This window comes from Akebia trifoliata, chromosome 3 (genome assembly GCF_017979445.1).
Source record: "Akebia trifoliata isolate Shusen 1 chromosome 3, ASM1797944v1, whole genome shotgun sequence".
Lineage (NCBI taxonomy): Eukaryota > Viridiplantae > Streptophyta > Magnoliopsida > Ranunculales > Lardizabalaceae > Akebia > Akebia trifoliata.
In genome coordinates, this window is record NC_141377.1 from 25,655,459 (window position 1) to 25,727,547 (window position 72,089).

At 33.5% G+C, this 72,089-nt stretch overlaps 4 protein-coding genes, 2 long non-coding RNA genes and 1 pseudogene across 9 annotated transcripts; 4 read left to right on the forward strand and 3 right to left on the reverse strand.

Moving 5' to 3' along the window:
• Window positions 1-25,710: 25,710 nt before the first annotated feature.
• LOC147406216 (putative LRR receptor-like serine/threonine-protein kinase At5g63710) lies at window positions 25,711-32,362 on the reverse strand (annotated as a pseudogene). The gene is made up of 10 exons (XR_015175715.1): window positions 32,221-32,362; window positions 31,316-31,363; window positions 30,217-30,349; window positions 29,952-30,023; window positions 29,083-29,154; window positions 28,911-28,976; window positions 28,260-28,330; window positions 28,036-28,173; window positions 26,721-27,560; window positions 25,711-25,900 (listed from the first exon to the last, which is right to left on the reverse strand). The product of XR_015175715.1 is annotated as a putative LRR receptor-like serine/threonine-protein kinase At5g63710 (transcript).
• Window positions 32,363-34,548: 2,186 nt separating this feature from the next.
• Window positions 34,549-37,630, forward strand: LOC147406217 (uncharacterized). The gene is made up of 4 exons (XM_086432762.1): window positions 34,549-35,679; window positions 35,946-36,051; window positions 37,178-37,290; window positions 37,387-37,630. Exons 1-4 carry the CDS (start codon window positions 35,592-35,594, stop codon window positions 37,536-37,538), a joined length of 459 nt encoding a protein of 152 aa, XP_086288888.1. The 5' UTR covers window positions 34,549-35,591; the 3' UTR covers window positions 37,539-37,630.
• Window positions 37,631-38,203: 573 nt separating this feature from the next.
• LOC147406218 (uncharacterized) lies at window positions 38,204-39,081 on the forward strand. The gene is made up of 3 exons (XM_086432763.1): window positions 38,204-38,303; window positions 38,453-38,815; window positions 38,902-39,081. Exons 1-3 carry the CDS (start codon window positions 38,232-38,234, stop codon window positions 38,941-38,943), a joined length of 477 nt encoding a protein of 158 aa, XP_086288889.1. The 5' UTR covers window positions 38,204-38,231; the 3' UTR covers window positions 38,944-39,081.
• A 1,918-nt stretch (window positions 39,082-40,999) lies between these two features.
• LOC147406219 (pathogenesis-related protein PR-4-like) lies at window positions 41,000-49,722 on the reverse strand. The gene is made up of 4 exons (XM_086432520.1): window positions 49,686-49,722; window positions 48,584-48,657; window positions 48,261-48,405; window positions 41,000-41,115 (listed from the first exon to the last, which is right to left on the reverse strand). The coding sequence occupies exons 1-4, from the start codon at window positions 49,720-49,722 to the stop codon at window positions 41,000-41,002; spliced, it is 372 nt and encodes a 123-aa protein (XP_086288646.1).
• Window positions 49,723-49,990: 268 nt separating this feature from the next.
• LOC147406220 (uncharacterized) lies at window positions 49,991-51,201 on the forward strand. The gene is made up of 4 exons (XR_015175779.1): window positions 49,991-50,225; window positions 50,313-50,454; window positions 50,580-50,898; window positions 51,147-51,201. It is a non-coding gene; the product is annotated as an uncharacterized LOC147406220 (long non-coding RNA).
• Window positions 51,202-52,725: 1,524 nt separating this feature from the next.
• Window positions 52,726-54,371, forward strand: LOC147406221 (uncharacterized). The gene is made up of 3 exons (XR_015175780.1): window positions 52,726-52,907; window positions 53,069-53,673; window positions 53,757-54,371. It is a non-coding gene; the product is annotated as an uncharacterized LOC147406221 (long non-coding RNA).
• A 3,233-nt stretch (window positions 54,372-57,604) lies between these two features.
• On the reverse strand, window positions 57,605-69,705 carry LOC147406222 (nuclear transcription factor Y subunit C-2-like). 3 transcript variants are annotated; one of them, XM_086434188.1, is made up of 6 exons: window positions 69,547-69,705; window positions 68,969-69,067; window positions 61,096-61,163; window positions 59,773-59,970; window positions 58,988-59,086; window positions 57,605-58,002 (listed from the first exon to the last, which is right to left on the reverse strand). In XM_086434188.1, exons 2-6 carry the CDS (start codon window positions 69,015-69,017, stop codon window positions 58,000-58,002), a joined length of 417 nt encoding a protein of 138 aa, XP_086290314.1. In that variant the 5' UTR covers window positions 69,018-69,067; window positions 69,547-69,705; the 3' UTR covers window positions 57,605-57,999. The 3 variants fall into 3 exon arrangements, with proteins under 3 accessions (XP_086290314.1, XP_086290315.1, XP_086290313.1); XM_086434189.1 differs by having other exon boundaries at window positions 58,988-59,091; XM_086434187.1 differs by having other exon boundaries at window positions 58,988-59,095.
• Between the last annotated feature and the right edge of the window lie 2,384 nt (window positions 69,706-72,089).

The window sequence follows — 72,089 nt, forward strand, 5'->3', positions numbered from 1 at the left end:
TACAATCCAAGATTTCAAATGCATGAAAATCAAAATAGATAAATTTAAAATAACTTACATGAATAACAAGTCAAATATTTAACAACATTTAAATTAAAGTACAGAATTTAAGACAAGCCATCCTTATACATTAATATCATGCTGATCATAGGCATCTTTTATAACTTCTGCTATGACTTCTCTATTTTGTTCCATAACCCTATTTGCTTGACGATGTGAATACACAATTGAATTTCTATGATTTAAAGATGTGGTTCCTTCTTCTACAAAATCATCTTGATCATATTGGACAAATTCCACATCTTCTAAACCTTTTTTTCAAATAAAATTGTGTAATCACATACAGGCAATCAAAATATCCCGTTGCATATCAAATGAATACAAATGTATGTCACGTAAAATAGCCTTAGCACCTTCAAAACACCAAAACACCTTTCAATGACATTGCGTAAAGAAGAATGTAAATGATTGAACAATTCTTTCTTCCCTTTCTCCCATTTTCCTTTTCGAAAATCTTGTAGATGGTAACAAATACCTTTATATGGTGTCAAATAATCGTCTATCGATGGATATCTAGAGTCAACTAGATAATACTTACCTAACAATCAAAATGAATAATTATAATCATTATAAACGTATTTAAGTAAATAAAGTATTATCTCGATTAATATTTTAAATACCGACCTTCTAGTGGATGTGGAAATCTTGAATTGGGATCAGTGATGATTTTCAACAATATATTTAAGTCATTTACTTATCCCTCCCAACCAGCCATAACATATGTAAATAATATGTCGAAAGAGTATATAGCCAACACATTCTGTGTTATGCCCTTTCGACCTAAGAAATGAAGTTGGTCCGCTGTAGGAATATGTGTTCCTATATGAGTAACCATCTATTACTCCCACGTAATCCTTCATATTAAAATAATAATATATAAGACACTATATCAATTAAAAAAATATATATTAGTGTTAATAAAAAAAAATATAGTAAGTTACCTTAAAAAAAAGTCAGTATCTTCGACTAGTCTGAATTTCAAGAAGGATCTCATTCGAGTATCGAGGCACGATGAGAGTCTTACATAAATATAGAACTTCCTCCAAAATTGTATGAAAATGCCTACTTACGGTCTCTTCTAAATGTTGAAATTAATTGGCAGTCAATCTCATACTTGCATTTTTTCATTATATCATTAAGAACATTGCCAAAGAGACATGTAAAGAAATGCGTCTTGTACTCTTTAGGTTTGCCTCGTCGCGAAGAGATAATAATAATTTTTGAAAAATGTGTTTCTTCATTCTAAATTATTCATGACATATAGAATTATTTCCTGATAAAACATATTTTATATAATCCTTCCCACTAAAATCACAATTTTTCTTGGGTTGTTTATTTAAAATATATTCTCGTTGAGGTAAAATCTAAGTTACTACCATACCAATTGCTAATAATCAATATTATCATCCGAAGATGAATCTATAACGTCCTCAACTAATGATAAATGCATTATCTCTTCATCCGATGATGAATCTATCACCTCTTCATCCGATGACGAAGATATGAAAAATACATCTGACGATGAATCCATCAAGTCTGTTTGTTTTCAAATATGTTATAAAATATTAAAAATCAAATTTATAAACAACCAAATTATCATGATTTAATGATAATAAGTCAATCAATACTGATTTAAACATAACATAAATATATCCATTACATCCGACATAGATAAAGACAAAAAACACCCAACAAAAAATATAAATATCTCCATTACATCCAACATAGATAAAAATAAAAAATATCTGACATAGATAAATCCTACATATTGCAACGACCACCAGAACTATCACCAGTTGACCTTTGCCTTCTACCAACCAACTATTGTAAACGCGCTTCTTTCATCTAAAAACAACAGAACATATCTCTGAATCTTTTTTTTCTCAAAATTATCGGATGCCCAATAATATAACTCACTCATGAATGGAATATCATCTGATAGTTCATCTAATAATGTAACACAATCTATGATATTAGTCTTTTCCTTATCCTTAATAGCTTGAACAAGTCGACCAAACTATTCTTCAAATATATAATTATCTTTGGTTGCCTTCTTCTTTCTTGATTGGGACTCCCCACCAAATGATATCCTTATTAAAGGTACATGAGTTATGTTATCACTTTGAAGATTATCTATATTTTAAGACATATTTGGTGGAGGTTGGGTCTCAGAGATCAAAGTAGGATTATCATTATCATCATCATCATCCAGATTCTCTTTAATAAACTCATAATTCATTGTAGGAGATTGGGCATGAGAACCAGTGGATGTAATCCCACCGAATATAAGGTCTAGCTTATGAACAAATTTGAGTCCCTTGGAACGAAATTTACTCTCAGTTGAATGGGTCTATAAAAATAAATATTAATATAAATATTTGATAGAATAATTACAATTGGATAAGCTAGGTTAGAGTATTACCTTCAATCTATTAGCCCACCAAGTATCGTCCATAACAATGACATTCCTTACTCTGTCATATCCAATACCACTCATATTCATCAAATCATTCTAACTCTTCCAGTCAAGCTTGGTTTTATTCCAATGATTCTTAAGTTGTTTCAATCAACGTGTACATTTGCTATATTCTTAAACTCCTGCCAAAGGTTTTTCCAACTTCATTTTTTCAAAGTAGGGTCATTTCTATGACCTTGTTGGACAAATTCAAGACATATATTAATAAATGTCTTGTGGATTTCTCGAGTCCAGAAAAATTTTATTTTGTCTGATTTAGAAGTCAACTATTTTCTCTTACGTTAGTCTTCAGACATTTTCTGTTAACATTTAAAGTAAATGTACAAAATTTAGACAACAATAAATTTAGGGACACTTTTTCTCCTATTACAGCAATGAAATTTTTAATAACAGATCAGAAAATCCATGAAGAGATATGGCAGGAAAACAACTACGAATGATAATCAAAATAAACATATAGCATAAAGATTGAAAGAAAAAATGAAGAGAAAAACATAATTTGATTAGTATGTGATTTAAAGGATTAGTAAGCTCATTGGTATCATATGAGAATTAGTAAGCTCATTACTAAGAATCGTGATAATTTGACTTAGGCACGTAGAAAAATAAGATTAGGATTTCATGTGTTGTTTACACAACCCAAGTATTATTATTTAATATGAAAAAGGAAACATGGACTGTCTATGGTAAGAAGGTTTATGCTAGTCATGGTGATATAGTTAATGTTGATGTGACTGTCTACTATAAAGGTGTACATGGTAAGAAGGTTTATGCTAGTCATTGTGTTCATTCAACACTTTTTTAAATTTATTCCCTGCAAAATGTTGTTCTTGATGGTCGAGCAAATGTGCAGGTGATCTTAATGAAACATATTTTGTGGGAAAAGTTGATGAAGAATCTTAACAGTTGGTCTGATGTACTTATGAATGCTTAGAGAAGCTATATCTATAGGTACTTGTTGGGCTTACTTTTGCACTGACTGATTTTCTTTCTAAACATATTTTTTGTTGGTATTTCTTAGTGTATATAGTGTTGCATCATTGATTTTTTAAATGGTTATTCGATTTTGTTGGAAATGCCCTCAATGTGATGTAGTAGCTAGTATTATATTTTTTACCTTATATTTGATTCATTGCTCCTATATAACTCATGGAAATTGAAAATTTGATGGAAGTTATCATTTCAAGTTCTATTCTTTTCTAATTTTTTTTTTTTAGTTCTTCAATAATTAGTTTATAGGAAAGTGGTAGTATATTACTTCTAAAGGGGAATATTTTTACCAATAAAAATTAGATGGAGCCAATGGGTTAGGTCTATGTAGTCTTATTATATTCATGGATCCTATCACCTTTTACCACATTAGACACTGTCCTATTCTCGAATCAAGCAATTCTCAATGTTCTCATCATAGCTGATCTGAAAGTGGATTTTTTAATAATTCATTGACTCTTGAAATGCCTCCTAGATTTATTTTTTTTTTTTGGGCGTGAATCTGTTATGAACTAACAAGTAACAACGTAGTAATTGGTGTAATAAAAACCTATTTAAAAATTAGTTTCACATATAGCGTAGACAATGTTGAGTTCCTTATTCATAAATGCTTTATTCTAATATATGTTCTGTGCAAATGTTTTTCATGCCTCTTCATCAGTTACTCCATCTGTGGATAACTAACCTGATTTAGTGATACTTTTTATATCTCAGTTAAACCTAGAGTAAGATTTCGTGAAGTAGGGGAAGTTAGTAATCGTCATTCTTCGATGTCAGGGCTTTCTGTGGTAATGTGATATCTACTTGTACAATTAATCGATTGTACTAGTTGCAATGAAGTCGCTAACATTTTTCCAATGTCTGTTTGTTGTGAAAATTGTTAAAATAGGTGAAATCATACTGTGGTCATGGTATTTTTTTCTCTTAGACTTATCTTCAAACACCTTGGATCTATCAAAAGCCCAAAAAAAGGGGACCATCATAGTACACAGTACACACTTCATGCATAAATCAAAACCACGATACTCTTTTAAAAAGGAACTCAATAAAATGAAACAAACAATCTAAACAAAAAAAATAATAAAGCAAACCCAAGAAGCATAACTAGTATCTCTAACATGCTTTAAGTAAAAGAATAAAATATAAAAAAAATAAAAAATCTTGCAATAGGTATCTGGGAAAATGAAACAAACATTAAAAAATAAAACAATAATGAAAATTTAAGAGAGAGAACCGATAACAAGCATGAAAAAGATTACAAATCAGATAATAAAAAATAAAAAACTGGATCTTGAAAGAAAATTAGAAGAACTCATTGAGAAGTAATTGAAGAGCTTGCAAAGAGATGGACGACGAAGAAGATGATGAAGTAGAGAGAGCTTCTGATAATAAAAAACTAAGCCGAACGAACGATGGGTTTCTTTCATTTGGTTTAGGGCAAATGAATTAAGGGATATTCTCATAGAAAATTCAATAAAGTTAAGGGTATTTTGGTAAACAAATCGTTAGATTTTGACTCCCGTAAGATGAGTTTTGAGAAATAGGTTTTAGTGACTTCTTCACAAAGAGTAATTTGTTGCCCTTGCGCGGAGTAACTCTTTGAAAGTGTTGCTCATCCAAATGCATCCAAACGACTTCTAGCTTCCCGCAAGAGTCAGAAGTAGCCAAGGAGTCCTATCCAAACGGCATCTTACTTTCTTATTATTATACTAGAATCATACTAGTAAACATTAGATATGAATTAACTCTGCCTAACCCTATGAACCAAGTTTGTTCTAAAATGATGAACTATGAAACTAAACTTGAACCGAGCGAGATGACAAACTGGGTAACATAGGTCTGGATTGTTCAATTAGATGCTATTTCCAGAAAAAATTTCATAGACACCTTGGTCTGTGCTTTTAAATGTGAATAATATACTAGATTGCTATTTAGGTTTTGAATGTAGTAGTTCATGTACTTAATCAAAATAATAATAATAGCAGTCATCAATCCAGGCAAAGCTGAAAACCTTATGGGGTAGATTAGACTGACCTCAGTTTGAGATTTAAATGCATAAACTTGGTAACTCTAGGAAAGTGATTAAATGTTGTTTGTATTTAAAGTAAAACAGAGTTGATTATGTGATTATGAATGGTAAAAAACGTTACATAATGTTGCTTGTTTCACACATTACTATAAATTATTCCATGACCTGAAACCAGAGTTGCAACATCTAAGGAATTTTAGTTTTTTTTAAAACTTGGAAAAAATTTGCTGAATAGTGGACTAGTAATTGAAGAGTCGTGATCCAGAACGGTGTCAATGTGGCATGTTTGGATTGGAGAATACATACATTGGGCTGCATGTATGGCTTGGTCAAGAGCCTGAGGAGTTTCAAACTCCAACTCAAGCATGCCACAGACACCGTTTCTATTTTATAAGAACGGGACACCGTATTGAATCCTAAGTCGCAATTAAAATGGAGAATAAACAGTTGTTCTCACCCAACATCTAAGAATTGACATAGATGCACACTCACAAAGTTATTCCACGCATTGAGAAATATATCTTTTCAAAAAATCTTGTTTATGCCAAGTACATAACATGGAAAGATTGTACTTAAAATTTCGATTGAACTTGGTGGTTGAGAAGCCAAGTGAAAATTATTGTTTATTCTTTTCATACTATTTTTCACTGTATGATTCTTGCAAATTGGCAATCTATGAAAGATCAAAGGAGAGGAAGATCTATTACACCAATGACTTAAAAAGGAAGGTGCAGACACTTCAGACAGAGGCAACCACACTCTCAGCACAGGTCACAAAGCTACAGGTACAAACTCTCAAGTGACTCATTTTACTTCCACCTATTAGTAGGAGACACTAAAAAAATGTCCCAAGGTTGTGTTATCCTATAAAATCTAAGTTGAAAAAATGTCCCAAGGTTCTGTTCACTATTTCAGTTACATATTATTGATATTCATGGGATGAACCTTTAAACCTCATGTGCTTCCATATCCTTGATAAAATGTTGGATCTAGGAAGCTATCTTGATATTATAGATGCTTTGTGTCTCCTAATGCTTTTTATGACCAATGTTGTTACTCTGAAAAAGGGTACCGGATCTCTTTTGCTTCACGTGCTTAGTAGTCTTAGACTTGTCTACTGTTGTCAGTAGCTAGAGTTAGTTAGTCCATACTTGTTATGAGCTCTCAACGTGAACACATGGCATAGCTTTTAATCACCAATGTATTCATTAGTGCTTTAATAAGTCAACTTAAAACCGTTTTAACGGCAGGAAGTTTCCAATCCATGGTACCCTTTTGTTGTAGAATGATGTTTTGTGTTTAGCAAAAAACTGATAAGTGTGAAATCTTGTCTTTGAGGTGCCTTTTTATCCTCTAATTATCCATTCACACTCTTATTTTTCATGGACTAATTGTGAACCAAAACCAGCACTCACAAGTTTGCTTATTTGTGCCACACACCCCACCATTTTACTATCTTAGTAACGTGTCGTATAGATTATAAATCAAAATTGCTTGACATGTACTAAAATTACCCAGTATGTGTTGGGTTATCCACAAGTGTCATCATACTACTTTGTCTCGATTCTGAAGTTTTAGTGCTCAAAACTATGTTGAAAGTTTAAGTCTAGTAGTGACTGAGATTTATGAGTATTATAATATAATTAAAAAAATTATTTGTGGTAGTTTAGATATATTGTTGAGATTTGTTACTTAGACTTTTAATTATATTTCAGGATTTTGTATTCTTATAAAACAGATGTTATGAGAACATTTTAAAGAAGTTCACAAATCAACTTTTGAGATTTTTTTTGGATCAGTACACTGTAAGGAGGTTTTTCCTAGATTTCCCTAAGAAATTGTTTCAACGGTAATCAAAGTTTTATCTCTTCTTTGGCCTACCATAATTTTTGCATAATATGGATGAATTTTTTCTGTGTGTCCAAGGTTGAAGAATTTTCCTTGAAAATTGAGGGCCTGGACTGAATGTAAAGGTGGGTTATATGGTGGATGTGCCCAAAAACTCACCCCAATCCTGGAATGTTGTACAAGGTTTTATACCAAAGGGGTGTTAGAGAAAATGTTTTCCTCAGAGATGATCCAGTCATGGCCAATAGGACATCCCTATAATTGACATATCAATTGGACTTAATGCGAGTGAATGCATCAAAGGAAAAATTATTTGAAGTTGAATATTTATGGGACTCAATCTAAACCTGATAATTAGTTTAGGGAAGTGGAACAGATTGTAAACATGTCTAGCATACACAAATGGTAGAACAGTAGAACCAATAGGTGGTCGGTAAAAATGTTACCTTCCCTATTAGGTGTGCATCTGGTCTCCTTTAGATGCAGGCCTCAATGATGGGAACAGTTGTTGTATCCTTTCTGTTGGCCATGTCCACATCTTTCTACAATATTGGGATTAATTAATCTTTTCTTTTTATTCCCTCAAAGTTGTGTTTTATTGGTTTTGCGTTTTTTCAGATTTTGTTGTATTAAAGCCAAGTTTGGGATTAGATCATAATTAAATGTTTCACTTTTTCTATGGCATTTTCAAATTTTAACTTCCAATAAATAACTTACTATACTTATTTGAGGTTAGATTGAATTTTTCATGGCCATTAAGCAAACGAAAACGTTGGGTTGTTGTAGAAATTCTGAAGAAAACACGTATATATATTCTTCCATCAATAGAATCCAATTTTGTTAAATCAAGCACTAAGCCTGAAGCAGCAGCAGCATCTCTATCTCTTTAAGGTTTGAAAATTGGAAACATATTTTGTAATAACTCAAAGAGTTATGATTAAATTTTAATTTAGAGAAATCACTCAAAGAGTTAATTTGGTAGCTGTCAAGTAATAAATAACACAAACCTTTTCGCACCTTAAGGTCATTCTCCATAAAGAGGAGTACAATTTATTTTATCTACTTCATTGATTCACTGAGTTGATACAATACTTATCGAAATGTGACGATAAAACACAATTATCTGGATAAATAATTCATTTTTCTATTGCACTTAATATTTGCAGATGAAACCTAGACAAAGTTCATCTAGTGAGAGGACAAAGTCAAAGAGAAAAATATTCCGCACTTGACACCTCTCATTACATAATCTAAAACCAAGATAAAGATTTGAAATAGTACGAGATAGCCATGGATAGCTTGTAAGGAATTATGTGTCTAAGCTCTAAAGATACTTGGGTATATTGGCCTACGATGGCCATATGTTTCCCCTTGACATCCTTGATTGGCATGCAATGCTAGAATCAATAAAGGAAAATGCAAAGCAGACAACATTGGTATAAATTAATTATAATATAATATTAGATAATTTATGAGTTTAACATTGAACAATTTTGACCCCATAATTTTCAATTGATTGTTTGATACAGGCCAAATTTGATGTTCCGTCCATACTTACACAAGTTGTGTTACAATCTATTGGCAACAAGTAGAGGGATTACAAATGGAAGTTGAAAATCAAATTCTATGATAAATACAAAAATGATGCAACCCGATGTGCCAATCATCCATCTTATGTTTTGGAGGCTCAATGGTATTCTCTCGTGGCCTTTTAGAATCGGAGGAGGGACAGGTACATTTTATGTTTGAAATTTATACATATTGAGTTATAAAAAGTTGCAAACAAATTATAAAGTACTCTATATCTCAAATATTTAACTTCTCAAAAATTATTTAATGTACAATCTCGAAGTCATAGAAATAAGGTAAATCGTACTCAACAGATAATGACCTATATGGTTCGGATGAAGAATATAACTTGTATTAGATATGATGAGGTATATATATATTTTTATTATGTTATTTATCAATTCTATGCCCAATTATTTATATTATAAACTGATATTTTTGTCATTATTTTAATGTGATGCACATAGAAATTAAAGAGTTCAATAAATAATAAGGCAAGTTGAGCAATCTTATTTCTCATGACACACAAGCCCAATGATTTGGCCACGGCGGAGAAGATTGTAAGTTTATTTTTACAATAATGTTCATCAAGCATTGACCGGTCAATAATCAGAACCGACAACAACAATTATGCTAATATCTGAATTTGAAGATACTAAAATTTTTTTAAATATTTTGCAAGACAAGATAAAAGAATTTTGAGTCTATTACTAGAAGGCTCTCAAGATATTATAGGTCGAAATGATATATTATCTCAGGTCTTGGGTCCTGATAGACATGGTCTTGTTTGTGGTGTCGGTTTGGGACTGACTCCCAACAAATTATTTGCATCATCTTCTGAAAATTCCTCTAGTGATTCTGCTGAGGTACATAAGTTGAAGGAGAAACTAGAATCTTTGGAGCAACAACAGATTGTGAGAGATGCTGAGGTGAAAAGACACAAGAAAGTGATCATTACCCTAATGAGAAAGGTAAATTCTCACTAATAGTTGAATATATTGTGTTTTAAAATATTTTATTAATAACTAAATATTGATTGATATGAGTAATTTGAATAATGTCTATGAATTGTAGGTTGATGAGCAGCACAATCAGCCTGACAATAATCAGTGCCCACAACAACAACCATGCTAGATAGTTTTTATTTTTTGAGTGACAAACATGGATTTATAAGTATCAATCATGAATTTATAAGCATTGACTCTTAATTCAATCGACATATTATTTTGTTATACTTGTTTCTTAACTAATTTGACTAAGTAATTGTGTTTAATTAACAGGTTGTATAAAAATAGGTATTCAATTACAAATAATTTTAAAATAAAATAAATTAAAAAACAAAAAAAATATTATTAGCGGCGGCCATTACCGCCACTATAGGCATTCAAATCGTATTTATAGCTACAATAAAAAACTAATTAACAATGGCCACTATCGTCACTATAAGCCTCATTTATATCTATAACGAGGGTAATACAATCAATTAGCAACGGTTTTTGACTGCCACCATAAAGCTCCATATGGCCATCACTATTGCTAATAGTGACGGTTTTTGACCCCTGCTAAAAACCTAAAATTTTGTAGTGGTTTATAAAAGCAATTTACTAGGAAACAAGTTCAATATTGTTTCCATCCAATATGAGTTCATCCTTGACCTTCTTAGACCAGAAAATGGTAACTCCATCAAGCATAACCAATCTTCGCACCTAACTCAATGAAAACAAATGTATAGACTTCAAGATTTAGATCGATGGAGACAGCACAACCTAGTTTATCAAGGCAACTAACCAAGAAAAAGCTCAATATATATATATATATATATTTGATAAGTAGTAGTTAGCAACATTTTGGGTCTATTTAACAATTAAAGATTTCCTATAAACCTAGACAACTTTACAATGGGCTTTGTTGCAAGAAATTGATGTCGTATTTTTGAATAAACTTCCTTAAAAGAAGACAAGTTGTGTACATCTAATGATAATACAACAAGGCCGTATCATAAAGTCCCTAGAAATATACATTACAGCAGAGCATGATATCTTTTAATCTACTTACTAATATCCTTTTTATTTATTTATTGAAACTTATTCATTATCTCCTAAAAGCAATGATCGCCCTGTGTTAAGAACAGTACCTCATTAATTCAACAACAAAAGCATGTAAAAAAAGCATTGTCATGTGACCAATGCAAGGGCCATCCATGAAAAAGATATTCTAGTCAAAATATATGAAAAAGATTCACAACATTACAAATTTTTGGACCTGGCACTAGCTTTGCTTTCAAAATCTCATCCTCATTGCATTCCTGGAGGTAATCTTGCAACCTGATAAGAAGCAATAGTTAAAAAAATTGGTTCATCGATTGCGAAAGAATAAAATCTAAATAACCACCAGGATAAAAGCATCGCATTGCACAAGTAGGTAACATTTATAATAATTAAAACTAACAAGTTATGTTTAGAGTCGAATTTTTCAAATATTGTTGCTATACATGCATAAAAAAACAAATACATATCCATGATCTGATATCATACTTATAAACAATATTTGAGACAACTAACTTCTAAAAACATGCTTCTAGAAACATGTTTTGGTGGAATCAACAGAAACATGCTTCTGCCACTGATAGATTGAATTTTAGTCTATGCTGTCGGTGGCACCTTTACTCCTGGAAATTGGACCATTTTGGGGTGAGCTTTGAACAATTAAGTTATGTGCCAATTTCGGCATGTTCTAAAGCTCCATAGGTATGTATAAGTGGTTTCGATAACGGTCCATGTCTCTGATTGGGTTTGGCACACGAATGATTGGTCGTTGGTGTGCTTGTGTGATGATGTGTCTGAGTTGTGTTTGGCATATCTCTTCATGTGTCAGGAACAAGGTTACATACTCGACAACATATGACTAACTTAGAATTGACAAAATGAGGTACTAACAAGTTCTTTAACACTCATTATTTTCACATCTCGGAACTACAATTGGGGTCACATTAGAAGCAAACCTCTAAGGAAGGGACCTAAGAATTTTAGTGTAAATTCTTTCTCTTGAAACAAGCTATACTAAAAAGAATATGTACATTCAACAATCTCTAAATTTTTCATAAAATCCTTAGACATAATTGTTTTAATCCATCCTAATGTTCTCAAAATAATTTAATAATATTTGATTTTGAATATTTGACAACATGGGTTTCTAGGATAAGCCAAGCTTGTTTAGTCGACCACCACAAGCACATTTAATAAATTCATTGTGTGATATGATCACGTAACTTGTATTTAAAGTTTTTAAGTTATTGAAACTTTTGGTCTTCAATTGTTTGGGTGGCTCATACATTTCCTCTACTTTGTTTCATACATCACAGCTCAAGGGAGTTGATGTAAATCATCATCCTAATTTATCAATATGCATACTTGAGCTAATGAATAAATAAGGTCTAGGGGATGCCCATTGTCGGATTTAGATATGGTTCAAAGTTTTGGGATCAACTCTAAGAAGTTAAGCCTATCAAGAGTAACCTACTCTAATACCAATTGAAAATATCGGACTTCGTAACTTGTCTAGTCCTAGAAGGGGGTGAATAGCACAATTAGTTTTTCTTTCAATTTATCCCATTTTAACTTAGATTGATAATTTGACTATGTGTTCTAAGTCATTCACCTAACCTCAATTTTGCTCATGTTTCTAATTTCATTTAATACAAATATACTTGAAATAAAAATATTCATTTTGTCATGTCACTCAATGGTCCATTCATATAAGATATAAGACTATAAGACTATAAGACTATAAGACTATAATAGTTTGGCAATGTGCATAAATTATTTTCACGATTTATCATTTGTTTGCAACATAATTAAGGTTTATTTAGAGTCTCAACATTCATGGTATGTCATACATAGCATAATATCCATTCATGGTATGTATTCATTTAATTATAAATTGATAAAGTCATTTTCATAAGCACAAGACAAAACAATTTTCTAGTGGTTCGACAACATGCTTACATCCACTCTCAAGGTCCCTTTCACAAAGGTCTTGGTGTTCACTAATCAATGAGGTTTATGATTCACCTCGAACCGTACATAAAATATTTATACCTAAGCTAAATTTTAAAACCTTGATCGAGATAAATACATTATTTCAAAATGTGGTGAGTCTTGTACCTTGAAAATTCATGAACCTCTATTCTTATCAAGAATCCTCGATTTTAACAAGAGCTTGACTTTTGAGGAATAAACAAAGTAATCACATTAAAGATTTTGAAAATACAAAACAAAATAAACAAGGACTCACTCAACACATTAAGGTTTGCAAATGGTGATCTTGAGTTCTTCGAGTCCTTGAGCTCACAAATATGTCTCGACTATTGGATCTTCAAGCTTTCGAGTTCATCGACTCCTTATGATTACTCGTTCCATCTTCTCCTTTTGATCCTTGCTCATATTGTGGTTTTTATCAACTGCACTATTTAACTAAACACCATTGTTAAAGGTCGTCGTTAATCGTGACAATTTTTAATAGTCGATAAGTCATTGTTATTAACCTAATTCATGAGCATGTGTTACACTATATCAAATCTCTCGCGAATTTTCTCTATCTCTCTATCTCTCTCATTCCTTATCTCTCCGTCGCACTCTTTGTGTTTGTCTATCTCTCCCCCCCCCCACCACACACACACACTCTCTTACGCACATTTTCTAGCTTGGTCGCACACTCTCTCACTCTTTTTCTTTCTCGACAACTTCCTATATCTAGGGTTCATGAACACTCTTTCTCTCCATAACTTCCCAGTCTAGGGTTCTCTCTCTCTCTCCACAACTATCTAGATTTAGGGTTCGTAAAGATCAAAAGTCAAAAATGTTGGATTGAATGATGGTAGATTGTTTTAATTAAACAAAACCCTAGTTTTCTTCTGTACTTTGCTTCTTCAATTTTTTAATTGAAGCTAAGATTTCCTTGTCAACAAATCTCACTTCAGATTCAACAAAAATCTTAGAAGAAAAAACATGCCAAATGTTTTGTAATTTTACCTTCCAAAATCATCAATTTTAGTTTTTTCCTACAATATGTTCTTTTTTTTTGTTCATCTTCCTTAGATCACTAAATGAAGAAGGAATCTCACTTTTGAATTTCAAATCAAAACTCATCGACAACAATATCAATCTCCAAACTTGGAATTTTTCCGATTCAAATCCCTGCACTTGGATTTGTGTAGTTTGTACTCCTGATGATTCTAAGGTAATTTCTTTGAATCTTTCCCAATTCAATTTATTTGGTTGTTAATCATCTAATATATGTGAATTAAGTTGATTAACCATTTTAAATGAGTTGAAGAATGTCATTTCTAGTCATATACTAGAAGAACTCGTTAATTGTAGCAATTTACATATTCTAGACCTAAGTACTAATAGATTTCATGGCGAAATACCGCCCAAAATCTGCCAAAGAGCTTGTTATTACTTGTTTGGTAGAATCCCTAAAGAAATCAGAAATTTGACATCGCTCAAAGAGCTTGTTATTTACAGTAATAATCTCACTGATACGATCCCTTTTTCAATATTATGTCAATTTGACAATGTTCATAGAATTTTTCAAACATTGTCATTGTTCATTTTGGAAAAAAAAATATTGGATGTAGCATAAAAGAGTTAGGTATGCTAGACCTTGGAGGTAAATTACAAATTAAAAATCTTGAGCATTTGAGAGATCCCATAGATGCCTTTAAAGAAAATCTGAGGTTGAAGCGTAACCTTCGCTCGTATGTTACTGCAAACTTGGGAAGATTTTGTTATTATTAAATTTTTTTGGCAATGCCTCCTACCACATTGAAATCTAAATGTTTTGGAATGTCTCATGCCACATCGAAATCTAATGGAGTTGTCCATTATATGGTACAAGGAAAACAATTTTCCAAGATGGACGCTATAATTGATACATTGGTAATGAGTTTAAGGGTTAATTCTCATAATATGTTTAGAGTTGTTTGTTCAGTTCTTTGTAATTTTGTTGTTCGCCATTCTATTTTGCCCTACATTTATTTTTTTGAATTTAAGGGTCAATTCTAAGCTACTAATAGATTTCTCTGTTCTTGTTTAAGTAGCTTATGTATGGTGATCACTGAAGATTGGTATCGGGATGTTGTCGACATTCTCAAGATTGGATTTGTCATGCCTCTCATTTGCTTGCCCAACTTTTAGATATAGAATCTTGAGTATGGTATGTAAGTGCAATTATGTGATTTTTGCCTCTGAACTTTCTTTGCTTTATTATGGTATTTTTTCTTACTTCGATGACTATGATTAAAATATATTTTTATGTTACTAATACCCTTAGATTGATGATATGGAGCATTTAATGGAGATCATAAAGCAAGCGGCCAAAGAAGGTGCAATGCTACTCTACAGTTTTGATCTTATGCTCTCATCATCAAACTCTAACCCCTAGAACCATCCTTTTGATGAGTAGTGAAATCTTCTCAAGTTGGGAGTGCTATGAGGGCCTAAGTGGAAGCTCTTCGGTTTTGGGCAGTTTACAATGGTAATGATTATCAAACAAGGAAAGCTATCTTTTAACTTACGAAGACTATGATTTGAAATGCTGCCAAATTGCATAAAAAAGATGACCCACTTGGTATCTATAACCCTTAAGTGGTCTCTGAGTGCTCCTCTTTATCCTGCACTTTGTCCATGTTTTGTTCCTTTTTTTAGGCTGGCCAAACTGGAAAGATTGTTGCATCGGAGTTGTACATGGCATTTGGGGTTTCAAGAGCCATCCAACACTTGGTGGGAATGAGATATTCTCGTTTGTAGATTCTATGAATTGTAATCTTTGTACAAGTGTAGTGTATTTAACTTAACTTTTGCCATGCTCATGTCAGTTATATTTATGTGGCCCCACAGTTCTATTTCTCAGCTCATTGTCATTGAATTTAATTACATTTCACCATTATGGTTGAATCAGAACTACAAGATTAAATTGGGCACCCCTAGATATCTTCATTGTTTCATGATTTTAGTTTCTATTTTATTACTTTTTGAACTATCGAATCTTTCAATTTATACTATAAATAGAGAAATTAAGTTTCCTACTATATTTCATTGTAGTGCTATGAATCAATTTAGTGGAGAAAGCACACATGTGGTACTTCCTTTGGATGATAATCATGTTAGTTCTGTTTAAGTTACTTAAAAGGAATCCAATCTCTTAAGATTGGTACTTCTTTTGGATGATAATCACTTTTGTGCCTAGTAAAGATGACAAGCATTTGATGCACAATATGATCGCAGCAGCAGCAGTCTTATAAGGTTGGCGTTGAAATATAAATTATTGTTAATTCCTAAGCTATGAACCAACTATCGTGTGTGTAGACAAACCTTTTATCCAACATAAGCCTATTAGAACTACACCAATGTCATTGATAAGGTTCTTTGTTCTTTGTATGGGCTATGTAGATCACCGCAATGTCTTATAGATAGCACAAATGCCCTATTGGAGAAACGGAAGTGTTTTTGGGCTGAAAAATCTACCTTCACGAGCTTAGGTAAGGAAATTGATGATCGGTGGAAGTTCTCCTCTTCGTGTGATCCAAGATTCTGCTTCTTGCTTGGGTATCATATTCTAACTATCACATAATTGTAATATGAAGCTATGCAAACATTTTTTATGAAGGTGAATTCGTCCATATACTTAATGTTATCTTACAGAACCTTAGTAGAAATATATTACCTTATCTCTAAGACACACACAAAGAATTAGTTGAATGCTTTTTTTGTACACTATGCATGACTAAATTATAGTCGTGTATTGAGGTCTATGAGTGATAGCTTTGTTTCCATCATATTTTATTTGTATACTATGGCATATTGTTTTGTTTTAATGCTTGTTTATATGGGTAAAACTTCTGGGTTTTATAGTATAGCTTTTTAGGTTCAACACTTTTTTTTATCATAACACCATGATTTTGTTGAATGAAAAGATATATACCACCAGAGAGGAGAATTTTTGGGAGCATCAATGAGGAAAAATCAAAATAAAAGGAAATATGGGAAAAACTTTGCCAAATAACTCGAGCCCAAGGGTTTGTCATTGATAAAAGCCTCCAGTTTTTCTATGAAGGCTTTCACCATAAAACCACAAAACTCCTTAGCAGGAGACTGATTCACAACAAATTTTCCAAATTACCCTATAAGCCTTTGAGACTTCACAAATCAGCTCTTAGAAATTTAGGTATTAGACTTTTTTCCAAATTCCCCAACAAATAGCATTGGGAAGTTTTGTTTGCAGGCCAGGAAAAAAAGGCACCAATAATATCGGAGCGGCGACACAAGCATAACAAATGGTAGAGTTAAAATCCCATTAGGCCCAAGTTATGTTACCATGTTCAAAGAGATGATAAAGTTTCACTGTTGTACTTACACAAAATGCATCTTTTGGGATCACCATTCTCCAATGAGTCTATGAAGAGCAGATCTAATTATGTTAGTGCCTATAATGGATTTCTTCCGTTGATCCACAGTCCATATGAATGAAAGAATTCTTGGTGAAACATTTGCCCATAGAGTTGTCTTTGGCGTTTGTCCTACCAAACCTCTAATTTGAGCATAGAAAGGGAAGTCCATGAACACTAGTTACAGTATGCCTTTCTTCACCGAACAATTTTCTGCACCAATTTGAACAATCCTTACACTATTCAAGGAATTTAGACTAAATAGAACCAAGGTAGTGCATATTCATTTTCTTGGTTCCATTATCCAAAAGATGATGTGGTTAACATTATTGGCACATGTGGATATGGAGCCAACACTGTTAATATCTCAACATGGGCATCAATTCTTGCAGCAGTTGCTAGTGCAAAAGTTGCAAAGGTGATTTTAGAATTTGTTGTTTAACAATTTGATTAGAACTATATTAGATAAGAAGAGTGACATTGTTTCGTTGTTACCATCAAGAAATTCTTGGTCATTGTTTTATATTTATTCATCTTAATGGTTTTCAATAGTAGTAACTTGTATGTGTTACCATTGGCACCATTAGTAACCTTCTATTTGAATTCTAGGATTTTATGATACATTTAGTAGATTGATTTCAGTATCTGAGATTTTTTATCTAAAAGGATTCATAAATGACATTTAAATTTGCTTGGCTTAGGGTTTTATTTGAATAGAAGGATTCTAATCATTAATCTGGATTTTAAAAACAAAAAAAAAAAAAAACCTTTCCTGACTAACTAAGGCTATTCAAACTCTTTTAAAAACACTGGTTCTAGGGAGTTAAAATGTCTTTAATCCAGTACCGCTCTGCTTATGTTTTATTGCTTTTTGAACTACCAAATCTTTTCAATTTAAACTATAAATAGAGAACTTAAGATTCCTATTATATTTCATTGTAGCAATGTGGATCAATTTAGTGGAAAAAGCCACCTATGGTACTTCTTTTGGATGATAATTAGGTTAGTTCTGTTCTTTTCTTATTATTGAAACATCGAAAAATGTGGAATATGTTGGTGCTGAGTTTTCAAATTTAACTTTCTTTTCTAGTACTTACATTGGTCTCCAATTAACATTAAAATAAGCATAAGATAATGGAGAATTGTTAATATCACTTTATTATTATAATAATATATGTGCATTTGATTAAAAAAAAGAGGATAACACCTAACACCTGATTCTGCCATGCTTTTCCAGATTTCATTTTTTTTAATTGAGATTCTGCCGTACAAATCTCTGTTTTTTAAAGAGCTATAAATCTAGGTAGTATAATAAATGGTATCTTCAACATTTATTATGTTGTTATTTCTAGTTGAATAATAGGATTATGCCACAAGTAAGACTATTCCATCAGGTGTAGGGAAAATCTTACTTGGGTCGTGAAGCTAGCATTGGACTTTAAAGATCTACAAAGGTGACGTGGGAAAAAAATGGGATTTTCATGGAAATTAATGTTGTTACGTTACTGTTTGGTTTTCCCTCAGAATGGAGACATGCCACATACAAATAAAGCTTTGGGAGGTGACCTTGACGGGTATTGTTATTTTCTGACTTGGGATGAAAATACCTCCAAGCAAGAGAAGTCATTCACCGATGGTTTATGACTATGTCCACACCCAATCGATAATCAGGTAACAATTCGACCTGCTTGAATTTTCTTACTCATTTTGCTTCAATTTGGTTTTCTTCAACATAGTGGTCCATAAATTGATTGGTTATACGTGCTTGTTGTTCCACTATCGGCTCGACTCTTTTTCTTGACATCTAAAAGCAGTTCTAATGTTTTCAATTAGGCAATTTATATCATGGTTGGATGTCCAGAGCCTCCATATATTTTCCTATGTGATGCATCATCTTACAACATAATCTTCTTCTTATGCCTTTCAAAAGAATATTTTTTTCCTAGTTTAATTTCTGATATGTTTCGTGTTGGGCTTTCTCAGACTTTGAATCAGATAAAACGAAAATGTTTTCATAGCACCGGAGAGTGCATTATGATGAATTCTCGACACTGAAAGAACTCAAGCGTCAGGGATCTTCAATAGGGGATGATGAAGATTATGACAGTGATGATGGTAAGGGCAAGGAGGAGAGATGTGATTCATCATCATTGTTGACTGGTGGTGTGAAAGCAATAGAAATTGAAGAAGTTAATGAGATAGACATCGAGGAAGTTACTGAGATTCCAGTCAAGTGAGGACCTTGGATATAGAAATTACTTAGTTCCTTTCAACTGATAATTTTATGTAAAATAATTTATTTTTTATTTCCATTTAACATCAATTTTATTTTCTACACTCTTTGTATCTTACTTCGAGGCCAACTTTAATGCTAAATATTGTATCTTGAGTCGCGATAAACTGATGCGGTTGACTGACGTGGCATATTGACAGATCATAAGATAATGATTTTTGTGGGTGTGGGTGGGGGTTAATAAGTAAAAGTTAGTGAGCAATTTTTTCATTTCAAAAGAATTCTTTTTACTTACAAATTTAGAAAAATGACTGTTCTGGATAGTCGTTTTTTGCCGACAATCAACAGCAGTTGTTTTTAGCCGACAATCAAAAGCAGCCACAGACAAAAAATGACTCGATTTAGAACGACTGCTCCTGCGACGATAGGAGCAGTTGTTTTCCAACAAAACGACTGTTCTGGGCAGTCGTTTTTTTGGGCATTTTGACGTAGTGAACCAAAATAATTACAGCATAAATCTTCAGAAACAATTTTTGATAGCTCCTGAGAGATGCTATACACATTCTCGGTTACAAAAAACTCTTTCCCAAATGAACCCAATTTGGCCAAAAAATCATCCGCTTTGTTTGCATCTCACCACTGGAATTCAAATGTACAAAAAACTCTTTCTCCTTGTTGATATACTTCATTGAATAAAGTGAATCTGATGAAATAATTGCTATCGGAAAATTCTTCAAGTGTGTAAATCTTAGAGCTTTAAGAATTACCTGTAATTCTATGAAATATAATGTCACCATTATCATCCCTCACAATAAATCATAAACCACCATTATCATCTGTATTGATCTATATATGAGTCCCTCATTAGGGCATCACCAAAAGTAATAGGTAACAGGAGGGCATTGGAAATGACACTACAACATTTTTGGTCTACAGCGACTGTTTATGACGGCGGATACTTTTATCCGCCTCTATAAATATGTTTATTGCAGCGGACAATTTTATCCGTCACTAGAAACCGAATTTTTTGTGGCTGATAATTCTACCCGCCGTTATAGGGATTCCTATACACCCCGTTTACTTATTCAGTGCATATAGCGGCGGAATACGTTATCCGCCACTATAAAAATCACTTTTTTCAAGTTATTTAGTGATGAGTTCTGATATGTGTTTTTTTAAATGATCATATAGCAGCGGATCCGTTTATCCGCCATGATAAACATTCTCAATTTCTCGATTAAACAATTTTAAAATTGAATATAGCGGCGGAAAATTGCATCCGCTACTATAAAAATCCAAATTTTTAAATAAGAGCATATATGTTGTGATGAGTTCTGTCTATCAACCTTTTTTAAAATAAAATAAAAAAATTAAACTATAGCAGCGGAATGATTTATCCGCCACTAGAAACAATATTTTAAAGAAAATTGAATGTAGTAGCGGATTAGTGTATCCGCCAGTAAAAAAAATCAAAATTTTTAAATCAAAATTTATATTTAATGATGAGTTCTGATTATCAATTTTTTTTTAAATGATAATATAGCAGCGGAGTATTTTATCCGCCACTATAAACATCCAATTTTTCCGATTTAAACTTGAATATAGCAGCAGATGATTTTATCCGCCATTATAAAAATTATACTGAAATTGAAATATAGCAGCGGATTCATTGTGCCGCCACTATAAATATTCAATTGTTTAAATAAAAAATTTGATTTAAAAGGTAATATAGCAACGGATTCATTGTTCCGCCTTTATAAATATTCCGTTGTTTAAATAAAAAATTCGATTTAAAAGGTAATATAGTAGCGGATTCATTGTTCCGCCTCTATAAATATTCAATTGTTTAAATAAAAAATTCGATTTAAAAGGTAATGTAGCAGCGGAAATTTGTTTCTGCCACTAAAAAGAAAAAATGGATTTTAAAAAATAAAAGCTTCGATATTTTTGGTGAGTTTTATTTATCAAATTTTATTTTTTAAATTGTAATATAGCAACGCATTTTGGTTTCCGCAGCTATAGAGAAAAAAAAAAAAGGCCAAGGCGCAAAATTTTTGCGGGAAGCTCAAAACTCCGTCTGTCATTTTTCTTCTCTTCTTCTCTTCTTCTCATTCTCTCTCTCTCTCTCTCTTTGAAATCAGAAGCTCAAAAGTCCATCACCTTCTCTATCATTTTTTCTTCTCTTCTTCTCATTCTCTCTATCTCTTTGAAATCCCTAAAACTTGGTGTTTCAACGATTTTTTCTTCATCAGTTTGAGTTCCAATTGGAGTTTCAGTTGACCCTTCTGTTTAGAGGCTTGGTTCGGCCCCTGATTTCCAACCTATTGTGTAGCACCTGCTTTGTGGTCGCTGTGGTGAGTTGACGCGAGGGATTCCTATCTAGCCTGTACTGCTAGGAGTGGATGGAGGGACTTGAACCCTCAACCTCAGCTGGTGAGTCTCTCTCTCTTTGTTAAAGATTACCTCTTTATGAATATATATCCTCGTGTGTGGTCGAGTCACCACATCCTCTCCTCATTAATGGCGGATTTGGTGAGGAATAAGAGTTGAAGTGTTTGATTTTACTTTTCATGTATGAATTTTTTTGGGATTTTAGATGATTTTGTTTAAATTACAAGTTTGTAATGGTAGATAATCTTACAAGTTTAAAAAATTGGTTTGTTTAGGGTTTGGATTTGAAGTTAAAATCCCTTTTTTCTTATATTTTTATTGGCTATTATTATCTATTAGATTTGATTTTGTGAATTTGTAGTTCAGATTTTTCTTTTAATAAGTTCCATTAGATGAATGGTACTCTTCTGAATTAATTTCAAGGAACATGGCCTAATTTTAGAAAACATTGATAAGTTATGAAGAATTGGAAAATTAAAACTTTCTGAAGTTGGGTGTTTCAAGACATAATGCTAAAAAAATTTAGCCTAAAACAAGTTTATTTTGAACCTTTTATAGAAGGAATTCATAATTACTTGATGTGGGTTGGAATTAGTGTGATATAAATGTGGACCATCTACTCATCTTTACTTATGTATGGAGCTTTAAGTATGATTATTTCTCCTAGACTGTTACTATTATATGTTAGAATGTATAACTTGTGACTTTCCAAGTTGTTTTACCAGATGAATGTGCTTTCTAGTTTCTTTCCTATTATGATACAAGTCCAGTCCAATCCTCTTTATCATTTTGAATAGATAATAGGGATGACAAGATTGGGTCACATATTATGAATTTTCCATTATATAACCTGCATACATTAACATGAAAAACTACTAACAGGGTGCAGACATGTCTATCACAGACTTATCAAGGATATTTGAATATTTTTAGGATGAAATACATCTTACTCTTCTATCAGCCAACATAAATGTTGGAACTTGAACCTAATTGTGCGGTATTTTAGCCTTTTTTTCATTTAAATATTTTTGGAAGTCTTGTAGAATTTATTAGAAGAACTAGTGTGTAGTAGTTACATGAAAAATATGTAAGAATGTTAGTATATCTTGAGTTCTTTGATTGAAAATCAAATTCCTGTGATTTCTAGATGTTTGGTCAATGTTTTGATCAATTTGAGTGTATAAACCAGAAGAAATATGTAGTATAATTGTCTGTAATTGGCTTATTGAAGGATCATTTTTATGGTATTATTGTATGTTGGCTCATCAAGGGATCAGTGTTTTTCGATGAAAAGGAAAGTTGGGATAAACCTAGAGAATTTTAGTTGATAGAAATTATGAAAATTTTATTTTATAAGCTTCCTTGATCTTCAATAAAATACTGTGATAGTTGTCAAAGGACTATATAAAATACCGTGATTGGAGAAGGTATGCTGGTGTGTTAGATGATTTGATCATCATCACTCTCTACATATTACTTCAAATATTGGGCTAGGAAATCTATCTAGACCTATATCTCCTTTAAGACATGTCATTAATTCTTTTCTTTTTTAATCTCATCCACATCACTTTCAACATTCTTTTTGTCATTTTAGACCTTTTAACTTGTATTAATGCACCAAAAAGTACATTTGGAGAAATAATATTGTCTATTTTATAGTATTCCCGTTTCGTCTTAAGGTCCATTCATATGGTTTTGATTTTTTTTTTGTATCCTTCATAAATAGGTTCATTGCAAAAAATATCAAAAAATCCTTATTTTTGAGGTAGAAATGGGGTTTTTCAAATATCCATTTTTTTTCTTTTTAATTTCTTTTACAAATAGTTTCATTTGAAGTAGAATAGATGAAGGAGTTTTTGTTATCTCTTTTGAATCCTAGGAGCTATGTTGAGTTGAGGAGATTCATCTAAAGCAAGGATTTTGAACACTCAGAGAAAGAGCGGGAGTTGTAGTAAGGAAAGGGTTGAAGATCATTAAAAAATAGAAAAAAAATTTAGAGAAGGGGTTGGAGTGCAGTGGCATTCCATTCAAGATCGATAACTGCAAACTAGGTATGACATTCGCTTATTATTTTTGTTCCTTCCTTATGAATTTGTTCTCAATGGGACCAAATTTGCCTTGGATTTGGTTTGAAGGATAATTAACCTTATATAGTTATTTAGAAAATAAATTTGAAAATTATTTTCCTTACCCCTTATAATATTTGGATCGGTGACTCCACTCCAGTACCCTTGGGGAAGGGAGCTACCTACTTCACCCCCTCCTGTTGCTCGGTCAATGGGTCTCCCAAAGCTTTGCAGATTGCAATAATGACATATGTATATCTTAAAATAAAAAAAGATTGAATTGTGTCAAATATATATATTTTGTGATTATTATGAGTTATTACTTAGGTTTATATGGTACATGTCTTGGGTTAGCGAAATAAAATTAACCATGAAAAGATTTATGGATTGGATAGGTTATGCTATCAAAATTAACCCAATGGCCTGTCAGATGCCCTACCCAATGGCCTGTCGGAAGACTTGTCCAATGTCTTGTTGGATGGCCTGCCCAATGGCTTGTTACACTACGTCATAATGCGCCAAAAACGACTGTTCAAGACAGTCGTTTTTATAAAAAACGACTGCCCCTACAGTCGTAAAAAGAGTCGGTTTAAAAGGAGTGGTTTTTTAAAAACGACTGTCCAAGACAGTCGGGAAAAAACGACTGTCAAAGACAGTCGGAAAAAACGACACTAAAATAAGAATATAGCGACGGTCAGCGACCGTCGCTATAGGGTATTTTTTTTAAAAAAAATATATATTTTACACCTGCCCCCCTTCACATGTTGCTGAATATTGGAAATACCCCTATGTTTTGACATTGATGACCTAGACCCCAACTAACAATATGAAAAGACCCAAATACCCCTCGTCTTCAACTTTCATAAATCTAACTCAAAATCATTAATGATCTCCCACTCCTGTTTCAAATCAACACTCACATTCAATTCAAACTAAAAATCACAAAGAATAATTCTGAAATATTAGACAGATATACAATCCATTAGAGGTAAACTTGTATCACCACTCTTTCAAATCAAATTCCTATTCCATCAACCTTTTGCAACACTTCTTAGTTGCTTCAACACTTGTTCGACAGCACGATCAAATGGCACCCATTACCACAAACAAAATATTATGTGGTGTCTACAATAAAATATAAGCACACTATTTTATTTTGGTTCGGAGAACAATCCAACATAAATAGGAGAGAACATAAATTATATCAGTATTGGTGCATCTACACCCACCATATTGATACATGTTTCATCTTCTTAGTCAATGATAAAGAAATTGAATTACATTCTCTTTGACCTACGAAACACCCCTCATTGGAAAAAATAGCCATTTAATCAGAGCTTGCATCTTACACAGAGTACAGGATCCTGACCTGTCAGACTTAAGCAATGACATCTTGACGAGACTTCCAAAACGTTCAATCAATTCACTCTCGAATTCTCTACGATCCTGGAAATTGGGCAAAACAGAAAAAGTAAAGAAGATGCTTTAAGGGATGTGCATACACACTATGTAACAGCAATGGCGCGTACCTTTCCCTCATAAAGGTGGTAAAACATTAGCAGGACGTAACTAGCATTTGGAGATGTCGTCTCAAGATTTCCCTTCAAAAATGTACAGCAGCAGAAAATCAAGTATTAGAAATTGATCAGCTACATTTTGTGTGTAGAACTGGCTGCTTAGATTGAACACAAAAGCAGCAAGACAAATGCAAATACCGGGTGATTAACTCGCTGAAGTACACAAAACATGAAAACAGCTAATGAATCGAGAGAGAACGGATTTGATTCAGTTCCTGCACATTTCAAACGATTATGAAATTTCAATCCAACAAATCAAAGTTGCTAACATGACATCAGTAGCTTCTTCATGGTATTACTTCTTAAGTAGATGAAAATCCATTCACTACTTATTAGTCAAAAAGCAACAGGACATTAAAACCTTAAGGCAAGAGAAAATGATGGTGAGATGGCACTATGACGAGTTTCCAATATTTTAACTAGATGCAATCGTTAAATTACAGTTTTAGCACTAACCTAGGTAATATGGCATTGTGACAACAGTGGTTAACCAAAATTTTGATTTCATCTAGCTTTGAGTAACTTTCAGTAAGCTAAAATATTGGAAAGAGAATAAAAACATAACGATGAAAGAATGCGGGAGAATATTTGATGAGTTTCTAAACGCCACAACTATCAGTTGGCCAATCAGTCATCAAACCTTTAACCCAAAATATTTGGGGTTGGCTGGATCAACCAAATGATTGATATGAAGGATTGGGACTTGTGGTTGGAGTTGGAGACAACTAAGTTTTTACATGAATTGCCACGCTGAACCGACCCTTATGTCATGATTTAGGACCAGCAGTGCAGGGGAAAAGCTCTACTTTGTTACAAAATGAAGCTATCAAAGAGAGTGATAATGCTGTACACAAAAGAAGATCCAGGCTTTAAGGGTTGGGTTTTTTGAGGAATTTGTCTTTAGCTGGGAGGCTTTGTGCTCCAACTAAGGGGCTGTTTGTAACTTTTCTTGTAGAGATTGGTCATCTCGACCTCGTGTTTGTTTTCATTAATAAAATATGTTTAATTATTTAAAGAAATAAAATAATGCCGTACATGAAAAAGGATGAGACAGACTTCAAATCACGGTGTATGATCTTCAGATTGCAGTGCTCATGTAAATACTCCAAGCCATGGGCTGTACCAAAAGCTACACGTTTCCTTGTGGGCCAGTCCGGACCTCTCTCCCCTGGTTTTAAATCTGTAGGAAGGATCGAAAAGTTACTTAGATTAATGCTGAAGTATACTAACCCTAGAATAAATACAACTTCCTCATAGGATGTAAGATATGTCAAAGTTACAAAACTGAAATGATAGAAAATAAATGTTGATCACTTGATTATGATACATGTTGTCGTCGAGGAGGTAAGGCAATACAAAATCGAAAGAAAATGAAGAAACTCTGTGCACACTGGTTTTCTCATTGATGTAAATCAAGAAGCATAGATTGAAGAGAATGATATATTAGGGATTTTTAATTTGTTTAGGTTATATTATAATTTTGGTTCTTTGTTAGATTTGATGGTTAAGATTTGTGACCATCAATGCTACTTATAGCTTATGAAGGAGATACCTCTTAAGCGATATGCAACACTGAAATTTTGCATGAATGGATAAACAAGAATTCTCTCTGATGAGGTTGTACAGAACCCAATCAACTGCAGAAGATTGCGATGAACTGCTACACTTATTAGCTCAACTTCCCTTTGGAATGCAGCCTCTCCACCAGACGTTTGACAGCAACCTTTGTATTGTCTAAGAGAACACCTATGTAAACTTTTCCAAAGCCCCCTTGCCCAATAACGTTATTCTCACTGAAATTTTCTGTTGCAATTTGGAGCTGTCGCAATGAAAATTTTCTCAATTGTCCAAAGAAAATTTTGCATTCGTCTTCACCTGTTATATAAAACGCAGAGGTTTAGGGAAAAAAAAAGTATGGAAACATCATAATGGACTAATTTAGAAGTAATATTGTGAAAATGCAGTTAATATAATATAAAATTTTCACCCGACACTTCCTTAATTCAAAAAAAAAAAAAAAAACCCCACTAAAGTTGACTAGAAAACCCATAACATGAAGTTTTTCCAATTTGTAGCACATGAATTAATGCCCACTCAATATTTTGCTCCGTTGTGCGTATTTCTCCATTAATTCTTTTTTATTTACAGGAACAATCAAGGCATAATTCAAAATAAAGAATTTTTTATATGAGTTCCTCAGAACTAGGGAGCAATAGAGCAGCCACAACTATGTTTTAGAGTGATACGAAATATTTAAAAAACAACTAAAGAAAAGATTTATCAAAAAACAAAAAAAAACTAACGAAAACATTTTCAAGTAATGAAAAATGCAATTCATAGACCAAATTACCAGCAACGTCAACAAAGACATCACACTTTTCGTGCACTTGACGGTATAGATATACAAAGATGGCCCCAATTATCAGAAGAAGCACAACACCTCCCACAGCACCAACTACAACTCCGAGTTTCGACTTGCTAATTGAAGCTAAAATCACATAAATTAATTAAGAACTCATTCATACTAGTAGGAAAAAAGGGATGGATATCCGATAATGGAGGAAAAATGTAAACCTGGTACAGATAAGCTTGAGACACAAGGTTGCTGCAAACTAGAGCCACAGTCAAGACGAGTTCCCATAAAACTGACACAATACCCTTGTCAATAATTGAGTGTAATATAATATAATAGATTCATATCTAACAATTTTGAGTTGTCTCATGTTGGCACATCATGAAAAAACAACTTTCATGCTTGGTAGAGTGTCTTTTGAACCTTCCACAAACACAGGCAGGCAACAAAAGTCAACTTGAGCAATTATCAATAACCAGTCTCTAGTTAATGATTTCGCCAACAAACTCCTCCTCTGCTTCAGAAAAACAGAGCAGCAGAGGTCTTTGGTTAGTTCCTTTTTCTATTTTGGGGGTTACCTTGCATGCGCGCTCCCACACGTGTGTGTGTGTGTGTGTGTGTGTGTGTGTTTTGCCTTTTTTGCTTGCTAATGACATTTATTATTTTTTCAAAGAAATTATTGTAATGTATCACTCAACGAAGGACCATATAGCTGACCACTAAACTCAGGTCCATACCATCATGATAATAGCAATGAGAACATCACACTCTTAACATGTAAGCATTCACATGTGCTTATTGATTAAGAACACATTTAACATAACTTTAATAAAAATAAAATGACATTAAAAAGAGATGTGTAACAAATTTACTTAAACATTGAAACTGAAAACAGTTGTGTTGGTATTCTCCCAATAAAGCTGTTGGATGAAAGATCCCTGTGAGCATTAAAACTCATAATTACTACGAATGCAAGAATATTGCACAAGAGGAGCAACGATTAAACAAGACCGACGGTAAGATAGAAGGTACACAGTTTCTTACAATTCCACTAATCCAGAAATATTTGTGATTGAATCAGGAATAGATCCACTTAAGTTGTTCCCACTTATTACCCTGGATTAAAAGCAATATTGAACTTTAAACCAGAAAGAAACTGAAATATACAGTAAAAATTGAAGAGCGAAGAATTAGCCTCGCTAACACTTGCAATAGCATTCACGTAGGTTCAAGATTACATAAATCCGTTCAATGGCTTATAACAGCACAGGAGATAACAAAGGAGCCAACTATACTTAACATAAAGCCCGTAAAGACAACTAGACGGTAACTTGATCCTCCTAGATCATTTATTGAACTAGAAAATAGGTATCAAATTTTCCCGGCATGGATAGATTCAGAGAGTGACTAACTTTGGATAGGGCCTTTGTAAGACTATTTGCAACATGTTCCCTTGAATTCTTGTAGACTATAAATTGGTGACTTCAACAAGTCAAATGACAATCCACTCCAAAACTTTCCTATAACACGTCTAGAATTATCCTAGCTCTACTCTTGACACATGCGACAAACTCTTGGAGTTTTCTATATTCTTTGGTTAATGATAATAAAAAGGGAAAAAAAGGAGAGAAAAATTATCTATCAAACGGTTATGCTAGTAGCTATGCAGGTGAAGTTTAGCTAAATTTCCTTAATGGGTCGTGGAAATGTAAGAGATTTTAAGGGACCAAACTACCATCAACATAAAACCAAAAGTCAAACAGACACTATATTACATTCTCTTATATATTCACTTAAGTTTTCTTAACTAAATTTACTCAGTTAGAAAAAAGTATCTTCCGCTAAGTACAAGAATATTGACTAAATACAACCCATAATATAAGAAATGCTACTACATCAGGAAGAGAACTTACAAGCTAACCAAGAACTTCAGTTTGGTAATTGAAGGTGAAAGAGTTCCAGAAAATCCCTTTGATGCCAAACTCCTGCAAATGGGGCATTCAGAAACTAAATGTACTGTAAAATATGCACAAATTGAGACCATAAAGGTAATAGGCAATGTCAATTAAATATGAATGGGAGATGCAACCATTGTCATCCACTTGCCAGCAAGCTTACTGAATGTTGGAATCATGAATGCTTTTGAAATTAATATGGAAGTAAGAAGGATGCACTTACAGGGCTATGACATTTCCATTCCTACAAGTGACATAAGACCAGCTAAAGCATGGGCTTACAAAGTTAACATTCCAATCAGTAATTCTCTTATTTGAATCATTTATGGCTTTTAAAAGCTCAATTAAAGCTTCACCTGAAACATTAGCAAACAAGAAAAAAAATACAACACTATCCATCAAGTAGAGTCAAAATGTCTAACAGGATGGATATGTAATAAATAGGCAGTTATGACTATCATTGCTTTTGGTGCAAGTGAAAACTATAATATGAAATGTTTTTTAATCTGAAGTATATTTTAAGGAGGCCTTTTGAGCTTTCTTAGATATTTCCATGGTTATAGGTATGAAAAATATACGAGCAGGACTAGACAAGGTAATGGAAAATTGTGATGTCTGATCATAGATGATGTGATGTGAGTGTTATGAGATATCAAGGTTACTATCCGAATGACTAAGAAGACATTATTTCTCTCTTCCCCTCCCTTCTGTCAAATTTCAAAAACATTGTGGGCATGAGATTGTTATGTTACTCAATTATTAAGAAGTTTTACTTGCTAAAATCATTTCTGGGAATGTATTCTATTTAACTATTATACTAGTTATCTTATTTCCTCTGAATGCATTCATGACAGGAAAATATTGGCAGAAGGTTGCTGATGAATGCAGAAGAAAACCATATGCCATAACCCTCGTTGACAAAAATGCACCAAATGAAGAAGTCTGGAGGCAGGTAACATTTTGCCTCTCCTGTGTGAATTCGCATGTGTTGATTGGTACCAAAAGATTGGTGATGGCCATTTTTTTCTTTTCATGAAACAGGATTTGGAAGTAAAAAATCACAAATCCATTACTCCGAATCTAAAAGTGAAGGATGATATTAAGAATATAATTAGTATTTAAAAAATGTTTGCAAACTTCTATAGTTTGGTACTTTAGTTACTACAAAAGTTTATTAGTCTTTATTAGGAGAAATGTCCTACATTTAAACCAAATGAACAAAGTCAATAAGAACATGGAGAAAATCCAACCAACCCATGAAAATGTCCTACATTTTGAAATAGTTATCTTTGACATTTGGGAAGTGTAATTGGGCAGCATACCTAATGTCTTCTTTTGCTCCTTATCAATGGTGTCAACAGTCCTTAGGCCTATCAATAAGAACAAAAATGTACAAAACAAATAACTAAGCTCACATCCTGGAGAAAAAGGTGGTCAAAATAAAAACTGAAAAAAATAAATAAATAAAAACAACACCACAATATCCACTGTCACATTGTATATTTTTTATTCATATAGTTTCCCGTTTATCCTTTCTCGGCAATCAAGTTCAAACAAGATAGACCATATATCTACCATGGTAACAAGGATACACCGGGGAAGGTTGTTTGGATGTATAGGTAGAAATCCGCCATCAGGTTGCAGGTTTAAGAAAAATGTTCTCAGCAGAAGTCTTCCAGGAAAAGAAAATTCAAGGAACCAAATCTCTAAGGCCAAATCAAAGAAAAAATAAAAGCAGAAATAGATATAAACTGACTGACAGCAGAAAACTACCAGAAACAATCAGCGATGATCTCCTCCTCCATTAAGAACCAGATTGCTCAGAGTCCTGAAAAGTAACCAGACATCACAAGGTATAATATTTGTGAATTACATACTGAAAAGTGAAAGCATCAAACAGAAAACCTATGAACATCATCACAATACAATAAGATTCTAAGTTATTTTGATTAGATTATTAAGTCAGAAACTAACATGTAAATCTAGTTTGAGTTTTTCAGATGTAACAACTACCAACCACGCCCTGGATTGAAAAACCTAGCATCTAACAGATTTTCCACTTGAAATGCATGAAATCGAAATCTTGACACTTGAAATCTCGATTCACTTGAAATAGATGTTTATTCACTTTTTTTTTTTTGGTAAGTAATGTTTATTCACTTTCAAAGGTTCCAAATCCAAAAATTATAACAAAAACATGAAGAAACAGAAAGAAACCCTAACTGACCTTGAGATCTGATTTCAGTCGATGGAGTTTCTGAAACCGAACTTGCAAGTAAAAACAGGCTGCCTTCTATTCCCTTGGATAGGGTTTGAACTTGACCATCAAGGATCTGAGTCTCCGGATGAATCAAAGGGATTGTAACCATTTTATGAGGAAAGTTCTTGAGTTTGATCTGGCAAAAACATGGAGAACTTGAAGGTGAAGGCCAGATCGAGGAGGTTTCGAAGCTATGGGGATCTTCAGAGCTAGATTTCCAACAAGGATTCGAACGAAAGGACAAGGATCCACAAACCCTAGATCTGGAATGCTGTGGAGAGAGAGTGCGTGCGAGAGACAGATACATACATAGAGTGTGAGAGAACGCGAGAGCGAGGACGAGTGAACGAGAGACCGAGGACGAGTGAACGAGAGTTGAGGGCGAGAGAGAGAGAGAGTGTGTGAACGAGAGACCAGAGACAGAGAGTCGTTTTTCTCTCTCTTTTAGAATGGCTATTGGCACCCCAACTTTTACTTCTTCCGTAGAAACGACGGTTAAACGACAGATTAAAACTGTCGCAATTAACGACAGTCTTAAGCAGTCGTTTTTAGCGCAATTACGGTGTCGCGAAAAACGCAATATGACGTAGTGTTAGATGATGGCCTGCCCAATGTCTAGTCGGATTGCCTGCCCAATGGCTTGTCGCATGACCTGTCTAATGGCCTATTGGATGGCCTATCCAATGGCCTGTCGGATGTTTGTTTACTTGGGGTATAAGTAGTAATAGCTGGCTTACCAATATTATATATTTTTGGAAATTTTGAAAATAATGAGGATAAACTTGGAATGTAAAATCTCATTCTCTTATCTTACCTCCTCGTATCTCCATTTTTGGAGATTATCAAATATGACATTTTTTACTTTCTCTTCCCTCCACTTTTCTTCTCTTCTCTCCCCACTTAACAATCCAAATAGGAGAAAGGAAAAGAAAATTACATATTTTCTCTTCTCTTCTTTTATCTTCTCTCAATCTAAATAGACTGTAAAGAAAACCTCACATTTGTTACAGTCTTTATAGTATTTTTTTTTTACATTAATTTTTGAATTTAGGTGTTGAAAGAAGTTATGGATAAGAGTTGGATGAAAAAGTCGAGGTAAACTCAAATACTTATTATCCATTGTCAATGTTTACAAGTCAATGAGATTTATTTTTTAAAGTTCCCTTACATTATTTTCTAATGTAGGGTCAGTAGCGAATATATAAACAGTGTTGATAAATTCCTCGACTTCGCATTTACCAATACATCAACCGACCTCATCTCATGTGCATGTAGGAAATGTGTCAACTTTAAGCTCTTGAAATGGGATGTTGTCCAAGAGCATCTCATCATTTATGGAATTATGGAGCATTACACGCTATGGAAATATCACGGGAAAACTTTTTCCACATCCACACCCACTATTCCATGTGATAATGATCCAGCTGGTGTTGATATGAATGGAATGTTGCATGATGCTTTTGGTATGTCGGGTATAGATAATGATGTACCTGATGGAACAAGTAACTCTACACAAGGCCGCAATGCCGAAGCAGAAAACTTTTTCAGGTTGCTTCAAGATGCAGATAGAGAGTTATATCCCGAATGTATCAAGTGCACAAAACTCTCTTTTATTGTTCGACTATATCACATAAAGTGTTTGTCTGTATGGAGTAACAAGTCCTTCGACATGTTGCTTACACTTTTGAAGGAGGCATTATCCGAGGGAGAGTTGTTGCCAAAGTCTTTTTATGATGCGAAGAAGATCATTAGGGACTTGGGACTTAATTATAATAAAATTGATGCATGCCCAAATGACTGTCTGTTATATTGGAAGGACACAGCCAATGACCAATTATGCAAGGTGTGCGGTACTTCGAGATGGTAGCAAGTTGAACATAAAGAGAATTATGAGAACATTTATCCAAGGACAAAAGAAAGAAAAATTCCTGCTAAAATGTTGCGTTATTTTCCATTGGTTCCAAGGCTTCAAAGGTTATTCATGTCATCGAAGACTGCATCATTCATGCGATGGCATGACGAGAATCGGATCAAAGATGGGTCTTTGAGGCATCCAGCTGACTCTCTTGCTTGGAAAGATTTTGACATTAAACATCGATCATTCTCTTTAGACAATCGCAATGTTAGACTTGGGTTAGCAACCGATGGCTTTAATTCATTTAGGACGATGAGTATTTCTCATAGTACATGGCCTGTCATTTTAACAGTATACAACTTACCACCATGGATGTGCATGAAAACGCCTTATCTCATGTTATCATTATTGATTTCAGGTCTTTATGGACCCGACAATGATATCGACGTGTATTTACAACCATTGATAGATGACTTGAGACAATTGTGGGAGTTTGGCGTGGACACATATGATGCACATAGCAATCAAACCTTTCAAATGAAAGCTGCACTATTATGGACTATTAGCGACTTTCCAGGATACGCTATGTTGTCTGGATGGAGCACTAAAGGGCGTCTTGCTTGTCCTTGTTGCAATAAGGGCACTTGCTCTCGACGTTTGAAACATGGTAGAAAATTTTGTTACCTAGGTCATCATCGATTTCTACCGATTGATCATAGGTTTAGATTTGACAAGAGATGTTTCGACAGAGAACAAGAATATCGAATTATGCCAATCCCGCCATCTGGTTATGAGGTTTTGGAACAAGTAGAGGGCATGAACATCACGTTCGGGAAGATTTCTAAGGTTGCAAAAGGTCACAAGAGAAGGCAAGAAGATGATACGAGAGATTTTTACAATTGGAAGAAGAAAAGTATTTTCTTTGACTTACCTTATTGGAAACACAACCTGTTGCGGCATAGTTTGGATGTCATGCACATTGAAAAAAATGTGTGTGATAATATCATTGGGACTTTGTTAAACATCGAAGGAAAGACAAAGGATAATTTGAAGGCTCGTTTAGATTTGCAAGAAATAAAAATACGAAATAAATTTCATCCAATTAGTATGGGAAATAAGACATATTATCCCCCCGCGTGTTTTACAATGAGCAATATTGAAAACGAGAAATTTTGTAATGTGTTGAAGAATGTTAAGGTTCCAGATGGTTATGCAGTGAATATTTCGCGATGTGTACACCCCAAAAAACGTAAGATTTCAGGACTCAAGAGTCATGATTGTCATGTGTTGATGCAACAACTACTCCCGATAGCCTTGCGAGGTACATTGGTTAAGCATGTGAGCGCAAACCTAATTGAGTTGTGCACATTTTTTAGGGAGTTGTGTTCTAAGGTTGCAACGGTAGATGACTTTGAAAGGTTGCAGTCTCGGATTGTACTAACATTATGTCATTTAGAGAGGATTTTTCCCCCAGCGTTCTTTGATGTTATGGTGCATTTACCCGTTCATTTGGCTACTGAGGCACGAATCGCTGGACCAGTACATTATCGATGGATGTACCCTATCGAAAGGTATGCATTAATTTTTGTATTCTTTTTGTTTTAGTTTCACATACACCACACTATTCAATCTCATAGTCAAATTATCTCAATGCATGGTCATAGGTACCTTCTCACACTTAAATCATATGTACATAATCGAAGTCGACCAGAAGGTTCCATCGCAGAAGGGTACCTCACAGAAGAATGTTTAACATTTAGCTCGAGGTACTTTGATAGTGTGGAGATAAGGTTTAATCGACCAATAAGAAATTATGATTTTGGTAACACTATCTCAGGTCGACCGTTGGGGAAAGAACAAGTGTTTACTCTAGATGAAATATCATGGAGACAAGCAAATCGATACATGCTCTTCAACTCTGAGACACTTGTCCCATACTTCGAGTAAGAATGCATATTTATTTGAAGTTTTACTATGCATGTTGAATGTAATATATCCATAGTTAATCATATCTCTTAAACTCAAACATATACAGAAAACACAAAAATGAACTGAAGCAGAAGCATCGTCGGGTTAGTCGTTTTGAAATTGATAGGCTTCATGCCAAAGAATTTGATGATTGGTTTTTTAACAAGTCCTCCCATTCAGAGAATTTTGCATTTTCAGATGAAGTTAGGAAATTAGCAAAGGGTCCTGATCGTGTTGCAAAAAGATTCAATACGTACATCATTAATGGGTTCAGATTTCGCACGAAAGGTAGTGAAAGTAAGAGAAAAACTCAAAATAACGGAGTTATCGTAGTTGCTAATACATCAAGTTTCGCAAGTGTTAGTGGTAGAAGCCTAATTCAAGAAGACATTACCTATTATGGTGTATTGACCGATATCATAGAGCTCAATTATTATGGATGGAAGCGTATTGTATTGTTTAAGTGTGAGTGGGTTGATGTTAGAAGAGGAATAAAAAAAGATGACTTGGGGTTTACGCTCGTGAATTTCACATACTTATCAAATACTGGAGCAAATGTTTACGATGAACCATTTGTACTAGCATCTCAAGCCACACAAGTATTCTATGTCAAGGACTCCATGGATTCAAACTGGTATACTGCTATACAATCAAAACCAAGAGACTTGTTTGAAATGGGAGGAAATGGTACAGTAGAGGATATCGATGATTACTTGCAAAGCTTGCCTTGCAATGATCAAAATATGATGGATACTTTGATCGCCTCTGATGATAACGTAACATGGGATAAGTCAGATATGCCAGGAATAACGATCAATGCATTCTAATTATTACAACACCTTTAACTGCCACAGATGAAATTAGGGAGGATGACATTGACGAGTCAGATTTTAATAGTATTGATGGGGATGAGTTGGAGTCCAGTGATGCTGTTTGAAATTATTCATGTACAATGATGCAATTCCAAGTTCAATATATCATTTGACATAGATAATTCAAAAAACTCATTGGTAAATTTTTGAATTAACCATTATCATTAACTTAATAACATTTCTTATAAGTTTTTAAAATAACTAATCATTTTTTTTATCTTTATTATAGGATGCATCGTCATGATTCACAACCTCCCCAACATGGGGATGAGACGGTAAATTTGGGGCCCACACAGATCGACACGACTGTACCTTCCGATCAAGCATCTGATTCAACATCCAGTAAGATGGAGTAATTGTTTTTAAGATTTTGCATTCATGTATGTATATGTAAGTTAATTGAATGATAATCAATTTTTTGTACATGATTTTCTACAGGGTCTACCAAGACGCATAAAAAACGTGTGCGGGGCAATACACGTCTTGAATCACTTTGGAACATTGGCCCACAGGATTTAAAAACACGTGTTCGAAAAATAACTACAAGCAGCCTATTGGCAATGGGGCCAAGTTACTTGGGCAGTTCTTAGGTACCGCGGTACGGAAGCCACGGTTCATATCTTTCATGTTTTCAGATTGGAGGCGAGTGCCAATTGAAGCTAAAGAGAATATTTGGCAAACTGTTCAGGTAATCTGAAAAATAAATCAATTAAACTACATCGACTATTTATATTTATCCATAAACTTTACTCCTATGCTTTTTTTAAATATGATGTAGGGGGTTTTTGATATCGATGCCAACTTGAAGAGTTGGGTTCTTGAATCCTTCAATAAAAAATGGAAAGACCGCAAATCCCTCTTGAAAAAAAATACTATTTAGACTTTGTGGGTGCTCCAGATGAGGCAAAAAAGAACCTCCCACCTTTTATGGATCAAGTAGAGTGGGATTGGCTTGTTCAATTTTGGGAAAGCGAAGTTGGTAAGGTATGAGTAACAACCATAGTTACATATAAATTCATTTAATTAAATATTGGTAAGGTTTGAATATTATCTAATTTTTTATGGTTTATTTTGTAGATGCGTGAAAGGAAAAATAAAGCCAATCGTAAGAACCAAAAAATGCACCACACATCTGGCACAAGAGTTTCGCAAGAAAATTCGATGAGGAGGTAAAATCAAATAATCATTGAGCCTATTTAGTACAAGATTGCAATAATATTTATTGACTTATTATGCTTTACTTGTTAATAGACAGAAAATAACAATGGGTAGAACCATCCCGGATGCAAATGTTCATAGTAACCCACACAAGAAAGGACCAGACCTTCATAGATGCAGAGACAACGAAAGTTATTGTAAGTATATATTTCCAATCTATTCTATTAGAAAATTTATGTATCAAAATTATCTATCTTATAAAAATGTTTTTAAGTTACAATAATTTTTTTATGTCTTTTTTTTTTTCTAAATCATGTACGTGTTGATTGTATTTAATTTATTTTAGGATGAGATGAGACAAAAAGAGAATGAGTCCCAATTGTCAGATAGTTCCCAAAGCAATACAGGTAGGAACGACATCTTCTCTCAAGTCATGGGAGAAGATGGTCATGGTCGTGTCAGGCAGATGGGGTTGGGAGTGAGACCCTCAGCGTTTTTCGGACTCCAACCGACCCGTCAAGAGTGTATCTCACAGGCCGTTGAGGCAAATCGTCGTGCTGATGAGGCATGCCGAGAAGCCGCTGCAACACGTCGAGAGATGAATGAATTTCAGACAAACATGTTGATGCAATTTGAAGCACTGATGTCATTTATGAGTCAGCAACTTGGCCGTACTGTAAATATGGCTGAAGTACTTCGTGGTACACAGGTAATAATTTGTTATTCCGCCTTCTTAAACAAAAAAGTTTTAATTGTATTTTCTTGTACTAATAGTTAAAATAATATTGTTTGTAGGCTTCCAATGGCAACGATCCACAAACCTTTGTTGAGCAGTAATAGTTTGATCTGCAAGTTTTTTTGACAATGATCGGTGATCAGTTTTTTGTTTTGCAAGTTTTATTACTAGCAACAACTTGAGAAACAACTTTTTGTTAAATAGATATCAATGATCAAGTTTTTGTTTTTCAAGTTTTGTTAATAGTAATAGTTTGATCCATGAACTTTTATTTATCAGGTCAGAATGATCAATTTTTTGTATTGCAACTTTCATTAGTGATAGTTGAAAATGTTACAATTGTTCAGTTCCATGTAAAGATAAAAATTAGACAAAAACTTGATCTTAAATGTGTGTATCGTTTCTTATATATATGGATTGATATCTAACACTTATTTGGTCAAACTTTTTTAACTCTTTGCATGTATTAGGTAAAACCTTTTTTAACTCTACATGTATTAGGTAAAACCTTTTTAACTCCGCCAATGTAAAATTAACGTTTTACATTGCCGGTCCCAAGCCCGGATAAAGGAGGAGGGAGAAGTTATGCCATTGATTCATTACTATGAGTTTATTTGCACATGCTATATTAACTTTTCTATCTTTCTTTTTTTTTTATAATTTTGTAGTAATGTGTGTTCTCTTTAGGTTGATGCATTTGATAAACTTCAAATTGACTTCTCTTTGTATGTAGGGTATTGTTAGATTTGGTATCGATCTTGTGGCAATGGTGTGTTTGTGCATGTTGCTTATATGTTATATTAGATTTTTTTATAAAACTTTCATACTACATTTTTATTTCTTTCTTGTATTGGTTTTAAGTTTTGAGTTTTATTTAACATGATAGGGAAATTGAGCTATTGCTGAAATTCAGTTTGCAGATTATATTTTTCCGACTTTTGATCAGGCATGCTCTCTGAAATTGAATTCTCTCATGCTCACACATTTTTGCATCTTGTTGATATAATTTCTACTCTGTAGATTGTCAATAAAAGTGATGTTTTATTAACTTCTAAGCACATATCTATATGCCATCCAGATTAACAGGAATCTAGTTAGATCCTTACTAAACAAACATCTGTTGTAAGACTTTGATGATGATGGTGGTGATGGTTAGGAGGTCCTTAACTCTCTTTAACTGCCTTCACATTCTTACTTTTCAAAGAAACATGATATGTATGCTTAGAGATACTATGCACAAATGTGTGCCAAACACATGAACATACAAACACACACAATTACAAAATGGGCAAAAGGTGGATTAATTAGGAAATCAACTCAACTTCGGGCAGCCAAAAAAATTTTAAAGACCTTATGCCAGGTTAGATCAGATAATCTAGAGACCCAATTCTGCACCTAACACTCAACTACTGAGATATCTACCTTCCTAGAGAATGGCTGATAAGGTCTATAAGATTTGAAGGGGATGGGACTGATATGGGTTGGGTTCATGAGAGAGCGAGTTTTGGTTAATATGGAAGATAGGCTGGATGGATGCTTGAGGATACCAAACCTTAAGGAAAGTGGAGTAGATGATTATTTGTAAAGTGGAGGGTGGCACATGGCAGATCATCTACTCACTCTTGCTCTATGCTGAGATGGTAGGGGTTAGATGGGATGCTTGTGAGAGAAATGTATTTCACTTTGAAGCAGTCATGCAATTCTTTAGAAGTAACAAGATCTGTTGGCATTATTTACGCATATAGCATTGTGTCACCTGACATATATCAGTACTACCACTTGCCAATACTGTGAGTGGTACTGACACTTGAATCCTGGATCAAACTCAGCCAACTGGAACTCCTAACCTCTAGTCTTTTGACCCTTAGACACTTCTACTGAAAATTATTTTACAAATGAAGTCCTAAAAGACAACACCCTATTTACTGTTTTTTACTTAAACTTGATCTTTCTCCTTGTTTGCAAGATGTAGTTATGTATACAAGGATGTGCAGTTACCTTGGACATTGCTGCCTGTGCAGCTAGACCAAGTGCAGTAGCAGGCAATCCTTCAATATCCTTCTTATTAATGTGTTCAACCTGATCAGCATGCATTTTCCTCACAAATGACTTATAGGTAAGTAGTTTATATTGAAAAGACAGACTAATAGGATTACATCAGTCACCACAGTTAACGAACTGATAATTAACAATGAGGTGGCCCCGGGCATTGCCTTGTCCATTGGTGTCAACACTACAACATTTTTTATCTGTAGCGGCGGATTTTTCCGCCGCTATAAGGCAATTTTTCCGTCGATAAAGGCTATTGCGGCGATGAGCAGTGGAACCAAATATCCGTCGTAGATTCCTCCGTCGCTAACTATAGCAGCGGACATTTCGCTGTTGCAGGTAGTACATTTAGCGGCGGATCTTAATATCTGCTGCAATATGTCGATTTTTTAAATGAATAGAATATTCTACCTATAGCCGCGGATCTTGATATCCGCTGCAATATGTCCATTTTAAATGAATATAATATTCTCCCTATAGCAGCGGATATTAATATCCACTGCAACAAATTCACTTCCTATAATGGCGGAACTTAGTATCCGCTGCAATAAATCAATTTCTAATAATAAAAAATATAGTACATATAGTGACGGATTTTACTATCCGCAGCAGTATATCAGTTTTTAATTAATAAAAAAAATACTACATATAGCAGCAGATATAATATCCGCTGCAATAGATAAATTTTTAGAAAATAAAATAATTCACTTATCTCATCATCCGTTGCTGTAAGTTGTTTTTTTTCCTCCATATATATATATATATATATATATATATAGGGTCCCGTTCAGCAACAAACATTTTGGCAAAACATTTTTTAAAACATGGGTTAGAGGTTTTGGAATGGGCTGATTTTTGGTGAGATGACCTCTACGGTGAGGAGATCATCCTCACCAAAAATCAGCCCATTCCAAAACTTCTAGTCCTAGTTTACAAGTTGAAAAATCGTGGACCGTCCATTTTTTGTAAATCATTTTTGATGGGGTTAGAAGTTTTGGAATGAGCTGATTTTTGGTGATGATGATGTCCTCACCGTAGAGATCAACCTCACCAAACATCAGCCAATTCCAAAACCTCTAACTCATGTTTTGAAAAATGTTTTGCCAAAATGTTTGTTGCTAAACATTTCCCATATATATATGGGAGCGGTTCGGCAGCCCTAAAGTTTGCCAAGTTTGGTGCCAAACATTTTTTGTAAATCACTTTTGATGAAGTTAGAAGTTTTGGAATAGGCTGATTTTTTGTGAGGATGATCTCTACAGTGAAGAGATCATCCTCACAAAAAATCAGCTCATTTTGAAACTTCTAACCTTGGTTTACAAGTTGAAGAATTGTGGACCGTCTAATTTTTGTAAATCACTTTTGATGGGGTTAGAAGTTTTGGAATAGGCTGGTTTTTGGTGTGGATGATCTCCTCATCATAGAGATCATCCTCACACAAAAAATCAACTCATTCCAAAGCTTCTAACCCATATTTTGAAAAAATGTTTGGCACCAAACTTGTCAAACTTTAGGGCTGCTGAATCGTCCCCTATATATATATATATTACATTTAACTTATATCCTCCTACCTACGTCCATTGAAAACTCAAACATGCCATCCGACAGGCCATTGGGTTAACCTATCCAATCCATAAATCTTTTCATGGTTAGTTTTATTTCGCTAACCCAAGACATACACCATAGAAACCTAAGTAATAGGTAATAATAATTATAAAATATGTATATTTGACACAATTCAATATTTTGTTATATTTTAAGATACACATGTCACCATTGTGCTATACAGAGCTTTGAAAATCCTATTGACGGAGCAACAGAAGGGAGTGACGTGCGTATCACCTTTTCCCAAAGATACGAGGGTGGAGCCACCAGTCCAAATATTATAAGGGGTTAGGAAAATAAATAATTTTCAAATTTATTTTCTAAACAATCATATAAGTTAATAATCCTTCAAACCAAATCCAAGGCAAATTTGATCCTAATGAGAACAAAGGTATGAGGAGGGAAATAAAAATAATAAGCAAATGTCATACCTAGTTTGAGATGAATCAATCTTCAATGGAATGCCACTACGACTCCAACCCCTGCAATTACATGATGCAACCTCTGTTAATGAAAACCATAGGTATTGGAGAAGTGCAAAAAAGCAACACTATTGTGGTTTATTTATGTCATTAAACATTGGTTCATCTCAATTTGCATATTTGGAACTAATTTTTCAATTTGCATATTTGGAATAAATTTTTCAATTTGCAAATTGAATCTCAATTTACATATTTGGAACCAATTTTTCAATCTTGAATACTTCTTAGTCTCCTTTATGGGAATACATTAGTGTGTAAACAAATTAGTTAATAAAACATTAAATATCTTTCCAATCATTAACCCCAATTTCCTGGCATCTTTATCTTAAGTAATCCTTATTTTTTTCTAATATTTTCATAGAGTTGTTTCTCTTGGGATTTCATGCTGAAACTACATATATAGGTGAAGGTTCTAGTTAAAAGATAGTGATTGTAAACATTGAGTAGCATATAATACAAAGGAACCATAATGAGACCCTAATACCGATGAAAACATTTGCCTCTACAGATTCATTCCAAAATTAGTTTTTTATTTTTTATCGGTATTCCATTCCAATATTAGTTAAATTATCAATTCTTGCTGAATCATCCTAAATAAGTGAACTCAATAAAGGACATATTCACTTCATTCTCCATGGTACATACTGTTTGGAAACCAAGATATCTAATCTCCTGATTACTTGACAGGCTCGGTTAACTAATTCTGTTCAGCCAAGACCTGATTGGGTTTCTTATTGATCTTGTCTACCAAGATCTCATCTTCTTGGACAAGTGGAGATCGTCAACAAAGTGAACTTTGTTTGTTGTCTTCTTGTTTTTGTGGTTTCCTTGATCTATGTTTTGTGCTTTACACCAACCTTTAACCCATTAGAAACAGGATGTTCCATTCGATATCTTGGTTAAATTATCCTTGTTAACTCTTTGGTTGTTAATCCTCAACTCATTATCTATTCCAACCGGTACCGGTAGTAACCTGTGATTTTTTTTATTTTTTTTCTGTAACATCCGCCATTGTGTAGAAGTTTTCTTTTATAAATTACTGAATATGGATGAAAATTAAGTTTAACCCTACAAAAGAAACTTAATTAATGTGGAAGGATTATCAAATTTTCTAATATTAAGCTTTCGGAAGGAAAGATTTCAGATTTTTTTAGGCTTGCTTTGGAATGGTTTCCTCTCTACTCTCCAGCTCAACGGGGAATCTTATGTTTTATTGATTACCTGCTGATTACATTATGTAACATGTGCCCCCCCCCCCCCCCCGCCCCCTCAATAGTCCACACACACGCACGCACACCCCACCACCACCACAAAAATAAAATAAACAAATTCATGTTTTAGCCAAATCACTATATAGAATCATTTATTGACTCCAGCCACTAACACCACCAGTGTAATTCTGTTGTAGGCCTTCTTGCTGATCTTTTTTTCTGAACTAGGGGACAAGACCTTTTTCATTGCGGTAAGGATGCGCCTATTTGTAGTTGAATAGCAAAACACAATCAACCCATTTCCTCTAATAGTTTTTGCACTGGTATCCATATGTGGGCATCTTAGTTTACTATAAATCCATGAATAGATTATTGCTAATCCCTACTCATTTTAGTTTTTCTATGCCTTGAATAGGCACTTTTAGCAGCTAGGAATTCTGGAGCCATTGTTTTCATTGGTACTTTTGGCGCACTTGCATAAGTTATATGTTTTGCGTATTAAATGGATTGAATTTTCATTGGCACAAAGCTTCTATGTATTGCTCATTCACTATTACAAAATCTCCTAAAGTATCTTTACTATGGATTCTATATAGAACTGGATTGATAACAATTTTTCATACACGTGGCAGATGACGTAAGCTGGAGCAATCAAACATTTGAAGATTCAACCAATTATTATTTGCCACATGTCAAAAGAAAATGAAGATTCTATCTAATCCAAATGATTATAAAAATGACACATCACCAAAAATATGGCACAAAACAAGATCTTAACAAGTTGGGAAACCTGAGGTGACAGACAAGAGACTACCTTTCTGCCTAATATTCATTCCCCCCACCCAAAATAAAAAAAACTTATTTTCTAACCTTAAATGTTTGTCAAGTAATTTAGACTAACCGTTGAAAAGACTAACTAATTAACATCACAAGTGGACTCCCTTGAAAAAGTTTACCATAATAAAGTATACCAATATATTTTAAAGTACAAAAGCACAATTGGAACAATAGTCAAGTAGTCCCATGTCTCAATTCCATTATAATTTGGAAATGTAATCTTGAGCTACCCATTGTTCACCAAGTAAACCACCGAATGGAATTTTGGTAATCCCACCAAATTTATGCTAATAATACAACCATGGCATACTTTCATGCACTTTCTGACTAAATAAAATCAATACCAACAAAAAAGTGAAGGTCCCTTCGCTCCTTGACATGATCAAGGGATATTTTTTAACAAGAACAAAACAAAACCAGCTCACAATAAACAAAGCTAACATCACCTATGAATTCAATGCCTAATGAAAATCCCAATAATTTAATTAGTGAAGAATCACATAATAACAGAAACCTACCCTTCTTTCCATCCAAAGAGACTCAATCCTTACCCAACTAATATCATCAACTAAACCCTTATCACAATAACTTTCATGCCCCCTCCCCTCTTCAATAAAAAATATATTCAAACACACTCTAATATTTCCCTCTAATCTCCATAGTTGTGGCTTTAAATTACGATGGATCCCACCAACATTAAACTGCTAGACTTGAAGATATGCACAACATACATCAAGATGTAGTAAAGGAGGAGTTTAAGGCATCAAGCTACATAAATTTTACCCAAAACTTGGTCACCTTATCATTTTTCATTGTATTATGTTCTTAACTCTAGGGTATTTTCTTACTTGTTGGATTGGGACCCTCAGGTCCCATACTCCCATATATATTAGTATCATATATTTCAAGAATTACAAATCATAGCCTCACTCCTTGTCTCCATGTTTGTAATTTGGCAACATATCTATGGGATCTTCCAAAAGAAACATTTGCTAACTCTCCTTCCCAAGGAATTCCCTTCGAAAGAATTCCTTTTCAATCCAAATGCAGGTTGCCTCCATAAAAAAAGTTGACTATTATGATTAAACAATCTACCCTAAGACCTCAGTCTAGTTCTATTAACCATTAACAATGTCACCAACAATACACCTAGATACCATAAGGCCCTTCATTCCACAATAGTTTAAAATAACCCAAGTGTTTGAAACTAGAGCAGATTCTTACATAAAAGTAGATGATAGACAACGTATGTGGGTTGCATAAAGAAAGAAAGTAGTGCTTTTATTGGTCAACTCACCCTCTTCTATAAGAATCCACTGAATATACTGTCAAAGATGCAATTCCCATACACACATAGAGATTTAAACCTAATTAGATTGTCCAATTAAACTATAAAGAACCACAAAACATGGAAGTAGTAAAAAAGCCTCTAAAGTCAAAAAAGAACTGACTGAATTTTTCATGAATTCAGTTTGACAGAAATATATATAATGCCAACTAAAGATCATAGGCACAAAAAGCCATATAAGTACTAATTTCAATATTGCTTGAGAGGATTGGACGACCCCTGAAAGTTCAACCCATCAACAAGTTAACATGTATAAAACAATTCAATAAAGTTCATACGATCAATATTTTAAATGCCAAAATTGGTCAGTCCATGAGATTGTGCACATTTTTTATGCTCTAAGAAGTTGGCCAGCATGGTTCAAAATATCATATTGATTCGGTGCTTTGGTTTTATCAAAAACCGAAACATTTGATATATACGATACCTTAAATTAATGTTTTAAAAAAATTCTATCACAAATATTTACCAAACCAAAGGGGTTTTATCTATATATCCTAGTCTTTCCATTAAAGACCAAGGTCAAGGCCATGTCATCCGTTGACAAAATGTTTAGAATTTCATTTTCTCAGAAAAAAAAATTTTAAAAATCGAAGAGGAAGAACTTACCTCAAACAACCAACCAAATGAGTTACCTTGGAACCCAAAAATCCAAAGATATCTTAGTTTAACAAATCACAATATACAAATTCAAATAATTAACAACAAAAAAAAAGAGACCTAGGTTTAACAAATCACAATTAGCAAAAGAAACTCAAATAAAAAATCGATGGAACTCTAGGGTTTGAGATTTGAGTCGTATTAGGTGGTTGAATCCATGGATGAACAAAAATCAAATAGAAATGGATCGGTTGCAGAGTATCAATTGTAAAAAATAAAAAATCGAAACATAAGAGAGAGAGAGAGAAAGAGAGAGAGAGAGAGAGAGAGAGATCTTACCGGATGTTCCAGTCGAGCTTTTCGAAGTGTTCTCACAACCACCAACAGACAGCAATGAAAACGAGAGAGAGAGAATGACAGAGACGAAGTAACGAGGGAGAGAATGAAAGGGAAAGGGAAAATTACTTTTCGCGCCCTCTTCTTTCCTTCTCGAATTGATTTTTATGTTCGCGCGCGAAGTTATAGAACATTTACATACGGAACTATTTTTCCGCTGTATAAGAATGACCTTTAAACGGCGGAAGAACTAATCCGCTACAACATACTCACCAAACTGCAGCGCAACTACCTATCCGCTGTTATGACCGCTACAATGTTATGGTTTAACAAAAATTTATAGCTGCGGAAATACCATCCGCTGTAATATTGAATTTAAAAAACTAAAAAAAATGAATTTTATATATAAAAAAGTGTATTCTATAGTTGCAGATATCATATTCCGTTGTTATAGTCAATTTAGAATTTTATATATAAAAAAAAGTGTATTCTATCGCTACGGATACCATATTCCGCTGTTATAGTGAATTTAGAAGTAGCGTTTTTTATATACTCTACGGCTGCGGCATATATTATCCGCTGTTTTATTCAATTTTAAAACAAATATATACTCTATAGCTGCGGAAACGATTATCCGCTGTTATCTTTAATTTTAAAAAATATATATTAACCAAAAGAACTCACAAAACTGAATTTTTTTATATATTTAAAAAAAAAATGTACTTTATAGCGGCGGAACCTATAATCCGCTACTATATTCATTTAAAAAACTCGGTAGGGAGGGAGACTAATGGAAAAACAATGATTTTGTAGTAGCGGATATATGGATCCGCTGCTATATAGATTGAATGGGGGATAAAGGGACCCTATAGCAACGAAATAAGTATCCGCTGCAATAAATACTATTTATAGTGACGGATAATAGTATCCGCTGCAATAAAGATACATACAGAGGCGGATAAAATTATCTGCTGTTATAAACAGTCGCTGTAGATCTAAAATGTTGTAGTGCAAGTTGCTGAAATCCAGTCCTCCGTTGCTGCATTGATCCACTATCCTTACTGTTGTTTGAGCACCAGTCCTAGTGTTTGTCACCTACATGTCTTAGAGAAATCCGGGTCAGTTTTTCTGTAACAAATACATGACACTTATATGATTTTGGCTGTGCCAGACATCTATCGACACATTCACTACAAGACACACGTGTATATAGTGAGTGATAGACATCTATTAAACTTCCTGTAATGTATTGAAATGCTATTTTCTTACTTACCCTTAAACAACTGCCACAAGAGGCCTGGCCACGTGGACCAGCAGGACCACAGAAGGCAGTCCACCCGTGTATGTCTAATGCTCATAGTTGCACATATTTAAAAAAAAAAAAAAACAATTATCCACACACCCAAAAACCATTTTTAATTTCATCATTTGGTGTGTTGTAGAAAGAGCTGATGTGGCAATATAAGCTCTCTTTCCATTCCTAATACTCTGTTTCACTGAAAAGTATTGACCTATGAGAACATGTTATAAACTTTATCTTCCATCACTGTGCTGTGTCTTCAAATTTTTGTTTTTTTAACTATCTTAATCCATGCCATCTTTGTCCTTTTTGCCTTTGTGGAGTCTTCAAATTCACAAAAGTAGTCCTCATTGGTGGCACCATTGATCTTCCATGCCAAAACCATCTCTTTTGACTATCTTTCATCTCAATCATTTGTCCTAGCTTGCATGACGTGTTCTCTTAGTGCAAGGATAAAGGTTCCCAAGTCCTCAGATAGTCTTTTTTCTATTGGTCCGTCTTAATTTACTTCACTTACACATTTTACCAAGGTTTAGGTGCTTCATTCTTCAGTGTTTCCTAAGGAAAAATGTGAATATATCTCACAAAAAGGTCGGAGGCCTCTTTGTTGGGTTGGCTATTTTGTTTATCTGTTGTTGAATGCCTCGTCGGATGTGGGTTTCTCAGGGTGACTTATATTTCCCCTCCTCCCTTGGTTAAAAAAGCAGCTGCTGGATCCCAGTACTATATAGTTTTGTGTCTGAAAGTCTCTTCGCATATCTACTCTATTTTTCATCTTCTAAGGGCCTGTTTGAATTAGCTTTGGGCTTCTACTCTGGCGGGGATCGAGTAGAAGCTCAAAGCAGCCTTTAAGTGCTTTTTAAAATGAGCTTCCAGATTTGTTATTTGGTGTTTTCTTGATATTCATCCATGAACTCAATTTTCTTCAATTTCTGCCATTTTTGATCATTAGCTGATTTCCATCTCCTCTTTATTTTGCCATTTCTATTTTCTAATATGTTGTTGTATTCTTATCACTTATTACCACACCCTCAAGAATCTGTAATAGTTGCTCTAACAACAAACCGTTTGCTACCACACCCACAAAGACGCGAACACGTGTTGGTGTCCATCGCCAGTACAAAGTATTGCACACACCGACTCCCACAAGCACAGCAGATTATTTCATGTTAAGTGATGTTTTTGTTGAATACTTTAGTTTGTATGAAGTATTCTACATAGAAAGAATGCATTTAGATAGGCTGATATATATTTAAAATCATAAAAAATAGTATATAAAAATGATAGCTGAAAACAAAATACTTGAATAGATTCAACTTTTGGTGTCTTCATGCACCTAACACATGGATCGCACGGAGTATAACATTGAGATTAATTGCAACTAAATCCATTTCATCTGTTTCGGTTCATGTAGGAGACTGAGTCTAATCATAATTGCTGCTATAATGCTCCTCTTGGCATTTCTTGGATTATGTAAGCAAATTGATCCTCAATATCACTTTCTTGAAGTTTCGGGTCACTTCATCTATTGATGATTTTCTCAAATTTTATGATTGTTAGGGTGTTTATTTTCTACAGTGTTTTCTGTTCTCGGAATGCAATTTCTTGTATACATGTGAGTCACATGACATTAATAAACCTATTTCCTTTCACTATGTTTTTTTCCCCCCTCATCAAGTGCTTTTATGTTGAATGGCTGCAGCTTGGTGGTCATTGGGTGGATTCTTGTTACGGGCATGGATTCATCACTATGAGTTCAGATGGAGCTTGAGCGTCTTGATGTGGATCAATATCCAATCCCACAGAATTTATTCCCAACCTCATTGTTTGAAGCAGTACATGAGGTGGCATTTCTTTAGATATTTTCTTTAGCTTTTTGTAAGATCTTAATGTTGTTTCCTGTATTTAAGTGGCATTTCTTTAATTCATTCACAATCCTACTGAGCTGTTCTTTTTCATGCTTATGCAGATGTGGACCTCATAACTCTTTTGGTATTGTCTGATTCCTTATCTTACCTGAACCTTAAAGGGTGTACTTCAGTAACCGATGTGGGCATTTCCAAACTTATATGCAAATGTGTGAACCTACATTCAATAGGTGTTAGGTCTGTGCTACTGCCTTGGAGACTTGTCTTCAATAAGCTTCCACCTCTATATGCCAAACTTAAGGAAATTGAAGCTAGAAAGAGTGACTCCATGGATGACAAATGATGATTTGTTTATTCTAACTCAGAACTGTGCAAGTTTGATTGAGCTCTCATTATCGGGATGCACACTCCTCAATTCAGGTCTGCAATCTTATATATCAATCATTTATTTTATATGCAGGATAACTCTTCTGCATGTTCTCTATAAGAAAATGTATTCTTTTTCTCTTATTATATTTAAAGAAATCACAAGCACATGATGCAAATTGATTTCTTCTTAAAGCCTTTTGTTGTTTTACTTTTGCCTAAAATAGTCTCTCTCTCTCTTATGTACCAAAGCAATGAATGGTATGTGCGCTCTATTTCTCAAGGGGTTATCTTGTTTGCAGATTCTCAACAGATAATTTCATGTGGTTGGCCGGGCTTGATTTTGATTCATTGCAGATAATTTCTATTGACTCTTTCATGCTTCTGTACATTTTCTAGTTTTGAGTGAGAATGGAATTTGTTAAAATTTATGCATGATTCCTCCCTTACTGTACTCGAGATGGTTTACCAAGGAACGTAGATGATCCATAAACGTATCACTAATTTTATTATATTTGGGGTCTGCAGCCAAAACTGGTGGCAGTTTTGAATTTTAAATCTTTTGCAAATCTGAAGGCACCTGTTTATCCACGTCTTGCTCAAGGGAAGTCTTGGAACGAAGTAAGTTTATTCAAATTGATGTTATTCATATTTTTGTTTCTTTATTATCCATTCTTGTACAATTGGAATTCTACCATGTTATTTACCTGGGCACTCAAAATGGATGTTGTACTGTCTCTGTTGTGTCCTGGTGACGTAGCTCGTTTGTTTTCTTCATCAAATTCACTTTTAGAAGTCTATCTCATGTTCTCATTATGCTAACCATGAACCATGTTGTTATGCCTCTGGTGTTTGGAGTATCTTATTTTTAGTGTCCTGCTACCAGCATGTATTTGAATTTTTTTCTTATCCTTGGTTTGAGATGCACAGCACATTTTAGTTTCCTGACTCCATCACCTGCTGCATTTATTGACAAGGCTTCTCCAAGTGAAGTTTAGAACTTCTTTGGAAGCCTGAGGATGGCTATTTTATTAACAATTATAGAATTGCTAATCATTTGATTGAAGTATTGTTTCTGTCTTACATGCTCATTTTTTGGAATTGTAAATTTTCTACAATGCCCCACCCCATTTATATTCATTTCTTTCTATGTATAGTTACATGAAGACCAAGCTAATGGATTGATAATCAAAATGTCTCATTCTCCTAACATCTATATCTATGAAGAAAGATCTTTATTATCAATTGTTTCAATATTTTACTTTACTTTCAACACTCTTATAGCAATCATTAGAGCTCATTCACAGAATGACAACTCTATCGTTGTTTTTCTTCTTTTTCTCTACATTGGGTTCCTTTCTTTGTTGGCGAATTATTTTTCCCGTAATTTTCTAATTTTTGATGCACCAAAAAATTGAAACTAGCAATTTTTCACAGAATTTCAATTTCCGCCTGACTTTCTGTGCAATTAAATGTACCCTTACTAAAAAATTCAAATAGCTTAAAAAATCTAACACACTAATTAATTTGATAAACAAAAAAACTTCCCCAAATTGGTGAAACACATCTCTTCTAGCCACCATTGCATCTCTTTCAATATCTGATATCATCACTAATGAAGGTGGAACCCACCAAATCCATGGTTCTCATCTTAAAATGGCTTTTGACCTATAACATCACCGTGGGGGTCATAGTTGCAAATGATGAAAGTATCTCCACTTTTACAACTGACCCTACCACACCCAACTCTCAAGCATGGCCTCCACACCATCTGTGTATAATGTAGACAGTCTCGGTTCTGAATGCATATGTTCTGCTTATAACTATAGAACCTCTTTTCAGCATCCCAAGCAGAAATAACATCCCAAGCAGCAATAACTAGTGCTTGTGGCTTCTATGTGTTCTTTTTGTAAATAGCTACATTTGGTTTTTTGGTCCTTAAGAAGTTAAGATGTGAGGTGTTTACGTAGTGATCTGTTTCGTGCTTGCTTGTTTTACAGAACTCCAATGTTGCTCATTACAGAGGTGAATTTCCTGAAAGAGTTGGACAACCTGATTGCCAGGTATGTTTCATTTTCGACTGAGATAATTTACCTTTAAGTTGTCATTATACTTGATGATGATATCCCTTTAGGTTTATACATAAAACAAAGTATTGAATTTAAGGCACCCATGTTGAAGTATCCGAGTACTGTAGGATCTGATGGTATGATGGTCCTTTTAGGAATGTGACTATCTTTTGTTAGTAGAGGATAGACACCTTCCAATTCTGTAAGGGCGAGGAGTGACCTGCTTTACAGGGGAAGTTGTGAGTAACCATGATGAGCTCATGTCCAACTTTTTTGCGCTGCCAGATGCTCTTGCTTATGGAAAGGTACACATTGTACCTGTCACAAATATATCGGATACATTTGAAAATCTATTGATATTTTTAATAAAAAAAATATGTTCTGCAATAAATATATATGTTGGAAGTTTAAGTTCTTACTTTTTGCAACAGTGTAGTGATGTTTTCAAAGAGTTTGATGTTATTCCAGTTTAATGAATGAAATATTTATGTTGCTAATATAAATTTGTATTTATTTTTCTTTCCCCCTTTTTTATTTCTGAGATTTTCAAGTAAAAAGCCTGATCCTCCAAGTTGTAAGAGAACGGAAATCTATGATAATAAAGAATTCTTGAGAATGACTTTGTGGTTGCTTTGTGCTTTATTTTGTATAATCTTATAATGGTTTAAATTGTCATGGTTTTGTACCAAATTCTGGTTCATTGTAGATCCCAGAACAGCTGCTAAGTGAGAAAGTCCCCAAGCATCTTATTCCTCACAAGGTGACATTCTTTTGGCTTGTGTTTCAAAGTCAGACATTACTATATTGGACTTTAGTCTTCAACTTTTGTATTGCCTTGTGCAGACATTCTCTGGCAATCGACCGTCATTCTGCCTTCTACTCTCCTATTTGAATGCTTACAACATTGGACAGGTTTGTGTGTTGTTTCTCACGCATTTCATTGTCACAAGGACTTTTAGGTCTTAATTGTTCTTTGCTTGGAGCCCATCTGCCTTCAGCTATTGAAATCTAAGGGCGAGGAGTGACCTGTCAATAATGAAGAAATCCAATAGCTAGAGTGTGTGCTTAGGTCCTCTAAAAATAGGGCCAACCTTAGAAGAGTGTGTTTTAATCGTAAAATGTCACTCCATCTCGACCATTCATTTGATAGAGAGCCTCAAAGTTGACTAAATGTGTGTCTTCAAACATCTAGTCGAGTGTTAGAGTTGAACTTTCAGCTGTTTAAGTCTCAAAAGTTCAACACTCATAGTTGAAGGTGAATGTTGATTTTAACTTCAATGTTTGGCGTTGCAAAAAGCTTCGACTCATCATTGAGAGACAAAAAGAAAGTTATAGGATTAAGGTTCTAAACTAATTGCTTGCATTCAATTCAAGCATCTAAAACCTAAGGTTAGGAATTAGAAGACTTTGTATTTATTTACTTGCTAGTTTGGGCAGAAGATCAAGGCTATCGTTTCAAAAATCAGAAAAAAAAAAATAAATAAAAAGCCTTATTTTCAAGAAGAATAAGAGATAGGAGGGGAGCAACTTGTTCAGCTGGAGTGGTGACCATATAGGTGAAACTTGTTCCCTATATGGATTACAAGTGAGATTATGGGAACTGGAGTGGTAGTAGGTGAGCCTTATTTGTTCCTGCTTGCAATCCCTTCTTTTGAATGTTCATAGCCCTTCATCATTCATGGTTAGTTATTAGTTGTTTATAACTCCAAGCTTTGTCCTTATCAATGGTGCCGATTATTTTCTATTGTGAAATCTTCTAATCCTATAATCAGTTACATGTAATATACACTTGTTTTATGTTTAGTGTTGCTCTTTTGTGCTATTGTAAATAACTTAGTAATGGCCGGCTGATGGGTTTGGCTGGCTCAATACTTAATGTTTTGATTTTCTTCCTATAGGTGTATAGTGACCCATCTGTTGACCATTTCAAGATGTTCCTCTCCCAGCTGCTGTCATTGCATTGATACTGTGAGTAACATTATTATATCCACATTAAAATAGTTGTAGACATCAGAACCTTTATAACCATTTAAATAATGGAAATCTGAAAACCAATATTATTGTTATTATCATTTCATATTTATGTTTGCACATAAAATTGAAGAATTTGCTACTATTTGGTTCCTTGGCTTAATATATGAAATTCACCCATTATTTCGTGGCATATTCTATTGACATTTCATGATTAAAATGGTGTTTAAACTCTCAATAATTTAAAATTTTGTAATGCATTTATATCACCAATATTTCAATTTATTTATACTTTTTCTCAAGTCATTTACACTATTTGACTCTATCAAGTCATCGAGGGAATCGACAGGTCCACTCAAGACTCAAATGGATACACTAGACTTCATATTGAGTAGTTATTAACAGTTCATAGTAACAATATATTTTCTTCTATGCTAAATAAAATATGCACACTTCATTCTCAAGTGGTTAGGGTGTGAAAGAACTCTTCATTTTTCAGCTTCAATCCAACGTCAACTCATTAACATCCCTAGGGGATAGATAGACCATCTTACCCATAAATTAACACTTAAAATAGTTCAATTTCTACTTTTGATGATTATCACACTCCCAACATCGATCCATTATGGTACTTTAGGCCACTTCCAACATAGAACCATGTTCTAGCACTTTCGGTAACTAAGTTTTAAACTAGTTACTATTGGCATTTGTTTTCCATTATAGTCTTTTCTAAGTATTAAGCAATGAATATTGGTTGTGGAAACATTGAAGAAGACTTATAAATTGGTGTGGGATTAGTAAACGTTAGTGTGGCAGTATCATCTCTTTTATTATTTATTTGTTTTCAATGTATGCAGGTTGGAGGACATAGGTTATATATCTATATCTATATATGTGGAAAAGAAACTTACAGCAGCGGATATTAAGTTTCGCCACTATATGTAGCATATTTTATGAATTTAACAATTATTCTATTGCAGCGGATAATACTATCCGCCGCTATATGGTCCATATTTCATTAATTAAACCCTGATATATTGCAGCGGATATCATAATCCGCCTCTATATATTCTATTTAATTAATTGAAATTTGATATATTGCAGCGGATCTGAAGCTCCGCCCCTATTCTATTTGATTAAAACTATCCTATAGCAGCGGATAATAATATCCGCCGCTATATGTTGCATATATTTTTAGTAATTGAAAATTTCCTATTATAGCGGATATGCATTCCCGCCGTTATATGTTGTATATAAGTATTAATTTAAAATTTGACCTATTGCAGTGGATATGGTAAACCGCCGCTAATGGTATTACCTTCTACAGCGGATACTATTATCCGCTGCTGCAGTTAGCGACAGAGGAAGCACCGTCGGATCGTTCTTCCGCTGCTCATCGCCGCAATATCTTTTACCGGCGGATAAATAACCATATAGCGGCTAAAATATCCGCCGCTGTAGACCAAAAATGTTGTAGTGTGAGTGGTACAATTCCAGTGCTGAACAATGCGGTACAATGCATTTATTGATTTAGCTTTCTGCATATTTATTATTTATCTTATCCTGTCTTTTATCATCTATCGTTGGATGATGTTAAGGGTGCAATTTGCCTTTACTCAAATGTGTAATGTTGTTTCCTGTCAAATGGTGCCCGCATTTAACAATGTTTTTAGATGAAATTGTTCAGGAAATTTTGTTGTCTACTTCAGGTGCATTTTATTAAAATAACCATTAACTTTCTCAACTTTTATAATGTTCTTCAAATCATCGTTCAAAATATGGACATTTCTATTTCCCAACTGCCATATAATTATTCTAATCCTCCCACAGCATAGCATAGATTGGATGGTTAGGATCATAAAACTAAGTCTAGTTTTGTCCTAGATTCCAACGTTGGGACTCACTGAATTGTTGGTTGATCTCACTCACTAGTAGGGGATCAAAATTTTTGGCCTTCATGTCTTTGCTCGACATTTACCTTTTCCCATTTATGTAGAACCATATAAACGCAACTTGTATTAGTTTATTATACGTTATGTGCAATTAATCATTTTTGGTTTTCGTTTATAACATGATTTTGTATTTTATGGATTTTGCTTGTAGGTAACATTCACCAACATTCTCAAACAATTAGGTACTTATACTAATCCATGACATGCATTTTAACATGCTTAGTTTTATGGACCATCAACATTATAATCAACTTCATTTATGAATTACTATAAAATCCTATAAGTGGTTTTCTCAATGCTTATGTGACATTATTATTATTTTTTTAATTCACGGGGCTGATCTCTTGGATGTCTACTGGATTCATCTAAGTCATGGGGTTTTTTTTTATTATAACTCCTACCACAAGCTAATCGAAGGAAGCGATTGAAGAAGTTATTGAAGTATTTCGTTCAATTTGCACTTTGCTGATGTGGTGGTGCGCATGAAACCATAGATGTTTTTCTCTCTCAATGAAAAAGCATCTATGGTTCCCTATACACCTCCACGTCAATGAAGTGTGAGTTGTGGTCAACCTTGAGGTCAATCCATTTAATGTAATAGTTGGAGTTATGCTCCCATAAATTTATCAGAGTTCGGTGATTAAAATAAATTTGCTCATTTAGTAAAAGAAAAGCATGAGATGCAATGCAATATTATGCATATATATGTGGTACTAGTTTATCGTATTGCAATATTGTATGGAAGGTTGAGATATACAATAGGAAAGATATTTAGAAGGTTAATTAATATTATTAATAAGATTCTTTTATAGCAGGAAAGCCAAGGTTAGATATGATTTTCTTTTATTTTTTGGTTCTTGTAATTTTCTATATAAATTTACAAAGGGTTATTCTAATGATAACCAATTAGTCACATATATTATAATTACAATACCAAAAATTACTCATCTTAATTTATAAGGAGATTAAAACTTCTTATAAAACCGTCTTGCAAATTATTTGAGAGTATGTTATGTATTAAGAAATGTCAAAGGAGGTAGATAGCACTTATTTACTATGAAGATATATAATGTTCTCTCCTAAGCATCAGCATACACTTCCACGCAAGGCGCCATTCTTCTAGCATATATATATATAGAGAGAGATAGATTTCGTTCTTCTCCTCACTGCAAAATGAACACAAGATCTCATAAATTAAACAGACATTTTATGGTTCAATTAGAAATTTTTAATCAATATTTTTCCATATGAAAAAAGTTACATAGATTAAAACATTGAATGATTTACAAATTCCTCCACCTTTGGTGAATATTTGAGATATACCCCCACCTATTTATGTTTTAAAAATTAATGACATACCCATTTTGACCTCGTTGGCCTTCTATCATGACTTGGGCCTTCCCTCATGGACTAATGACAAGGACCTAAATGCCCTTGTCGACATCTAAGACAAAAAAGTTGGAATTTTGTCCCGAGAACCAAGCATCTTCAAGCTCTTCAACTCTACTATTAACTATAGTTACCCCCACCCCACCCTACCCTACCCCACAAGAAAATCCTGGCTCCATTCATGAGTAGTACTCCTAATAATGTGCACCTTGACAATAATTAATGAAATGATATGAGAATTGAAATGTTGAAACCAGAAATTCGACACTTGAGTTGTGGCTTTACATACTAGGTTCCTCGGCATGAAAAAATATATTTGTAGTACCTATTGAAAACGAAAATGAAGATCTTATACTCACAAAGAGGTCTACATGACTGACTACATGTTCATAGCCCCACATTGTGGCACAAGCCATGAATGTTTGTCCCCACCTACACACCAAAGAACAGACTGATTGGTGATCTAAAGCCATTGGGTTCTATCTTTTTCCATCATGAACTTAAGATCTCCAATCAGGCCTTCATTTTCGTATGTAGGTTTACCAAGGTGTACTTAGGCGAAACATTAAAGGATCAGTAGGCATCAAAAGTCTACATCCGACACTGTTTTCTGTTTTGACTTGCTTTCCCACCATGATCATGATTGAGTGAGAATGGCTATATTTCTAAGAGCGAACTCTAGGCACACATGATGAAGATGGCATCTGGAGAACAGAATACGACGCTAATTCATCCAGCAAACAGATCAGTTGTGCTACTCACAATGTGATAATATTCACCATATGCATTTGAATCCACCATAGGAAAATTCATTCCATTAGAGGGATTAGGTTCAGCTGCTCTGCCATTGCATCCACTCTCCTGCTCTTTCTAACAAGAAAATACATTTATTTCGGTCAGAAACGAAATATTGATCTCAAAATTACTTTCTCACAAAGACTTGCTCTTTCTAACTCGTGTTTAGCACGACTAACTTGACTGGGTTATTCATAAATAGTGGTAGATAGGATTTATTCTAATAATTTTTATATTGATGCATAAGATCATGATCGCATTATTTAAGAGTTAAAATAGTAGGATTCTATTAAATCCCTTGATTTTGATTACAAGCACATCGACAAATGGTAGAATCATGTTACCTGATACAGTTTTCAAATATTTCCGAACCCAGATATATTTATCGTGTGAAAAATTTTGTAGGGAATATATCTCTATAAAACACCTTTGGTTGTAAGACATTCGATTACGTAACTTTTGAAAAATCAAAGGATATAAAGATAAATTCACAACAAAACTTTTTGGACTTTTGTATATGTAAATATTTTAAAACTGCATCCCTTTATATGCGAGATCATCATTTTTATAACCAGTGAGATTGGCACTTGGAAAAACCGGCTATCTCGTTTTTCATGTTTTGGGAATTAAAATTAACAGTTAGCCGGAATGGAAATTTTGTCAAAAGTTGACCACATTTTGGAAATTTCCCTACATAAAAAGGAAAAAATAATAAATAAAGAAGTGAACTCTAGCTCTCAACTAATAAATACCTGAATTTCATTATCTCTCGGAATAACGCCAACCAAGATGTCAGGAACCTCTCCACTGCCTATGGCTTTTATGATATCATTCCTCTGAAGAGTTCTTCTCTTATTATCCTCAGTGTGCAGCCAGGCCCGAAGTGTCAGCTCCAGAATAAATAGCTCACAGGCTTTGGAGAAAACAACTGGAGCATCACCACTCACCATCTGTTGGTACAATTTTAAACAAGCCAATATTAACGACCGTCAAAAACTTACTTAGTTGCCACAAGCTTTTGTATTATACTAATAGAGCTTTGTTTTTAAAACATTGTAACAAATGTCGATTTGACAATTATTCAGCAAGGTCAATTTAGATAATTTATATAACAAAAAAAAAATTTGGGAAAATTTTGGGTGAAGGATAGGTCAAAAACAAAAATCTTTGAATTTTGTTAGGAATCCGCAATTAATTGAAAAAATCACTGATGTTTTCTAATAATCAGAATTTGTTTTCATTTAGGCTCCAAAACACTACCTTGGTTGTCCCTTTTCTAAAGACAGCAAATGCCTTTTGGGTGAAATTGAATTTTTCTTACATGAAACAGTGCAAAGGTTAGTCAGCCCTTCCGAACCTTCAGAACGCATTTGGAAGACGTTAATTAGATAGTTTTTGAAGTCATGTTTCTGTAATTTCTTGTCGGGTATTTTATGTATTCTGTTATATAATTAATACTAAGATTTCTTATGTAACACGTAAGATCTGTTAGATATCGATATGTGGGTAGTTTTGCATTGGTCCTAATTTGAAAGAAAGAGCCAGACTCTTCATCTTCTCTCATTTTTCATCTCATTTTGTCCCCACACTAAATCCCATTAATTTTTTATTTTTTTTTAATTTTCATGAAAATTGGGCCAATTTTGTGACTGTGATCCCAGATGTAACAGGAACATGCTTATAAAAATAATTATTTATCTGCCTAATATATTATATAGAGAAATTTTCCAAAAGACAATCAACTTTTGACAAAATGCTGATTCTGTGTCACTACTCATTTTTAATTCCCAAAATGTGAAGTTTGAGATTGCAGGGTTTTCAAGTAACAATCTCACAGGTTTAAAGTGACAATCTCGCAGGTATATATATATTATGTTTTTTCCAAAGTTACATTCTTGTTTGGCTGTCACTTTGGAAAAACAATTATCTGCGAGATCATCATTTGAAAAACCTGCAATTTCATTGTTCACATTTTGGGAATTAAACTGACGAAATGGTAATTTTCCCTATATTTTATATGAATCTCTGATTCATATGTACAGTAAGGAAGAACATGGATTAGTAGGTAGGCATACCTTTATGGCTTCATCAGATTTCATTATCCTCTTGATCCTGGCTAGAGGAAGCGCATGCTGCTTGAAATCTGAAAGGCAACATCAAATATATTAGTATCACTAAATAACTATATAAAATAGGATTAATCTTTGAGGTTAATTATGACTGTCTTTTGACCTATAGAATTCATGTTTCATCATTGCTAATATTTCCAGAGTAGAAAGACATTGCTATCTTCATCAAATTTTAAATCCACACCCTCCAAAATTTCCATGTTAAACATTTTTTCTAGGGATATATTTTTCTTGGGAATCCCCTTGCATCTCAACAGTAAGTTTGATGATGGAGGGTGCATGCTAGAGTTTTCTTATTAAAACACGTAACTATGGGCATCCAACAGAGCCGACGGTTTTAGGCCGTTGTGTTTAGCAATTGTTTACATAGTGATCAAGAGTCAACATAAAATTACAACTATAATGAAGAGATAATTTGGTGTTCAAGAGCCTTAAAATAAATAGAACTAAAACAAAGCATGTAGAGTGAAACTTTAGCAATTAATGACTCCCATAGAGGGAAAGAGCCCTTGATATTTGTGATAGCAAATATTTATGAAAATTATTATCTATAAGAGAGATCAAGGAGGATGTTTTTAATATAATTATAATTAGAATGCTAAAAGTATAGAGAGTTTTATTTGACCAACTCATTCTAAACAAATTAAAAGAAAAAAATTTATAAGAAATTAATGTCATGCTTTTATAGAACTGAATCTTGGACAATTAAAAGCTTGCATGTTCATATCATACTCTAGTTCCCAATTTTGTAATAAACTAAAATAAAATAAATAAGGATTAAGATGAATCTGCTATGTGAAACAAGGGCCCATTGCAGTCCATGATAGAAGGATAAAAAAGTTGAGGATTATAAAAGAATGAGAGGAAGACCAAAAGGAGTGTGGAAGGGGGTGGTTACAATTGATTAAAAGGTACTAGAATTATTAGATGGCATGACTTTAGAGCTTTAGTGGTGGTGGTGTGGGTGGTATTGGTGGAGTAGGTTGGAAGAGAACATGCTTTTAAAATTGTACTAATCGAACCAACATTTGCGCAATTGATCATAACAGGGTCTACCAGGATTCAATTTAGTTGAAGTAATTTTCATATATTAAATACAACAAACACTATTGAATTTTTTATTTTTTTTGCTAGATACAAACAATATTGATTAAAAGATTGGAGTGCTAAACTGATGACAAACCCTCAACTAAACAAATACAGCATTGCACCTAGCTTATACTTTAATTTTTGAGAGAGAAATAGACTGATAAAAGATATAAATAAGATGTTGGAAAATGTAGCATAGTTCAAGAACATTAGAATCTTGGGAATTTGAAGTGCGAAATGAACTTTTTTAAGGCTTCATTTATTCGCACATGTAGAAGTGTTTATTGATGGTTACAGGCAAAATAGCCTCCAGAATACAATAAAGCCACAGTGAGAATTTGTAAAAAAGTAAATCAACTGGAGATGTCTCCTTGTGAATTCTCCTAAAGAAACAATATGTAATCTCCAACATAATAATTTGAGAAATTAAAATGCTTGAGTGAGTTCTTGAAAAGTTGAGTGATTTGGCCTACATGTCAATCTAATTTATAGACATTAAGGAATTTTTAAATGTTGCTCATAAATAGACTTTAACAAATGGATATTTCTTTTTATGAATAACCAATAGGTATGTCCATTTATGAATAATCAAAAAGTGTAGACATTAATATATATCCAGAAGGATTGGGTTCTTCTTTAAAGATTAGGCGGGAAGATGAGGTGCACAATTGAGAGGAATGGGCAATTGAATCAAAGATGAGGTTTTCCGACTAAAATCAATATCTGAAATAAGGGTGATCGTAGATCAGATGCAATATTTAAAGTATATGGAAGGAAGTTAGTCATTTATTTCTTTATTTTAGGGAGGAAAGGGTCGATGTAATTGAGAAGAAAGGAGGGTCAATGTAATATGAGAAACACTGACCCATTCCCGACCGAAGGGAGGGGCTGTATAAAACTCAAATGAAAACTCCCGGGGAATAAGAAGCCCTATGGGGTTGATTTCAAGGTTCAAAAGCGGGATTGATTATCTGGAGCCAACCTCCTCCCCCTATTGTTTATCACAGATCTCTCTTTTATATTCAAGAGCCGAAGCAAACAAAGGGCTTGGTGGGAGCTAATGGGTACGCCAACATTCCCTACAATGTCCAAACCAAGAAGTTTACTCAACACCCAAATAAGAAGAGGTCTATTCGCTGCTCCTATCAACCCAGCATCAACCCAAAAATAAGGGGATATATGTGATTAGGGCGGTATGCATGCATGGTCTCCTATACCAAGCTTTTGTATATGTGTATCCGGGTACTCCTTTATCATTCTGTCCAAAAGGAATAGTTCTTTTAATTCTATGAATTTTTCTTGAACATTCTTTTCTTGAATATAAGTCAAAAAAGTTTCAGATTGCCTAGCATTCCACCATTAGTACCCCAAGATTCTAGACTTTTATTAAATGAGAGAGAGATCCACCAGGGCACCATTCATGGATCACAACTATACATACATTTACTGAAATAAAAGAGATGTGGAAATTCAAAAATGGCCAAACATTTGCACTCATTCAAAAATTTATTTGATTAGATATTTATAATAAATATATATATATATATTATATCAACAAATCCCCACTTTGATGAATAAATTAATAAAATAATAATAATAATCTCTTTAGATATATATTAATAATATCATGGATACAAGAAGTTATCTTTCAATTTAAACATTCAATTAGTGAAAATATCACAAAGTTCTATAAAAGCCATTGGTGGCCTAGCCTTTAAACCAGGTATTGTCTCCAAATGTTTCAAAACCTATCGTCTTTGTTTTCCCTTCTTTCACTTCTGGTATCTAGATATTTAATATCATATTAGCCCAAAGAGGCCCTAATTGGCTCAAGCCTAATTGGTTAAGACCATTCCCATCATCACCTTTCAAAGAACCAATGAATCCTCCACGAGCAAGCTCATTATTTGTTCTTTTGTAACTTCCACGACCAAAACTCACTTTCGATCTTATTGGTCTAGTAGTGACCCATGTCCGAGCCTATCTACTTAATTTGAGCATAACACATGCACCTTCATCCTTTCTCCTATTATTCAATTCACATATGTAAACTGAATTTATTTTTATTCTTCTCTTTATTTCTATATTCACCTTTCGCATTGCACCACTTTATCCCAATCTATACCTACTTGTCTCTATTCTACTCTTCTTAATCCTTCTATCAACAAATCATAAATAAATATTAATTATATATAAGAAACTTTCCAACAACTGTGTATCGACTTAAAATAAGGAATTGAGCAACTCATCTTTGAAGCTTATAGTTTTTTTCAATCTCATAAGGATCATGGATCCCATTAATTTCTCGGAAATTTTAACTGACATTAAATTACTAAAAAAATCTACAATATAAAGTTCTTGAATCCAAATGTTGAGTATCAAAATTCAAACCATAGGTCTGAATAGAGCGCTCATGCGTGAGACTCACAAATGTAGGCTGGCAATCAATTCAAGCCATAGTGTGCTAGTAGGAAATGTAGGCACCCTTACACACAACAAAGTTAGAGCTTTGTCCCAACAAGTCGAGGTTGAAAAGTTGTAGCGCACCAGTAGTAAGGCCCCTCCTATACGCGTCAGGTTATTCTTTATGGAGGGTAAAACCCAAACCATAGGTTTGAAGTAGAACGCTCCTGCATGAGAATCGCAAACATAGGCCTAGGGAAATGATAAAGAGCGACATCATGTAGTAAATTTTTAGCATCAGTGAAGTTGGGGTACTAATCAAGGAGTTCTTTTGATGAAGTAATCGAGTGCGAATGGAAGCCAAAATTTTGAAAATTCTATTATAAATGAACATGAATTGGAGAATTTTCCCCAAGAATTAACATCATATGGAAGATTAAGTACAAACCCAAGAAAAATGGGAATGACTTCCCAAATGTAGCATGGAGGTGCAGGTTAGGTTATTTAAAGGTGGCGACAAAGATTCAAGAATCGGAAACTATTAGAGCAAATGATCTTTTAGCTAATGGATCTGATGATCTAGAGTTGGTAGGATAGTAAAACAAATTTTAAAAGGGAGAAAAATAGGAAACCAAATATATTATTGAGATGTTGTCGTCTATTTTGAAAAGGAATTCAAATTTGAATTTGTTACATTGAAAAAATAGGTTAAAGAAAGAGTTGAAAGTAACGTCGAGGGTTTTGATTTTGGACATAATGGAAATCTAGGCCATGCTTACAAATCAAAAAACTTTCTTACATAAAAGAAATGATTTGCATTGCAAAAAATTTGTATACTTTTTCTAAGCAAGGAAGGAGTATATAAATAAGAAAAATGTGCCAATCCAATTACTTCAAACTCAGAGACAAATCAACTACATCACATCAATCTCAAAGAGGGGATGCCAATTAGGTCATCTTTTTAAAATGTTCTATCCATAAAGGTTAGCTTACAAAATAATCAAAAATAGAAGATAAAGAAGTAATGGTCGTCAATTTACATTGATAACTAACTTCTTAAGAAAAACTAGTAAATGATTTGCAGCACAGAAATACCCCCAAATCTTTTGAAAATATTCATGTCCAACATGTACATTGATTCTCATAATTTTTCTTTGCACTTTCACAAAACTATCTTTCCAATACAAAGTCCACTACTACAAAATAGAAAGGAACCTCCCAGATTTCAAGAGTGATGCTCCTCTACTATGCATTCCATAATAATGATGCAGGGTGAATAACAGTCTTCCAATTAGTTTGTGGATTCTCAAAATAAAATTGGATAGTTGGGAATAAAAACTTGTTAATTCATACAAAATATCAAGTATTGAGGGAAATAACCGCGCAATTATCTGAGCCATACACATGATCAAACCAGTTAAGTGGTACCATGCGTAAATCAGCATACGAGCACTACCCTTTAGCAGAGCAGGTCAAAGTAGAGATCTCCCCAGTTTGACTAGAAGGACGGCACAACACTAAATGAGACCTGGTTTGCCAAGCAGAGTAGACCTAGTCATATAATAATTGTAATCTTGATTTGCGCACGTTAATTTCAGAGATCTCGGAGAAGATCTCTACAATATAGTACGACCAATCCAAAAGATTCTCTTTTTATTTATGGATCCACAGAATAAGGGGATCCCCAGGATCGCCGTCCAAAAATGGGAAAATCCTGATTCGCAACAAGGATCCATAAATAGTATTGTAAGCATAGGAGAAATGATCTTTTGGCAGATTGGAGGTATAACTAGTTCTTTAGACTATTCCTCTACTTCTCTAATATAAGTGTCGGAGTGATTTTGGCAGGTACCACACCGGCTCGAGGAGGGAGTTGATAGGAGCGACTTCAGATCAGTGAGGCAAGGTCCATTAGCATCACCCATTGGACTCTGACCGCATACCAAGTAATTGAAAAATAAAGAGAAAATTCTCTAAAACATAAATTTTTTTCATCAAAGAAGTTCACATGTATTTGAGTTACAATATTAGTTATAGAAAATAATTTTATTCCTAGAAAAGTACTAAAAATAGTAAAATTGAGTATGGAAATAGAAACTTATAAGTAAAATAGAATTGTAAACAACTTCCTCTTCCTCAACTTCACCATCATATTTATCATATATAAGATTAGAATGAAAAATACCTTTTGTATTATATGATTTACTATATTGATCGTTTAGAGCAAACCAACGAATTTCACCAATTCATATACATCTTCTAGAATAGCATTGCGTTGAACCGATCTTCTTCTTGGATGCATCTCAATGAGAATAACAAGCTACGCAATTGACACAAACTCTTATACTAATTGATATAGGATGAAGAATAATTTTTTAATTAGTTCATTAATTTTCAAAATAGATAGTGAATAAATGAGTATCAAAAACTTGTTGATTCATATAGAATACCAAGTAATTGAAAAATAAAGAGAAAACTCTCTAAAAAATATATTTTATTACTCAAAGTTATTCCCTAGTATTGAAGTTGGAGTTACAATACTATTTATGAAAAATAGCCTTATTCCTATAAAATCATGAAAAATAACAAAAATAGAAAATTAGTAAAAATAGTAAAAATGACTTAAGAATGGAAACAAAAACTATTTAAGCCTAAAAGTAGGATGCAATTGACATTGTGTGGTTCTGACTTCTATAACTAAACTTAATAACAAAATAAAACTTTTCTAAAATAGGAAAAACATATTTAAAAAATTAGAGTAAACAAGGAATCAGGCCGAAAAATGGAAATTCTATAATTTTTTATGGATCTTAAAGATCTCGATGTTTCCATTTAAGAATAGATCTCTTCGGATTATTCTGAATCCATTGCTTATCCGAATTTGTGGTTCCACTTGAGCTTATTGCACTGCATCATTCTTCTAGAGTTGAAAGGAACTCGTCATTGTTTGAAGCATATGGTCCAATTACTTTTAAGTTCATCTTCTTTTAGTCAACAATTGGAAAACAATTTGAAGGCCATCCGAGCAGTAGCTCTTCGGGTTATACATCGATGAACTCATCTAATAGGATTTTGACCATAGTTGGTACATAATCAAAATCTATCTCCTCCCAACTTACTAAAGTCAAATCAAGACACAATATAATGAGAGAATCGATGAACTTTGCAAGTATAGGAAGATTGGAATCATTGTTGAATTTAGACCTAAGGTCATCATTACTTTTCTTGAACTGGCAGAGTATGGAAAGATGTAAATGAATCTGAGCACTTATTTGTAATTTGGAAAATATTTTATTTGAAGGAACGTTCCTTAAGCTCCCATTGTCACTCACCACACTGCAAACTAATTCTCTACTCCTTGTGCACGTTGTGAAATATATTGTTGTAAAGTGAACCATCATTAGATTAGTATTTGGATATAAAGAAGTTTTTCATGATGCTAGAGCCTCCTCCACGCATCATAGATAGGATTGAAGTGAAAAATACCTTCTGCATTACATGTCAATCTACCTATGGTTCCATTTAGACTTAAAAATTTAACCTATTCCATTTAAAGTTAAAAAATAAAAATAAATAAAAAAAAAAAATAAAAAAACATCAAATCCACCCTTGGAATAATAATAATAGAAAACCTTGAAATGGATATATTAGGACAATTTGATTATAAAATTAATTTTGCATCTCAAAAAGTAAGAAAATTAAATTTTAATATTTTTTATTGTTTAAATAGATAATTATTATTTATATTAATATATTAATATAAAAAGGTCTTATTTTAAGATTTGGCCTTAGGCCTCAACTTGTATCAAGCCGGCCCTGAGATGAGCGCATGTTCGATATTCATGAACATTTATTTTCTGATTTGCCTTTCCCCATCTTAAAATATTGATTAACATTTATCAGACTTGTATCTTCTTTTCATTAACTTATTCTATGTTTGTTTATATGTTCTCTTCTCTGTACTAAAAATGTATCATATTAATCACTTATATCCATCAATTTTTCACTCACTTAATTATAAAATGCTTATAAATTTACCTTTTCTTGGAAGCGTATATATTAGGTTCCTTAATTTTTTTTTTTCACTAAATTTTACATTATTCAAAATATAAATTGTTGTCTTTGAATCCTACATTTTTAGGTTTTCTGAATCTGCATATACTTTGCTTTCCGATTCAGACAACAAAGATTTGAAGATGCATGATACTTTTTAGATCAATCTCAGCATTAAAAAAAAAAATAGATGCATAAGCAAATAAAATTAAGTCTAATCATCTACAAACTTAGAAAAAATCAATAGAAATGGAAATATAAAAAAATATAAAACCCGAAAGTTGATTGATTTCAAGCAGTTGTTGATGCCAAAACAGTTCCATGTTTTGCTTTTGCAGTTGCAAGACACTAAATGTGTACTCCCTTCTTCAGCCTTCATGCAAGAGGGGAAAAAAGATCATTAGAATTGCTAAGAAAGAAGAAGAAAACATTTCAATATACTCTTAAAAGTCATTCACCTTATAAGCATATTCAGTCACAAAATTCTCTAATTTAAAATAAAATGTAAAGTTCTCCAAATAAGGGAGTAAAAGATTAAATTGATGAATTGTTCGGTGATTTATTGAGTAATCGCTGCATATGATAACATTTTTACCCTTTTCAAAATTTTATTTTCTTCAACATTCAAATTTCAAGAACAAGAAAGAGATTTTAGGGAAGTTGACGATGATGAGTTTAGGTAAGAAACCAAAAAACAATCTTCTGTATTCAGGAAATTTCCCCATATTTTACCAATCTTTCCCGAATTTTCCAAATTAAATGAACACCAAATAATTAGTGAATCCAAACTTGGGTTACAAAACTCATAATAAGAGGATGTCCATTAAGAGGCATAAAGGGAGAGGAGGGTACCTGCACGAAATCATGGACCTCCATCGGTTGACCAGAAGTAGATGATTGGAAATTCATCAATTGGTTCACATCCATCCCTCAGTTTTAGCTCAGTCTCTCTCTCTCACCAATGGCTCAGAGAGTTCATGCTAGAGGTGGTTCTTAAATATAGGGGAGAGGAATAAAGAAAGAGACTTTTGCTGGGCTGACTATTATTCTTACATATTCTCCCCTAAAGTTGATAGAACTCTTTAAAGACCTTACATTTTTAACTTAGTTACCAATTCATCCTGCCCAAAAGAAATTTCTTTAAATGACAAGGGTATTTTCTCATTTTCAAATGATTAATTATAATTTCAATAGTTCTACATCATGATTAAAATATTATTTATCCTTGAAAAACAAAAATACCACCCTACATTTACAATTGGGTAAGGTCCAAATTTTTGTGGATGTATAATTATATAACGCTGAAAACTTAACCTAGGGAAATCTTAAGTGTCTATGATTTCAAAACCCTAAATCATAATCCACTAGATCTGGAGTTTAGGATTTAGGTTTAGGTTTGAGAACCCTTCTTTTATAATTTAGTAAGATTGACCATTTTGTAGAAAAAAAATACTAGATGAGCATTTCTTTTTCTAAAGATGATAAAATAATATTGTAGTGGTGTACAAATTAGTTTTTATCATTTTGTTTGTAATAATCAAAATGATTGAAATAAGTTGTATTTCTGTAATTTAAAATTTAATGAGATTAATTTTTTGAAAGGGCGTCTTACAATGAAGTTGGAAAAATAAGGTTTAAAGAGAATTTCCTCAACTTTAAGGGATCCATATTAAAAATCAAGATTAATTAAGGGGTTTTGAGGGGAAAGACTATTAAATGAGGCATCAACTAAAGATTGGAGAGAGAGAGATGGGAACTGGGGAAGGTGGGGAAGACTGTAGCTGTAGAAGGAAACAACAAAAATATATATCCTCGTGATAGGAAGGTTTAACTCGAGGAAATTCTAGCGGTCCATTATCTGCAAATGTTGTCCCTTTCATGTGCCGGTGATTGTAATGTTTGTAAAAGCAATTTTGCATTTATTGTATTAAATGAGATAATTAAACATTAGTCTGATTCTTTAGAAACGCCTCAACCTCGTCTTCCTTTGCTTTAAATGTTTCCTTGTTAGTTTCTCCATCTTTGAAGTACTCTTCACACACGTTTTGAAATTGGCTAGAGTTCGGACAAATTTAATAAAAACTTTCAAGTAATGAAAATTAGTTTCTAATAACTCACAAATTATTGACAATGAAATTTACTGACACACATCTATGTCAGAAATGAGCCGAGCTGGAGTAACAAAGAAATGTCCTTACACACATCTATGTTAGACATGTTCTCGTATCTCGATGAAAATCATCTATGATTTTGACACACATCTACGTCAAAAATGTCCCCCACGATGTACATCTCAATGATACTTTAGCATTATCCTTTAGGAATAATACAAATTGTTAGGTTAAGTTTAAATCTATGTTACTTGGTTCGTCAATTCGCTTGGTTCAAATTCGGATTCATTGTTTGTTGTTCGCCACTCTAAAACAAAACCAGTTTGTAGGGGGTAAAGCTAATTCATTTCTTCGCTCGCTTTGGTTTCCTAGATGGGTTTGCTAGCTTGTTTGTAAATATGTTATTCAAGTATACAAGTTATAAATACAATTATAATGTTAAAAAACTCAAAGTTAAATAAAAGTAAATTAAAAAATAATCCAAATTTTAAATATAAATAATAAAAAATTATTTGTTTCATTGAACCCAATTAAAATTCAGTGGTTCGTGGTTAGCTTGATTTTATGAACAATATCCTCGGTTCGTGATTCGTACTAATAGTAACAAATGTGTAACACAAGTCTAAATTAAGAAATTATTTCGAATATTTGAATTGGATTGCTTTTGTATATATCTTTAAAAAATAAAAATTATCATGTATAATTAGTAGTTGGCATGTCCATTTGTGCATGAATTACAAGCATTATCATTCATGTAAGGTTATAATTGTCTTCATAATTAATTTTAGAGATTTCTATAGATATTTCAAATAGATAAAATAATAAAAGAAAACACCAATGATAAAAAAAAAATAATAATAATAATTCTTTTATTATTCGATCCCAAATTACATTTAATAAGAAAATTAAAAAGTACTAATTGTGGGGATATAATAATGTTAGATTATGCATAGCAATAAGAATTTGGAAAGCAATTAAAGCTCAAATGCACCATACTATCTTGCTTACTCAAGCCTCAATTTTGCATGAATTAAAGATGTCTTTCGCCCTTCATAATTGGTCGGGTGAAGGTCCTTTGATTCGGAGGTTCCCAAATCTTTTTGTGGGTACCAAAATAAGTAATTTATGGAGAGGGGGTAGATGGAACCTAGAGTAGCTCAGAGAAATGTGTCAATATTAGGATATTTGCCAAGATGCTAGCCTAATGGAGCTCAAGCCTAGCTCTAAGGAAAGACAAGTTTGGAGAAGCTCAACTTAAAGGTGGTTCTCAGTGAGGAAGGCTTT

Coding starts and splice junctions, on each gene's coding strand:
- LOC147406217 (XM_086432762.1), top strand. CDS start 35,592: ATGTTATGGTGCATTTACCCGTTCATTTGGCTACTGAGGCACGAATCG. Junction 35,680..35,945: donor TGGATGTACCCTATCGAAAG/GTATGCATTAAT, acceptor ACACTATCTCAG/GTCGACCGTTGGGGAAAGAA. Junction 37,291..37,386: donor AGCATCTGATTCAACATCCA/GTAAGATGGAGT, acceptor GATTTTCTACAG/GGTCTACCAAGACGCATAAA.
- LOC147406218 (XM_086432763.1), top strand. CDS start 38,232: ATGCAAATGTTCATAGTAACCCACACAAGAAAGGACCAGACCTTCATA. Junction 38,304..38,452: donor CAGAGACAACGAAAGTTATT/GTAAGTATATAT, acceptor AATTTATTTTAG/GATGAGATGAGACAAAAAGA. Junction 38,816..38,901: donor AAGTACTTCGTGGTACACAG/GTAATAATTTGT, acceptor TATTGTTTGTAG/GCTTCCAATGGCAACGATCC.
- LOC147406219 (XM_086432520.1), bottom strand. CDS start 49,722: ATGGACACCAACACGTGTTCGCGTCTTTGTGGGTGTG. Junction 48,658..49,685: donor TTCGCGTCTTTGTGGGTGTG/GTAGCAAACGGT, acceptor TATGAGCATTAG/ACATACACGGGTGGACTGCC. Junction 41,116..48,260: donor AGATAATTTTATCCGCCTCT/GTATGTATCTTT, acceptor ATTGCCTTATAG/CGGCGGAAAAATCCGCCGCT.
- LOC147406222 (XM_086434187.1), bottom strand. CDS start 69,017: ATGGAACTGTTTTGGCATCAACAACTGCTTGAAATCAATCAACTTTCG. Junction 61,164..68,968: donor TGAAATCAATCAACTTTCGG/GTTTTATATTTT, acceptor GTTGCCTTTCAG/ATTTCAAGCAGCATGCGCTT. Junction 59,096..59,772: donor CGAGAGATAATGAAATTCAG/GTATTTATTAGT, acceptor TTTTCTTGTTAG/AAAGAGCAGGAGAGTGGATG.